At 37.5% G+C, this 72089-nt stretch overlaps 4 protein-coding genes and 1 long non-coding RNA gene across 13 annotated transcripts in view; 2 read left to right on the plus strand and 3 right to left on the minus strand.

Moving 5' to 3' along the window:
* The first annotated feature begins 6260 nt into the window (after positions 1–6260).
* Positions 6261–14602, plus strand: LOC125141281. Its single transcript, XR_007140664.1, has 3 exons — positions 6261–6332; positions 6941–7034; positions 13260–14602. It is a non-coding gene; the product is annotated as an uncharacterized LOC125141281 (long non-coding RNA).
* Positions 14603–15187: 585 nt separating this feature from the next.
* Positions 15188–36781, minus strand: LOC113642852 (Krueppel-like factor 15). 5 transcript variants are annotated; one of them, XM_047813325.1, is made up of 4 exons: positions 24513–24668; positions 22988–23040; positions 21536–22813; positions 15188–16685 (listed from the first exon to the last, which is right to left on the minus strand). In XM_047813325.1, the coding sequence occupies exons 3-4, from the start codon at positions 22768–22770 to the stop codon at positions 16517–16519; spliced, it is 1404 nt and encodes a 467-aa protein (XP_047669281.1). In that variant the 5' UTR covers positions 22771–22813; positions 22988–23040; positions 24513–24668; the 3' UTR covers positions 15188–16516. The 5 variants fall into 5 exon arrangements, with proteins under 5 accessions (XP_047669281.1, XP_027002358.1, XP_027002357.1 ...); XM_027146559.2 differs by adding an exon at positions 19822–19906 and having other exon boundaries at positions 16520–16685; positions 21536–23040; positions 24513–24669; XM_027146557.2 differs by lacking the exon at positions 24513–24668 and adding an exon at positions 36687–36781 and having other exon boundaries at positions 21536–23040.
* On the plus strand, positions 28643–37569 carry cfap100 (cilia and flagella associated protein 100). Its single transcript, XM_027146553.2, has 15 exons — positions 28643–28747; positions 29684–29731; positions 30058–30161; positions 32348–32543; positions 32661–32728; positions 32856–33019; positions 33511–33591; positions 33805–34010; positions 34876–34984; positions 35062–35098; positions 35844–35998; positions 36111–36243; positions 36612–36814; positions 36897–36990; positions 37078–37569. The coding sequence occupies exons 2-15, from the start codon at positions 29704–29706 to the stop codon at positions 37189–37191; spliced, it is 1692 nt and encodes a 563-aa protein (XP_027002354.2). The 5' UTR covers positions 28643–28747; positions 29684–29703; the 3' UTR covers positions 37192–37569.
* On the minus strand, positions 37466–44008 carry si:dkey-156n14.3 (zinc finger protein ZXDC). 2 transcript variants are annotated; one of them, XM_047813324.1, is made up of 9 exons: positions 42237–44008; positions 41907–42059; positions 41721–41799; positions 41474–41604; positions 40789–40959; positions 39738–40570; positions 38547–38782; positions 38347–38448; positions 37466–38150 (listed from the first exon to the last, which is right to left on the minus strand). In XM_047813324.1, exons 1-8 carry the CDS (start codon positions 43951–43953, stop codon positions 38376–38378), a joined length of 3393 nt encoding a protein of 1130 aa, XP_047669280.1. In that variant the 5' UTR covers positions 43954–44008; the 3' UTR covers positions 37466–38150; positions 38347–38375. The 2 variants fall into 2 exon arrangements, with proteins under 2 accessions (XP_047669280.1, XP_027002352.2); XM_027146551.2 differs by having other exon boundaries at positions 38522–38782; positions 42237–44007.
* Positions 44009–51367: 7359 nt separating this feature from the next.
* LOC113642868 (copine-9) overlaps positions 51368–72089 on the minus strand; it is a 73310-nt gene continuing 52588 nt past the window's right edge. For 2 of the 4 annotated variants that reach the window (XM_047814367.1, XM_027146610.2), the window contains 14 exons: positions 71120–71183; positions 68416–68519; positions 68118–68222; positions 65927–65968; positions 65263–65338; positions 63262–63315; positions 63093–63154; positions 60265–60311; positions 59549–59730; positions 57740–57867; positions 56762–56864; positions 56205–56262; positions 54329–54402; positions 51368–52172 (listed from right to left, as the gene is read on the minus strand). In XM_047814367.1, the coding sequence (XP_047670323.1) occupies positions 51981–52172; positions 54329–54402; positions 56205–56262; positions 56762–56864; positions 57740–57867; positions 59549–59730; positions 60265–60311; positions 63093–63154; positions 63262–63315; positions 65263–65338; positions 65927–65968; positions 68118–68222; positions 68416–68519; positions 71120–71183 (1291 nt within the window). In that variant the 3' untranslated portion in view covers positions 51368–51980. The other 2 variants (XM_047814369.1, XM_047814368.1) reach the window with 2 other exon arrangements.

Here is a 72089-nt window from a genome sequence, read left to right on the forward strand (position 1 = left end):
ACTTCCCTCCTGCCATGTGAGAGGATCAGCAGCTGCATGCTCAGTCACGCCACCACATATGAATTACCATCAGTCATCACTCACGCCTCTTCATCCGACCCTTCCCACTTTTGTCTCTGTGCTTGTCATGCCTCTTTTCATCTACTGCCATGATCTAATACCTATTTTCACATGACCAAGTAATGGCAAAATCCAGTTTTCTCCTTTTCTGTCTGTTGTTCTGTTTCTCACTATCAGGGGGTTTCCTGTCTGAAAAAGTTAAGAAGTGTGCTATTTGGCTTCTTATGAGTCGAGCTTCTAAATGGAATGTGTTCAAATCTTGAATTCAACTACACTGCACTACAGATGGATAGCACATCAGTGTGAAATAATATTCAAAACCTAGATTCATTTCCAAAGCAAATTATTGAAATATACTGTAAATCTGACCTGTTTTATTTTTTAGGTGCTTGAACATAGTGAAATTGTGAGCAGATTAAAGTGGCACATATGAACGTTGGCTGCTCAATCAACTCAACAGAACATAAGAATGGGATGCCAGTGAAAGGAAATGCTATAACAACTATGATGTCAATGTGTGTCAACTTGTGTGTCACTATGATGTCAACTTTTATGTCACTAATTGATGTCAAATTGTAGCACGAAAAACACTTGCTACAATTTGGAATCAGAGTGAAAGGTTCACCTGAGGTTTCAAGTATAACTAAGCATAACCTTTTTTTATGTCTCACATATTTACACTTGCAATTTACACAGGTATTTTCTTTAAAAAATGAACATTCATAATAAATAACATTTTGAAAAACTAGCTGTCCTCTATTTTTGTGTTCAGTGTTCAGTAATTCCCAATGTTTGGTGCCCTGAAAAATGCAGTGTCTGGTTTGTGGTAAGTCAGTTGTATGGAATGCTGGGCATTGAAAGGAGTAATTACAAAGTATGCCTCAAATTATACACACTTACCTTACACACAGAACATTACATACACATTTTGGGGTGGCATTACAAGGTGAGTCAAAAGCACGCCATGCACTGTGCACTAGATTCACACACAATTAACTGCATGTGTGAGAAAGTCCATTCATTCATTCATTTTCTACCGCTTATGCGAACTTCTCGGGTCACGGGGAGCCTGTGCTCTCAGGCGTAATCGGGCATCGAGGCATGATACACCCTGGACGGAGTGCCAACCCATCGAGGGCACACACTCTCGCATTCACTCACACACTCACACACTACGGACAATTTTCCAGAGCTGCCAATCAACCTACCATGCATGTCTTTGGACCGGGTAAATGTAGATTAAAAACATATCTCTTTAGTCAGGCATACACATAATACATCCCATAATCTTGTGCTTTATTACATCAGACCAAATGCACATTATCAGCTAGTGCTTGCTAATATTATGAACAGCAGCTACGCTAATTCCTCTCCACTGCTTCTCTCTTTCTACCCATCCTGACTCATTCAGCTCCGATTGTCTTCTGTGCCATGAAGATTTTGAACCTTCACTGAGATGAGGCCAATCATCTGAGGATCCTGAGGCATCTAGAGATCTACCAGCTCCAGGTGGACTCATGAAGTATTTGGACATACTAAGATGATATGCCAACTCTATGTGGTTTTTGAGGACAACAACATCCTCATCAATACAACATTTGTCAGACTGTATATTTTTGCACTTCCAGTGTCACCCATATGAGGATGGGTTTCCCTTTGAGTCTGGTTCCTCTCAAGGTTTCTTCTTTTACCATCTAAGGGAGTTTTTCCTTGCCACAGTCACCTAAGTCACCTCAGACTTGCTCATTGGGGATATATACAAATACATGTAAATATATCAAATATTATTAATTTTGAGTTTTTGTATTATGTTAATCTTTATACGAATCTTTATATTAACCTTTTGTTTTATGTTTATGTTCTGTAAAGCTGCTTTGAGTCAATATCTAAACAAAATTGCTAAACAAAATAAAAGTCCTAAAAAAAAAAAATTGCATTTGAATTTGAAATTTGTTGATGCCTCATAGAAGCCAAAACATGCTAGTCGGTGGATTGGCTACTGTAAATGTCACCTAGTTATGAAAAATATGAGTGTATGAGTGTATGTGTGGTGCCCTGAGAGTGCCATGTGTCCTGTATGGGTACATTCCTACACTCAGTGTTTCTGAGATAAACTCGAGATCCTCCCTGACTCTGAATAGTATAAAGTGCCTACATAAGATGCAGGAATGAAACAGTATTATTAATTGTTCAGGTACTTCAGTGAAACTAACAGGGAAGGTCGGAAAATTTTAATTCAAATTTTAGTCGTCACATACCCAACATACACAATACAACATGCTTTTCAATTGTTCAGTACATAAAATGTAAAATAAACGTAGAAATAGATCTAGAAGGAACTTGAGTCTAACAAAGGAATGTGAGTCTGTACCACACACCATAGGAGTTGAAACTTTTACATCTGTAAGTTAGTACAGACTAATCACACCATCATTAAGACTTCTTGAAAATGAATAATGGAACAGGAAGCAGACATCATGTATACCACAGTGCATAGGACAGAGGACTGAGAAGAGACAGAGAAATGTATGGTCTTAAGGATCAAGTCACCACCGTGTCACAAGTTACTCTGCATATGTATGGACTTGTATTCACATGGGAAGCCTCATCAGTATTCTGGGGACAGAACTCTTCAGCTCAACCTCATCTCCCATTTGAGCAAAAGTGTCAGAGAAAACAAGTCAGCCAGCCACAAACACTCAAATAGATGAAGTAAAAGGGTGTGTGGACGTGTGTATAAAATAAAAGCCTGGGTTCGACACTAATCTGCCTGAATATATGAGCAAACATAATGTTTGTGTAGTCACGCATGATCTGTTTTTTCCAGGCAAGTTCATTATTTTCCATTATTGCCTCCCATCCTTTTGTAAAGGGAAATCTTTAATCAACAACTACAATACAGCAAATGGTTTCCATAATTTTACCTTTAACCCTGAATGTACTGTCAGCTATTTCTTTACCTTTTGTCTCATATTTCACCCCCAACACCTCACTTATTCATATATGTGAACAAGCATCAGAGAATGCCACACTACACCAGTAATCTCTCTATTCTGTCTCTATGCTCTTTAATCTTTTTATGTGTTTGGTTGTCAGTGGAGTTCTTGACTCTATTCACCCATGAGAGTGGAAGTGAGATCACATTAAGCTATCTTCTATTTCCCTTAGTTTTTTCAGTGCTTCCTTATAATTATTATACCTCTAGATCCTATTACCTCAGTTTTGTTCCATGTACAATTCAAAATATAAATGCACTGTGTGTGTGTGTGTGTGTGTGTGTGTGTGTGTGTGTGTGTGTGTGTGTGTGTGTGTGTGTGTGTGTGTGTGTGTGTGTGTGTATTAGTAGTAGTAATAGTAGTTTGTTTAAACAAACAACCTCAGGTAACTGGAGCTTCGACATCACTGTAAATTACCATTAAATTAAATGAAGGCTTTTGGCACAGATAACAATCTTTGACTGTGCTCTTGGGTGCCGTTTATTCCAGCACAGTTTAAAGATTGTTTTGGGTTTACCGGCGCAAATCTGACATTATGGATTGTTTACAGAAATAAGACCAAGTTGAGGGTTCCTAAAGGAACTTAATATCTCTCTCTCTCTCTCTCTCTCTCTCTCTCTCTCTCTCTCTCTCTCTCTCTCTCTCTCTCTCTCTCTCTCTCTCTCTCTCTTTCACCCCCCCCCCTTAAAGGAAAAGTCTAGTTTGTTACATAAAGGTCTATATTGTATATTGTGTTTGCAGTTACAATGGATGAGAATTACAAAAATCAAGAGATTTGTAAATTAATCCATGCTTTGTATCCATAATCATTGGACTACATTAAAGGTATTAGTTGAAAGGATTTTGTGGGTGTGCCTCTAAAATAAAATTGTAGGGCTGTGACACACCAAGCTGATGTTGCCTGAATAATTCAAGACTGACAGAAAGCTGCCTCTCATGTCTTCTGTGAGAAGTTGCACAGTACAGACTACACCTGATGAGAAACATCTACATACATTCTCTACCAGTTTGATAACCTGCCATACCAGTAGAGGGCATCAGTCTGTATCAGATCTTTGTCTGCATTTACAATCGGATTTTGTGAGCATTAATATACTAAACAGACAATCAGAAACTCCCACTGGCCTTTGACTTTACCTCATCATTCTCAGTTGACACTGTTTCCTGCTGACAAGTGCTAAATGGTGAGAGATAACTGGCCACTAACACTGGATGGTTTCTGACAGCTGACAGTCATCATGATAAACATGGTTATCAAGGTCCAAATTTTCCTTTTACTACACTGCTGCATGTTTTGTTTGCCTCATCATAATACCTTCATTGTTAAGTTTACAATTGTTTGTTGCCAGTTATGCTTGATTTTGTGTTATATTTATTATTTTTTTTTATTAACTGCCAGTATAATGAGTTTTGTATAAACAGGTATTATTTAATTTTCTCAATTAAAAAAAAAATTGGCTTAATTGTTGTTACAGCAATTACTATCTTATCTGGTAGACTTCTGATTAGGCTGAATTAATTAAAAAATTACCCACCAGTTAATCATTGAGGCTTTTTTAGTAGATCAAAACCAGTCATGTACTGTCAATGATCACAAAATCTTTTAAATACATAAAAAAAACATTGAGTTGTAAAATATCCACACTTTGGCAGGAATTAGTGCAAGAAAAACATTAATTCTGGGCAATTCTGAAAGTTGTAACATTATGTTAATTTTGCAGATATCTGTTTCCAGCTGCATAATATAAACCTGCTGTTGAGCTACTGTACGTAGCCATCCAATGACAACTCCATATGTCTACAGTCGAGCAACAAAGGAAGGTGAAAATATATCATTTTCATCCAAAATGAGGAAATGAATTTGCTTTTACTGTGGTGAAATAAAAGACTTCCTGCTTGATGTCACCAGGCTTAATCATAAGGGATAATTGGTAGAACCGTCGCAACACTTACTTTCTGAAAATTGAGCATTCATTCCCACCCAAAAGCAGGTCAATTTTCACAAAACCCACAAAGAAATCTAAAGCTGTAATAGGGGCTTCATTCTGTCTTATCAATCTCCTGGCCAAAGTGCAAGAAACCTCATTACAGAAAGGATGTTTTAAGAAGCCATGAATGTCACATAGAATACACATTATTTACAGTCTTTAAAAATAGATAACGAAATAAAAAAAATAATACACCATATTTCTGATCTGATTCTCAAGCATTTGCAAATACTTTTTCACAAATGAAAAAAATCAACCTATGTTCCAAATTATAAGGCACTGACTGAGAGAGTTCAGGCATAACCATTTAAATGTCAGAATATTAACACTGTGCCCCCTTTATCTCAACTGAACAACTAACTGTACATGCTATATTAACAGTATTAACATGTTTCTAGGAATAGAAAACATACCATGAAGATTTTGAAAGCAAAGACAAGTTCTTTACCATACACCCTGTACCAAAAGCTTAGGTGCAACCTCTGACCCCTATTTCCTGTTCATGTCACCATTTCACATGTATAAGCTACTTTGCGAAGTCCTGCCAGTCTGGTCCCTGTTTATTTCTGTTATTCCATGCAAGGATTCCTTTGGATTATCCTATGAGGCCAGAGTGTGTTTTAACTCTTGTATCTATGGTTTTGCATTTTGGACTGGTTTCTGTCAATAAAGCCCTCCTGCATAGGGATCATAAACTTTCTCCTGGGTCCAATGTTACACACCACTATCTTGCCCTAGGTTTAATCCCCATCACAGCTGTAATGCGGTTTACCTCTGTGAAATAGTGACCAGGTAAAATTGTCCCAGATGTGTGCCTGCTTCTATTTTACAGAGGGAAAAGGGGAGAGGGGGAGAGAGAGAGAGAGAGAGAGAGAGAGAGAGAGAGAGAGAGAGAGAGAGAGAGAGAGAGAGAGAGAGAGAGCCCAAGGGCTCCTACAGAAGGGAATGGAATACTGTATGTCTTTAGTGGTAACCATTTTCCCTTTAACAGATCTTTGCACAAATCTTTAGTAGAGAAAAACAGATCCTCTCTTATGTAGTAGTAGTGAACCGAGAGTGTGAATGTGTTGCACTATACAGGCCACTGGTCTTGATCAATGTTTACTGTTTTTTTTTTAATAGATAAGCCTCATGCAAGGATGAATTACACCCCCTGTATGTTAACTATTAAAGTGTTCATTTGTGTCAGGAAGCCCCAAATCTAAACTATATTACTGAAACAATAGGGATTTTGTCTTGTATGTCGGCCAGGTTCCCGTGGGGCCTTGTTTCAGTTCCAAAATAGGAGGTAAGGATAAATTAGAATTTGGATCCCTCGTCTCTTCTACAGTTTTTATCAAACACAATTCATTCAAGTCAGTTGGTTAATTTTTTTCTTCACAAAAATGATTGGAATCTTAAGTTAATCTTTCTTTAAGTGACCATAAATTACTTTTACATGGTAAATATCCTTAACCCCATAATGTGCTGTATTCTTGGTCAATAACTGAGAGAAATCATTTTTTTGTTGTTGTTAATGACAGAGAGGCTTCTAGGACACTAGGACAAGTTGGAAGTGTCTTGAAAATTATAGCAGCATTTAATAATATACAGTAAATCATGTCTCCAATTCCATTTAAAAAGACAAATGTATAGGTTTGTAAATGTTTGTGACAAATGTTTGTGGTTACTGGTCTATTGTATTTTGAATATACTGTATATGAGTTTAGTTAACAATTTTTCAACAATATTTGGTTCACTTATCTTGCTACCTGCTGGCTTGTTAGTTAATTAACTGTAGAACAGTTCATTGCTCTTCTCGTTCATGTGCATGTTTTGGTACTTTTCTCTGCAAATCTGTTATTTTCAGCATTACTGTGTTAGATAATCACTAACATAAAACTCTCCAACCTACAGACATGGCCACCATTAACTACATTCCTTATCAGACATGCAGACACACTGCCTTGCTCACAGTCACCGAGAATTTCATTCACAAACACATTGCAAGGTACAGTATACACTCCATGCATCTTACCTGTCTTTACCAAACCCATTTTTTTATTGTATCTATGGTTTTTAGTTTACTCCTTTGCCTGTCCTAGTTCATGTTGTTTGCTGACCCGTGCATTTCTTATGATATTGAGTTTGCTTTGGATTACTGCCTTTGTATTTATTAAACTTTTAAACCTGCACTTGCATCTGTTTTATTGTCTCTTTCTGCAAAAGTAAAAATACAAAGGAAATACTTTTTTATTGCAAGAGAGAGAAATTATACACAATACTACTACTACTACTACTACTACTGCTACTACTACTACTACTACTACTACTACTAGTGCTACTTCTACTATTCTGGAAATATGCCAGTCTCAGGCATTTATTACCTTCTTGATTACAGCTCCAATGATACAACAGAGATTAATCGGTCTGTGTATTTAATAGAGAATGAAAGACTTAAAAGGGGGAATAAAGGAATGGGGTTATTGTCTAGTAAAGAGGACACTACTCGGGAATTCAATATCCTCTTCTCTGCACACACACAATAACAGAATTTACACACATGTATGCAAAGTCACGCATGCGAACTCATGCATGTCCACAAGGCTTGCACACACTCTCTCTCTTTCTCTCTCAGATACAGATAGAGTCTACTGTATGCCTTTTTGCCCACAAGCATTAACAGGGTTAGCAGGAAAATAGGTCATAGTGCTCTGGAAAAAGAGGTTTGTTGATGAGCCTGGTACCATATTCCCCTCTCAGTCCTGTAAGTTTGTTTTTAGGGTTTGGGAAAAACATGGCAAAGATTCTGTCACAAAATTTCACTTTAGATTCCAGGGTCTAGAACATCTTATCACGAAGTCCTGATTTTCTAGTCCTTCCCCAGTATTCCTTTATTCTCCCCCATTTTCCCTGTTTTACAATTAATTCAGAAAATTCATGAAATCGATAAATGGAAAGCCACTTTACATTTAATATCATGCCTCTAGATTTTTATAGACTTTTATAGGCTTTTTAATATAAATAAATGTATGTATAAATGCCTGTAACCCACAACCAGTCTTGGAAAATCTCCCTGATTCTAAGGTCTTAAGATTGGCAAGGACATTTCTGCTGTAAATCAAATGGCCAACCAAAAGGCAATTTGATTTAATTAAATCTACACACTAATCCAAACTGTAATGGTGATATCTAAATGCAATAATGGCTTTAAAAGCAAGACATATGGTTGCATGTGGTAAAAGGAGCATGATAATTCACTCCTGTGAGCCACAAGGTTGTTGGTGGTTCATTTTGCACACAAATATTTTCCACCACTATGCTGCAAATGTGTTTTGAGCCAGGCAGGATTTGAAGCAAACACCCTTAAACCTCATCAACAGTTATGATGGAAAGAGTAACAGGAATTATAAGAATACATACAAACACACACCACATGCTATGAAGGTAGCCTAGAGGAACATATTTACACTTTGTCATGGATCAGGGTACATACAGAATTGACTGTATGAGATTCATTTGAGCAAAAAAAGCAATTATTTGATCTTGATAATCAATAATTATGTTTAAAATAAAGGAAAATAACATCATATGTTTGTGAATTATAACTCAAACCAGAAGGTATAATATAAATATAGATATTAAATAAAGGAACTATATTTCCCCTATTTTAGAAGTAATATACAGATTATAAAATATGACACTTGAATTTACTTCATAGTACCTGGGCATACTTTTTGTTTACTATGATCTTCCAAAGATCAGAAGTTCCAGTTTCCTAATCGTTGTCTAGAATAATGAAGACTACTATGCTACAGTTGGCAGTTTTCATACAAAGCCTCTTGGGTATGGAAAAGCCTTCTTGCTAGTATTAAAGTCTCAGTATTTAGGCTAAAGTGCATACTGAGGCATGCTTCTAAGCTCCTCACATAAAGGTGCAATATTGAGGGGTTCTTGGACATGGACAGTTATGGTAAATGTGAACATGCTGGTTCTGTCATACACATTCTCTCACAAGTTGACAGTTGAGTGACAGGATGCTAATTATTAGCTCTAGACCTGTCACAGTACAGTCCCTGTCTGCACTGTGATCACTATGTGCACCATTTTAAAGGTATAGTCCCACTGATGCTTTTCCTGTAGTGTTTTCCACTCAGCCTCTCAGCCTCTCTTCTTCTGGTTCTGTTTGTTCTGCTTCTTCATCTTGGAGCCATTTAAACATGATTTGACTTATGTTCATATTGAGATTCCTATTCAAATGTGCCGTTATTTTTACTTATTTATTCATATTTTTTGCTATTGTTACTTTTAGCTTCCTCATTCAAGTTGTCATTGAGGTTTCTCTAAAAGTGTGTTGTGGCAATTTTGAATCTGCAACACAGAATGTAACTGAAGCTTCGTCTTTGTTAAAACTGTTAAGCAAAACATTTTAGTTTACATGATGTACACATATAATATTTAGATAAGAATAGAGAAGCTAATAGAAACTAGCTAATAAGCAACCTGTTCCTTTCCTGACCAAAGTCTGTTTTTAAAGCAAATGTCCACTCTGACATCACACTGGCACTGGCATGTTCCCAGACAAGCATTTTGAGCCAAACATGACCTCTATTTATATGAATTAATATACAGTACACAGGATATGTTTACTGTATGAGCTCTTGTCCTTAACATTTCCAAAATCCAGTGGGCACAAGATTATGATGTTACATACTGTGTAATGAAGCATTAAAAAGCATTGTTAGCTGTACAAACAATAGTATTTGTTTAAGGTCATGGTTAAGGTTAAAGTTATGAATATATCTTACATTATTTAGAATGAATAATGTTCTACTGCCTATTAAATAACTAATGAAGAGAAAATGAAGCTTCTGTGATTCTTGCTTCTCATGTAAAATCTGGGCACAAACAGTACCCAAGGTACCCATGAGTATTTTAGATTAAAAGGACTTGCCAGAAAAGATCATTTAAAGAGCGTGAGTTATGAGATCGTTTGGTTATGACCTAAGGGCTGTGGCTTTAAAAGTGAAATAACGAGCACTTGAGCACCAAAATGGTTCACAGCAAGTTCACTTTCAGCAGAACCTTTGAAATTATAGTGAGAACTATTGCTATAGTGAGTTCTAGTGAGTGCTTATGACTATTGTAATTGTTTTGCTGAGTTCTAGACACTTGATGCATGTTAGTGCCTTTACAAACAGACTGAACATGGAGTTCATGGCCAGTAACTGGTTGCTACTTTCAACCACAAACATATACAGACGATTAGCTGTCACTGATAAGGACTGGGTCAGTAGCATGTCGTTCATTGAGAAACAGCAGGATGTTTTTCATTGGCAAAGAGACAAAGACTGCACCATTGGTGTAAATCTCCGAATAAAATATTCTTCCTGAAAGGCGCCCTTTAATATTACTCTTACAACCATCCAGAATTTCAAAAGAAAAACAAATCTTTAAGGAGCACATAAAAATCATGTTCAGTGGTTAGTAATGTCCTAAATTCAAATCATTTAAAATAACTTGTTCATAAACATGATTTTAAGATTTTTTTAAACCGACCTTTTCCATGAATCCATCATTTTTATTACTCATCACACAGTGGTTCCATAAAGCTTCATTGTCAGACCTGTCACTAGTCTACAGATGACTGCACATTATCTTTACGGCTAAGATGTATAGTCTACTTTAATGCCCCCCTTTTCCTCCCGTTATAACTCTGCTTGACTTTTTTTACTGGGTATGTTTTAAAAACCACTTACAGGCAACATACTGAGCCCAGAATGCATATTCATTCACATATGGAGTTCTTTTAAATCCCTGTTTAGTGTTTTGGCATTTGCTAGTTCTTCAGTGCATAATAAAAAACACCAGCCAAAATCAATCAGAAACACATGCAATTCTTTCTGTACATTTTCTGCATACATGCTTTAACTTGCTCTTCTGCATTTAAATGATTGCAGGCTCTATTGAGAATTTGTCTCACGCAATGGTATATGCACAGAAAAACAGAAACCTCTCTCCAGCCATCCAACCCCAAACACACACAATATACTGACCACAAGTAACACAGTCATACAGAAAACAAACTATGATTTATTAAGTAACAACTCTTACTTGAGCAACACTTTCCAATTACACAATTACTGAATTCAGCTGCTTTTTTGCTCAATACAGTCAAATACTGTTGCCTTCAGTATAGTCCTAGAGTCACATCTTTTCCATCTATTCTGTCAGCTTTAACTGGAGATGTATACTGCATAACAACCTTTCAAAATATGATTTCTTGCCAATGACTGGGAAGAATATTATAACATTTTGCTGAAAACTCATTTTGGGAAGACCCTGTCTGTCATAAGGCATCTGTCATGGAAACTCCATCTGTTCATATGTCCACCCAAATGAGGGTGCTGATAGTTCTCATTCAAATGCCTTCAGTAACATAAATGAATATCTTGTGTCTAAGATCATAGTTGTGTAGTCATGTTTCCTGTTATATGTTAGAAATCTTCTTAACTTAATCTTTGTCTAGCAGAAATATTGTTTACTCCTGTCTCTGTAATCCAATGCTTTTGAGTGTATTGAACTAAGAGGCTTCTGCAAATAATTACAGTGGACTCTAATCCAAGATTTGTTTTACAACACACCATATAGCCATATTTGCTTAACTTGCACTTTAATGGAAAACTAAACAGGATTACTTAATACAGGATAAATTCAAAGGTCAGCTAAAGATTAAACATTCAAAATTGCCCTTAAATTCAGCAACTGTAGTGTAACTTCTTAAGAAAAAAAAATACAAATTACAAATATAATTAAATTATAACAATGAAGAGATTAAAAAGTGGAGATTGTCAGCTGGACAACAGTGAGAGTTATTTACAATGTCCAGAACTGCAGATATTATCTTGGGGTTAATGTTTCACTCTAATATTATTTTATGCTGACTCTATGAACTTCTAAATCAAGTTCAGTAAAGAAATATATTTATGACACATGTATCCTAGAGATAAGTGACAATAGTTAATCTCTGAACCTATTTATATCGATCCTTTCCTTTTGTCACTGATGCACCTGTGCAGCAATATGCAAATCATGCAAATGATCTAACGCAATAATTCAGTGAAAGAAATTCAGAACAAAAATATACACAAGCACACGAGTCTAGGTCTAACTGATAATCAGACTATCCTGCAGGATGACTCATAGCTGAGCAAAACTAAATTTCTAACATCTGAATGTCAATTTAGCAGTCACTCTGCAAGACATAAAGCCTGACTTACACACACAAATACATGCACATGTATGCGCACCCACGCATACACAAATATCATGCACATGCCCAGTTTCCCACAAACCTTAATAAAAGAAATGTGGGCAAAATTTAAAACATGCAAAATTGACTGTGATACTAATCCTGTGAGGTTGTAGATGCTGAAATAGTTTCTATGGGAAACTATTTCAGGTCTTTAAGGGAGGTGACTGGCCACTCTGGACAGCATTATGCAATTTTAGCCATCTTGTTTTAATAAACCCAAACAGATTTCTAATTATGGCCCCAAGATGGTTTTGATGAAAGTTGTACAAGTTGCATGTTTATATCATAACAGTCCATCTGGCATGTTAAAAAATGAAAGAGCCAAAGATCAGCACTTTGGAGTAAATATTGAATAGTTCAGTGTTTAGGTCTTGGCATTATAAATCATAGTGCGGTGTTGTAGATTGGGAAACCCTGGATATATTTCCATGGATAATGTATGGCCATGCAGCCTGAAACAATTCCCCCCAAAACATCTGAATACTACATCTATAACTATGTATTTGTAATAGACCACAATTACAGTGTAAACCATCCATAAAGGCATGTCTTGAAGCTCCGGAGTATTGCAGTTTATCATTTTATACATATTTTGTGTTTTTCTTTCCTCCATCCTGCCCACAACATTCCTCTCATTTTTGCCTCCCAGACAAAGACTTAAGTAAGCTTTGTCAAGTGACTTGTAATGACTTGAGACTTGGCTGGGGCATTTTTGGAGATTTGACTTAATTTTTTCCCCCCAATATTTACTACATTACTCAAATTAATCTACTGTGGTCCATTGATATTTATGTACACTATATGGCCAAACATTTTGGACACCTGACCATCACACACATATGTGGTTCTTTCCCAAACTGTTGCAACAAAGTTCGAAGCACACAATTGTATAAGATATCTTTGTATACTGTAAAATTGCAGATTCTCTTCACTGAAACTAAGAGGCCCAAACCTGTTCCAGCATGACAATGCTCCTGAGCACAAAGCGAGATCTATGAAGACATGGTTCTACCCAGATCCCTCTCCTCAACCCCACCTTTGAATGGAACTTATTATATTGAACAAGCTTACTGTATATGGCTGTAGTGATCAGATGTCCACATATATTTGGACATATATTGTGTAAATTAATATGTTACATTAACATTTCTTAACTGTGGTAAGGAATTTAGAGACCTCTACTAGGATCTAATAGGCTGAGCGCACACTGTAATTTAATGAAAGCCGCTTATATATTTTAGTTGCTACACTTTGCTCCTATATGACATTTTGTGAAATGTTCTTTTAATTTCTTAAAATTATAGTTTATTACTGCTTATTGGTGAAATTTTAAGGGTAATTTAAAATCTAAAGTACTTTGAAATTCCTTTTTCTTGCTTTTTTCTTTATTTGGATCTATTTTTTATTTCTGTTAATCTTTTTGTTATATCAGCATATAAGATGCTATATACTTTTTCCTTTATACACCATAATGCCTCAAACAGTACACATTCAAAATAATCATACTGTACATACAAATACCCAGAATTGTTCTCCTGAATGGAAGATTTGTTGTCCCTACTGTTGTCCCATGCCAGCCTTATTTGTAAATGATCTAGGCTAACAACTTTTTCTTTTTATTTTACTTTACTTTTAACTTACCAGCTGCATGTATGCAAAGCAACTACATGTCTTTCCGTCCCCTATACACACAGCCCCCTATACTCCCGTCCACAAAACATGAAACAGTTCTCTGTAATCATGCCATGTGTTCATGATAAGCTGTAAACAAGCCTTTCCTAGTTCACATATGACTTTGACTCTCTCCTTTTGTCCAGTGACTAAGCAATTTTACAACATTGGAAGCACTGCCTGCGATATGGGTATGGAAGAGCAAATACAAGGCAAACAAATCCTCTGAAAAATGTTTTGACACTCTGATGTATAGTCATTTTCCTCTAACAGGTTGTGCTTTAACAATATATATAACATTCTATGTTCACATACAAACACATTGCTGTACCATATTCAGATCCAATCACTGTATTTAGATAGTACCTTTCTAATGTTTAATTATTTACTTTTCTAATGCACATTTTTACCTAATTTGCCCTATTTATACTTTGTTCTATCTAATTTGTATCTTTTTTTAATCATTTGGTTAATTGGCTATTTTTATATCAAGGACAACCATCATTTCACTATATGTACTGCCTATGATTGTGTATATGATGTAAATTTTGATTTTTAATTTGATTTTGTGTGTGAGTTGTTCATCTTCATAATAAAGCTGGTGCTATCATTTGAAACCTCTAATCATATGTGCATGTTTGGTAACAATATGTTTTTGCTCATACAAAGGTACAGTCTTTGTACACTTCACATTAGAATGACATTAGTATGGCAGCTCATTGTTCTTATTAACTTGACAACATAACAATACACAATAGCTGAAACTACAAATAAGCCTTTTGATTAAAAAATGGCATACTTGAATTACTGTCGTTTTCTAAAAGCAGACGTGAGCAATGGCTTCACCATGCCTTGTCAGTGCACTGTTATTTGTTTTTGTTTTTTTTTTACCTCAGACTCAACAGACAGTTCAGTAAATATCAAGACCTTGAAGAGCAAAATAATACACGCTAGATATAAAAATCATAAATGTTGCAGAGTAGTCTCCACGATCATTGGTCATATTAAGGAACGATGGACATAGAATCTAGATATTTTTTTCTACATTTAAATGTTTTATTTGTAAATGAATTCAGTGTACAAGGGGAAAAATATATATATATATTTATATACTTATATATATATGGAAACACTTATGTACACATTTAGGATTACACTAAAAATCTTAACCACAAACAACGATTTCCCTTTGTTTAATTTGCCTCTCAGTTTCCCCACCCTTAAAATCATACAAGATTTATTTACATACATTCATAGGATGTGGCTAAAAAGACCTGTGTGTTAACAAGTACTCATAAAATTCATTCTATGAATGAAAGGAATGCCATTATGTATGTACAGTGGGCCCCTTGATCAGAAAGACAAACAGATAAGGAAGTAAGCCTTCCCACTTCCAGAAGTGCCCAAATGTAATAATAAACACTAAAACATGGCACCAACAGTACTGTGTTTTGCCTACTTCAGCCACAAGCACCCCGGAAAGTCCACACTGTTACCCAACCTTCTTAACAAACACAAACAAAAATGCTGATGTGTAACCGTTGAAAAGTTACAGTAAGTAAGCTTCAAATTGTAACAAAACCATTTTACGTTTACCGCTTTCGGTTCACTAAAAGTAACAGCAACAGTGTTTTGTTTGTGATTATGGTTGTGTTTTAAGGGTGGAGAGGGAATTGTGGTAGACAGGTGTAGCACCAGCTTTAGTAACGCAATGATCTGTAGGTAATCCACTAACTCGTTGGAGTTTGGAGGCATATTCTGTGTTACAGGAAATCAAAGAATGAAACAGAAAGAGAAGACACTTGGTTCCAAAAACTCCAAAAGCCAGTCTCATTTAGTATCATTGCTGCTTAGTGCTAACTAAGAGTAAAATGATTAACACTCTCATTTATTACTCTAAGTTGTTGGATTCTGTCACATTCCCTTGAACCTCATCAGTTGTTTTGAAATGCTGAGACTGGTTTTCCAGTTTCCCCAGCACCCAAGTCAGACCTGAGATAAGAGCTTTGTGGGTGACTAAGGCAAAAAAAACACAGCAGAGCCATTACAAGGCGACAATAATAAAAATACAAACACCTTTTTACAAAACCAGCTTGCCTTAAATGCAAAAATGAGATAGTCAACACTGATTGAAGGTGTACATATTAAACATGTACAATTGGCACTGTGCTTCTTCTTTGCATTTCTATTGTCGTTCCGCATTCACATAAAAATGGTGTGGTTTCTGAACTTGTCCCCGTAGCTTATTCACATTGACTGATCCCCATTAGCACAGTCTATATTAATGCCAGTCTTCTCTTCTTAGTAATCCATACAGAATGTAGCACCGAAGATGACAATACATTTTACATTTTATGCTCTGCCACTGAGATTTAATTTAAAACAGTATAAATATGATGGCAAAGCAGCAAGGCTCAGACATGATCCTTCTTATGAGTCCATTTTTTTCCTCTCACTTATTCATACGTCAAATGTTTTGTGGTTCAGTGAGTTCAACTGGGGTGGGATCAGGCAGCAGTACGGACTGTCCGGCTGTTCCTGGGAAAGCGGTGGACTTTGATGTGCTTTGACAGGTGATCACTGCGGGCAAACTTCTTCTCACACACAGGACACTGATATGGCTTCACCCCAGAGTGGGACCGCCGGTGACGGGACAGCTCATCTGAGCGGGAAAACCTGGAACACACAGAGAGAGTTCAGTCATGCAGGCAAGGCAGTGGCAAACCACTGATATAATTTAATTAACCTAAATTGTTCTTCGATCATCCCCCAAAAAAAGATCTACCTCCCATTTGCCAACCCTCAGCACAAAGAATAATGTCAATGCCATGCTTTTGCTATGACTACAGCACACACATTAGACAGGGATATAGGGATGGCGTTAGAAGTATTCTTATGGGCCTCGTAATTAATCATCAGCATACATATTCAGCAAGTGAGCATAGTCTGGAACCAAGTGTTTAGAACTCGGTTACAAGAAGACTGATAAGGTGCTGCAGCCTCAACTTGTGCAATTAGACAATATACTTTACAGTTTATGGCAGGGCTGGGTTGCTTTGCTGTTATGGAATCACAATACAGAACTAAGACAGAATACCATGGAGAACACAAACAACTCCTATGCAAGACCAATACTTCCACTGATACTACAAAACCATGTCTTAACCATTTATAAAGGCATGTCTTTAAGCTCCAGATTATTATAGCTAATCATTTGTACATGTTTTGTGTATTTTTTCCTCCATCTTGCCCCTTTCATTCCTCTCATTTTTGCCTCCCAGACAAAGACAAGTGAACCTTGTCAAGTGACTTGTAATGACTTGAGATTTGGCTGGAACATGAGCTTGAAATTTTTCCAATATTAAAAATACTACTCAAATGTATACTATATTGCCAAAAGTAGGTGGATATCTGGCCATCACACCCATACATACTTCTTTTGATACAATGTTGGGAACACACATGTATAGAATGTCTGCATGCTTTAGGATTACATTTTCCCTTCACTGTAACTACGAGGCCCAAACCTGTTTCAGCATGACAATGCCCCTGAGCACAGTGTGAGTTCCATGAAGACATGGTTTGCCAAAGTTTTGTGGTAGAATGTCCTGCACAGGTCCCTAGATTCAACCCTACTAAACCACTTTGAACTGACATGCACCAGACCTCCCTGCTTGATATCAGTGCCTAATTTCTATAATGCTTTTGTGCTCAAATCCCCATAGCCATGCTCCAAAATGAAGTGCAAAGCCTTCACAAAAATTCTGGAGGTTATTACAACAGCAAAGGGACCAAATCTGAAATGGGATGTTCAACAAGCACATGATATAGCATGATGGTGTCAATAGCATGATGTTGTCCACAAACTATTGGCCATATAGTGCAAATTGGTCTAAAAAAATTAGATTGATATGGTGATGATGTGACTTTTCCTTGGATCCTGTTCAGAACTTGACTTGCAAAAGCCACTTAGACCATTTCGACTTGGATGTAAGAGTGAAATTATTCAACTTGAACCTGAATTGACCAAAAATCTTCAACAGTCATTGAAAGAATTTTCTTGATATTCCTGCAAAACCCCCAAACAGACAGAAGTCCATCATACTGTGGGATTTGGGGCCAAGCCTCAGCCGTGGATAGTATGAAGATAGCTCTGTTATGTGTAAAACTCAGTGTACACTGACATTAAGAGTTCTCCATTGCAAAACTCTAAGAAACTCTAAAGAAATACCAATAAAAAAAATAAAACCTTGAACTACAGATATAAATCTTGATAGACTATTTTTTTTAAGTTTGCATATTGTTATGGGAACTTCAAGAGTTTTTTTGTCTGCATAATATTCAGAATGAGATTCTCGTAATGGAAGTCTCAAACTAGTCTTAAAAGAGCTATCTACTGGCAGTAAACTAGTTAAAGCTCTGCTGAGAGCTCTGATTTTATAGTGTGGCCTTCTAAAAAAAAATTTTCTTCGAAAGTAAAAAGGAATGTCCTGTTTTAGAACTCCTGTAGATGCCAAGAGGCCCTCTCACTTGCTGTTATATAAATGTGTGTGTGTGTGTGTGTGTGTGTGAGTGAGAGAGAGAGAGAGAGAGAGAGAGAGAGAGAGAGAGAGAGAGAGGGAGAGAGAGAGAGGGAGAGAGAGAGGGAGAGAGAGAACTTCATTACAGAGTAGAGGCAATTCCTAGAAAGAACACAGTCATGTGCGTTCACGTGTTTCTTTTTTCAGCTTTGTGACATCCTCCTCAGAGCTTGGTAACTCCTCTGAAAGATGCCTCAGTGTAAACCATATGCTAATTGCCAAAGTACACACACACACACACACACACAGCCTTTCTCAGAACTTTGGCACATAACGTCCAGCAATATAAAATTTTACATATAAATTACAGTTGAAACCTTAATCTGAGATCCTCCAATCACCATCTAGCACTTTAAACAATTCTTCAGTTTTCCACCAAAGGGAAGCATTAAAGGTTCTCTACACTTATTCTGAACAGTACACTTACAAATACTTAAAACTTTAATCATACTGTAAACCCATGAGGAACATATTTTTCTGTTCTTTCTTCCCCTGCTTCTGGTTGTGGTGTGTGTGGCCTTGTGAGAAGAAGCACATTGCATGAGAGAGTAGTGCAGTAGGCAAGAGGAGAAGCGGAGAGATCATACACTATTCCTGTGAAAGACATAGGTAGTTTTGTGTGTGTGTGTGTGTGTGTGTGTGTGTGTGTGTGTGTGTGTGTGTGTGTGTGTGTGTGTGTGTGTGTGTGTGTGTGAAGGATCAGGAGGCGTTCCACTCTCACAGTCATGGTAACTATTCAGCATAGCATTTGACCTGAAACAGTCCCCTGTTCGCAGGCTCCCTTTCACTGTATGTGTGTCTGTATGTGTCACTGTATCACACACACACACAAACACACACACACACACACCACAGAGAATGAGAGAGAATGATTCTTTCCCCTAACATCTACCATCTGTAAAGTTTGTTAGTTAACCAGATATAATTATGCAGGTTCATAAAACATTGACAATAAGTGATATGATACCTATTAACAGAAAAACAGGACAGGCATGTGTGTAGGTGTATGTTGAAATTGTGTTTGAGTTCTCATGGTTGGTTCTTGTCAGACCAGGCTTGCTGCCAGGTTGCTACTGTAGCATAAGAAGGAGGGGAGAGAGAGAGAGAGAGAGAGAGAGAGAGAGAGAGAGAGAGAGAGAGAGAGAGAGAGAGAGAGAGAGAGAGAGAGAGAGAGAATGCTGCTGAGTTTCTATTGTTCCAGCAGTCAGATTCCAGTGTTCTAAAAAACTCACTTTTCTCTTGTTGTATTGAAAGAGGAAGAGCCTTGGGACAGTTTCTGCCACACTCCCCAAACTGTGTCTGAGCTTGTCCCTGTTTCTAAGTCAAAATATTCAAAGAACCATATTAAACAACAACACACCACTTCTACAGTGCTACATTCCTATCAAACTGAAAATCTGAAAACTGAACATTACTGAAACCAAGCACATTGCCAGTTTCTCTATCCAAAATATTTCGGTCATGCTTTTTTTTTTTTTTTTTTAAATATTATGGTCTGTTTTAGATTGCACCATGTAATTTCACAGTACTAAGATTGGAAAGCAGAAGTGGTTAGCAGTCAGAGATTAGAAAGATGTGTATTGTCTACTAAAGAACCTGTAGAACATCCTAACACAGGTTGGAATTCATCCCTAAGATAACAAGCCTCTGGCTACTATACTCAATAGAGGGATGGGGGTTTTATTTCTGGTGTAACATGTTTTGCTTTCTTCAAAGCGTGTGTACAATGAGCAGTATTTAGCAAACCTAAGATTGGTGGTTGCATTTTTCCTGAAGAGTGTTATATATATATATATACATTTTTTTTTCATTTTTCTTCATGGTACTGGTCCAATTCACTTTTATTTGTATAGTACTTTTAACATTAGACATTGTCTCAAAGCAGTATTACAGCAATTCCAAATAAAAGTTTGAATGTTTAAAATTTCATTTTATCGCTAATGAGCAATCCAGAGGCAACAATAGCAAGAAAACTGATAGAAAAGGCATTAAGGGATGTCTGCATCAGATTCTACTGTATGATTGAGGATTCTTTGAGGATTCTTGCACTGATCTTCATAGGATTTCGTAGACTTTTGCAAAAATACCTCTCTGACTACAGTCTTTTAGTTTATGACCTATAACATTTTTCCCGTGTTTCTCTGAAATCTGTTTAGTTCTGTTGAATTTTAATTGCAACTGTAATTTTGATGAGAACAACAGATAAATCACAACTGAATTACTATCCCTACAGGTAAATGTCACCAAATAATTCTTGATAACATTTTTAAATAAGATATTATTATAAATGTTGTGTGTATGTAGTTTGCTAAATTAGGCTGTGTTTTGCTGTTACAGAGCTCACAAACCCTTCTCACTGCTGTAGTCCTCTTGCTTGGGATTGGGTGTAACCTCCTTTAGCTTGTCTATATTACTGTTTCAACAACACACCCTGACCCTGAACACATGGACAACAACAAAGACAATAGATCTATTACACACAAGGCATAGCTGTTCGTTCTTGGCAAGACTCAATATCACATGTGACTTGGAACCACATGCTGTGTGTCCTGTTTCATTTTACACACAGTGAGGAAGTACCTGTCAGTGTCATCATATTTCTCTTTTGCACTTCACACTACATATGTATCTCTATCTATCTTTACCTGTCTATCCATCAATCCAGCCATACCCTCAAACCTTACAAATCTAGATTTAATATAAATGTCTATCTATTTGTTTCTCTTGCCTTTTCACCTACAGAGAAAGCAGATGATTAATTTAGTAAATATTATTCACTGCCAGTATGCATCAACAACCAACAAACCATCAATAACTGTTTATTATGTCAGTAATTACAATAACATCTGCCTCTATTTCAGAACTGCAATAAATCTCAAGCAGCAACCCATTCCTGTACCCCACTTGTGGCCCTAGGGGACCAAACTGTGAAAAAAATGCACTCACTTCCATACACAGCCAGGCCAGTTACAGGCAAATGGCTTCTCTCCAGTATGTCTCCTCAGGTGAGCTTTAAGATGGCTACTCTTGGTGTACATCTTGGCACAGCCTGGAAAGTTGCACTTGTGCATTTTGATGAGATCTGCTACTGGATTCTTCTGGAATTTCTGTGCTCCCCCAACTAGGAGACCACCTTGGAACCCACCCAATCCAAGACCATCCCCTCCATCCCCTACAGGTTTTGCTGCGATGGGTACAGGGGCTATCCGCACAAATTTAGATTGACCATTGGACCTGGTAGATGTAGATGAATTGGAAGCAGAGGGTACAAACTGTGGAACTATTGCAAAGGTCTGTCCCTGGATGTTCACCAGCAGTTGGGCAATTTTGATGTCTGTGCCTGGGGTGGGGGGCTGAGTTGTTGAAGGAGTTGCAGCTTCACTGCTCCCCTGATTCTCCTGTTTGATCTGAATTGGTTGGATTTGAAGAATAACAGGCACCCCACTATTACCACTGCTGTCACTGGAGGTACTGCTGTTCTCGGTGGAGACAGGTCTACTTTGGGTCTCTTTCTTTATTGCATCGTCTGTCTGCATAGTTGGGTCATGATTACTTGGAATACTCTCTCTGCTTTTGGTCTCATACTCAACTCTGAAGTTTGATGGAAGCTTAGCCATTGACAAAGTTGGATTAGAATGATTCTGTGATCCAATGGGGTTTGTCTCTGGCACCCTAGATGAGCTCTTGGTCTCTTCCATGACAACCACTCCTGTACCCAATCCTAGGTCCAGCTCCAGCTCCACTCCAAGGTGTGAGTTCCCCTCATGCTTGAGAGACACCAAACCATTCATGTTTTCTTCTAGGAACTCTTCAATTTCCTCTAGAGTTGGCTGGAAAGGTTCAGAATGTGCCTCTTCCATGTTTGATGCAGACCAAATTTGTAAATCCAAGTTCTCTTCCTTCATGCTGTCCCTTTGTGAGTTCCAAAAGATGCCTGCCAAAGGAGTTGAGGTTACAGTGCTAATCTCAGCACTGTTGCCACCTCCACCACCAAGGGAAGTATGGGATAACAGGAAGTTGAGGATGTTATCCTGGCTCTCATTGCTTGATGTACTTCCATAGCTTGAGCTAAGGACTTGGGAATCTGGGGAGGAACATGAACGCAGACTCGAGGCATCACTGAGGTCGTCTTCTGAGAATGGTGAAGGCATCACCTTATAGCTCGTTGAGTCTGATACCATATCCGATAGGTGGAACACCACAGGTAAGGCAGAGTTAATGCCACTGTAGAAAAGGAAGTTCTCTTTAGTTGACAGGAAATTATCCACCATTCCCTAGAGTTTCCCTTTTATTCAAATTTATAAACAACTCCTGTTTTGATGAACAGTAAATTCTTATTCCTCAGGCTAGAGGGACCCAATGGAGTCCATGTAAACTGAGAATGTTGTTTTTGCTCACAGCAAGAAAGAAATATTGTGATTCCCACATACACCTAAAGTTCCAGGCTGCACCTACACCAAGAGAGAAGAAAAGATCAAATGTCAATATGTTTAGATAATGTAAAAAAAATCAATAAATCTATACAAGTTTCAAACAAAATATCATATAATTCCCACTCAGATATGTGCAACTGTGCCATGTTCTACTTAAGTAAACAATAAATGTTCTGTTAATCGCTTATTTATTATACCTGCCACAAGATGGAGGACAAAGGCAATGGCATATCTTCAGTTTGTTGGAGAAAAGTGCTTTCCAATACTTTGAGGGAACCTACATATAGTGTAGACCAAAGACCCAATATCATGGAAACATTATATTTATCAGATGTCCCAGGAAAGCCGCTAGAATACATGATTGATAAATTAATAACGATGTGGTAGAAGAACTTGTGGATAATAAACATAATCTGAATTACATTATATCTGAATTCTGGTGTCTATTTATAATTGAAAATTGTTGCATAAAAGCAACAGAACAGAATAGAATTACAGTGATGTTTGGCTATTTGCCATAACACATCCCCCACTCATGTGGGATGTGGTAGCCTAGTCTTTAGGGTGTTTCCCAGAAGGTTGTGAGTTCGATAACCAGGTCCACCAAGTTGCCACTGCTGGGCCCCTGAGCAAGGCCCTTAACCCTCATTTGTATAAATTGAAATAAAAATCACTCTGGATAAAGGTGTCTGCTAAATGTCATGGTATATTGCTTAAGGTGTCATTTAGCCATTTATTTTATAGAGCTTGATGAAAACAGGCTATAAGGCTAGATGTGTTGCTGATTAGAAGTACACATTTGCTATACACATGCGCCCCTTCACGGCAGCCAGCGTTTGTTTTCCTCTGCCTAGCTATGTGCCCGACAGTAACCTCTGTGCGCCACTCAACAAACTGTCAACACGTTGAGCGGTGAGAACTTAACACTTTTAATAGAGCTTCAGTCATCCGTGTGGGCTGCACTCACCTTATATGCAACACGTTAACTTCATGCGAGAGGTAGCATATTACAGGCTAGTCAACAGCTCACGTGTCCTCTTTCTAGTTCTATCCAATAACAGTGTGCACTTCTAAACCCAAGTGCGTGTATTTCCACGTTATCCTTCATGGTCTTACATGCATGCATACAACGCTTTATGTATTGAATTGAGTAGATGTTTATTTTTTATTTTAAAACACGCATCCGTGTAAAGAGTTACATAAGACTGCAAGTGTAAATATCAATGATTGGCGTATAGTGTGGAAACGAGAAATGTTTTCATTTAAATGAAGATACGCTCAATGCAACTGCGCTGAATATAAACCCATAATCGAACCATAGAAATGTGTAGAGTTTATTTCCATGAGATGAAACCATACAATGTACAGTAAACATGTTTTTTTCCCAGCCAGCTCGCGCGTGCTGCAGCATTCGGAAGCAGAAATTACACACACACACAGAGACAGACAATCCAAAGAAACAAAAGTAACTATTAAGTAAACCCTCTTACCCGTTTATTTTACCCAGTCGTTCATAAATCCAACGATATGTTTTTCTATGCAATACTCCTGTGTATAAGAATTGGTGCACTTGCCCTTGAAGCCCTCGCGCGGTGTTGCTACACACTACTGGACAGATACGCGGCACTGTAGTTGTACTATGTCTGGGACACGTGACCGTAGAGCGCGTTACAGGGGCGAGAATGAGAGGCAGGGCGCGAGGGCTCGTCTCGTGAACGCGATCTGGTTGGATGCTGACGACGCAAGGCTGAGCTAAGCGGCTGCGTCACCGCGCGAGAGACGCTCGTGTTTTGGATGCAAGCGCGTGGAGGCTGGAAAAGCGGAAAATGGCACTTCCACCTTTTCCTTCCCGTCTTTATCTAAACGATGCTGAAGGAAAAGCTGCTGACACCAGCACAGAAAAGTGGCTGTGCAAAAGCCACTGTGCAACATGTGTAACACAGAGGTATTGGCACAAAGAATATAAGAAATAAGAAGAATGCAACAGCATGGAATCTTTCACTGTAATGTTTAATAGGGTTGTATGGATTGCACACCTTTTCTTTCTGTTCTTTAGGTTTGTGCATGTTGACTGACCTTTTAAATTTAGACCCCAGGTTTACAATTGTTTTCATTCAAGGACTGAAATATGTATTGCATTGTATTGTTATTTCTATTGCTCTTGTGTTTCTTCAGCCATGTCTGTGTTGATTTTGATGTCAAATGTTCAACAGTTTAAAACTTTTAAACAAAGCCAAAAAATATGGCTTATTTAAGCGCTTATTTCGGTCTGGAAATTATGGACAACATATGCATATTACATGTGTGTAAACTCATATATGTAACACAGAGAAACAGATAAAGGTCAATTTTGAAAATAGATTTCCTAGAGACATAAAGCAATTTAAAGTAAGATATGTCTTCCAAGACATGAGGTTGCTCCAATTTCATTTCACAAAAGTATTGTCAGTGTAGAAGGGCAAAAGACCACATGCCTGATCTGAGACAATATGGGGTCTTTGACCTCCACCTGTCTTTCTGTCTCTCTGCTGTCACCACAGGGTCACCAGTTTGTCTTGCAGCACTGCACTTACTTTAGAGTACCAGAACAAACGGAATGTAATATATTTAGTAGTGAAACAAAATGATTGACATGATCCTGATATCCTGGACAGAAACTTTGGGCAACATTCCCTTGAAGTGAAAGTTTAGAGAATAAAACAGTGACTTAAATATATTAGAAGTAACAGTATGAGGAGTAATTATACTTGGCACAGACAGCACTATTGCAAAATGACAGAGAGAGGCTGACACTGTGAAGTTTTAATTTGGCACCCAGGTCCAAGACAAATGGTCAGAGCACATGGGGAGGTAAACACAGGTCAACATTTCCATAAGACTACATAAGTGATATAAAGGCATCCCATCTCAAAGCTATTCTGGGTGAAGCTGGTAATTAAGCATATCCACATAATTAACCAGGAGGGTGTTTTAATTTAGACCTTTGCTTCCTCCACACAACACTAAAATATACAGTAATGTGCATAGAAGATTAGCGAGGAAAGAAGAGTGTTGTTGTGTATGATGCAACATTCGCTTCTTTAAAATCAGAGGGAACTTCAGTATTGGTGATGCAAACAAAAAAATGTTTAATTTGTTATCTGATCAAACACTTATACACAAACAGCACAGAAAGAAATAGAGCTTTATTGTGAGTAGAACTACTGTACAATTTTCTGTGACCTGCTGTAACCTTCTAATACACCGATCACACTGCTGGATTTTGTTAGACTGTGGGACTGTGTGATGAAGGGATTACAGTGGTCAGATGCTAAAGGCCCCTTAATCGAACACTGCAATCACAGACTGTCTGTCTCAGGGATTAAACTGTTGCCTTTTGTCCTAGTTACACACAGATGAGCACACACAGAAATACACTATAATGCTTTTAATAATGGTGAAGCAATGATAGGGACTGGAACAGAGAGAAGAAATGCTGTTTCAACATGGAAAGAGTGGCAAAGGCACATTAAAATCAATGTTGGCAATGTTTAAAGCAGTTTTACAAGGCTACACAAATACAAAGAGCATTTCAAAAATTTGTTTCAAAATTCCCAAACTAAATAAAAAAGCTAAGATTTGGCTGTTTCAGGAGGTTTAACTGTTCAAGGCCTTGTAGCCATCAGGCTTGCTTATTAGGAATAGATCCCCTCACTGTCTTGTGAGTAAGGGAACTGCATATTGCATGTTTATTTAAGCGTAATGATGCATGGTGGTTTTGAAGCATGGGGCTGTGCTTGTCAATTAGCTGGAGTTGAATTTATTGAAGGAAAACACCTGACACATTGTTTGGTTAATCTGCAGCACATTATGCACTAAGTACTCACATGTAAGAAACACCAGCACATGATACAAATGCAATGAGACAAAAGCAATCTCACTTTTGTGATCAAATGAAGTAAGTCATTTTACTTTAGCCTCCAATATCTCAGAGATAAACAAGCCTCTTGTAGGTTGCTTTGCTGTACTGTATATTTAAATACAAGCCAAAAGGCATAAAAATGCGCCTATAATCACCATTATTTCTGCCACGTTCATTCCCTGTTTAGATTATTATAGATATTCACAGAACACTAAAACAGTTAGCCACCTACAAGGCTAAAGTTTGCATGAAATTGCAGCAAAAGGAATATGCTGTAAAATGGCAATGTGTGAAACATTTGCATGAAAATTGCATGAAAAGGGGACAGGGAACAGGGACATCCATGGACAATGACTAACAGTCAGGAATGTTATATACAATACAGTACAATTTTTGGATATAGACCAAGTCTGTTTTGTTTTACTACATAATACATTTCAAATATAATCACAGTGTTGGTTTTATATGTGACGTGATGTGACATACGGCTAAGTTTCATTGTTATTACTGATACACCAAAAACTGAATACATATATTTTTTATCTACAAAAAGTAAAAATTCAGTCCTCAGTCATCAGTGGTCTTTAGTCATCAGTCAACCTTGGCCTTGTACTGTGTGCCTTTAAATGGCTGCTTTCTAAATCAGTATTGCTTAAACTAGTGCATGGTTAGTGGAGCAATCCTCACTTAGTCCTCACTGCACAGGAGGGGTGGACTCATAAACCATCTTGTATTTGTGAATGTTTGCATATGTGCTTGAAGGTATACTAAATGCATATGTGTATCATTTGTGTGTCTTGCAGTAAATACTGTGAGACTCTATATAAAAAAAAACCAAGGTATCAAAAGCAGCATGGCAGGGCTATCAAATCAAAAGGCAAATACGACAGTGAGACAGGCAGTGTAGATGTGTATGGTGTTGCATTAATATGTGACAGGTTTTCCAGCATGTAGATGTCAAATATATTCCTAGGGCTATTATAGGTATTATAATGTTATAGTGTTATTTGGTTTACATTTATCAATCAGTGAGCAGTTACAGAAAAGCATTTAGATTACATTTACTGCATTTGGCAGACGCCCTTATTCAGAGCGACTTACATTTATCTCATTTATACAGCTGAGCAATTGAGGATTAAGGGCCTTGATCAGGGGCCCAGCTTGGTGACCCTGGGATTTGAACTCATGACTTTCTGATCAGTAGTCAACGCCGTAACCACTAAGCTACCACATCCCCGCTCAATCACAAATTGCTGTTTCACGTATTTAGGTGTGGGTATCATCCACTTTGTTCACATCCACTATTAGCTGAAACTCCAGAACAAGGAAACTGCCAAGGATAGAGGATGGGAGGTGCGGTGAGGGGAAAGGGGTTTTCTATTTCTATCCAACACCCTTTGGCTTTACATTTAACAATTTTATTTTACATTGCATATAAAGTAAATATAGAGTGTTGTGTTAAAGGGAACAGTGACATACATCACCAGTAGACATACTGCCTACAGATATTAAAGAAGACATGATAATAAACTTCAAGGCGATATTTGAGTGTGTTATTGAGAAGCTCTGTGGACAAATGGACAACATCTGTGTCTGCTTTTGGTCTAGCACTAAGAGAAAACATGTGAATGACTTTGTGTCTTAGGACACAGCACCACCTGCTGGTCAGAGAAAAAACTCGCCAAATTCTGTTGCTTGGTAACATAAAGTAAACGAGGAAAGGGTCTCGGCCATTGTGAAAGAAGTGAGTTCCCTACAGGCATATTGAATGATTTTAAGGTTTAAATCAAACGGAATACTAAGATTTCCTTTATGGTGACTAAGGTAAGGGCTCATAGTGAATTATTCTCATCCCCTACATTTCAATCAGCCTTATTAACTTTTGTGTTATTTACAGTCATGTTGTCTTTATACTTTATAACTGGAAGCTGGTGTTAATAAAAATGGCCTCTCTCAGTCTCAGTGATAATTCAGTTAAACAATAAACCTAATAGAAATAGAAACACGAAATCTCGCCAAGTTTGTCTTTTTACTTTATCTTGAAATTAAGACTAAAATGCAAAGCTCCTCTGTTCTGAAACTCCTATCATAAAATAGTTTTGCCTCAGTGTTACTTGTTAAACTAACATCCCTTTACAGAAAGGCTATCAACCATAACAATCATGTTTTTATAATGAGAAGTGTCCAGTACACGTGTCTCTTTACAATTCTTCTTCTTCTTCTTCTTCTTCTTCTTCTTCTTCTTATTATTATTATTATTATTATTATTATTATTATTATTATTATTATTATTATTGAAAGGGTAATAAATTAAAAGTAGCACATTACAACAAAAATACTGGTTTGACAGCTTTGAAACTATTGCCAAAGTTGTCATGGAAATTAATCAACAACTTCTGACCAATTGAAAGCAAGCATTGTACAGCGCTGCCTATAAATACACTCCATATACACTCACAATTCAAGGAGATTCTTTTGTGGAAGGAATATAATACTATACAAATGCTTTGTTATTGCATTGCTATTTGTTAATCATTTGATAATCAAATTTCTTTTTAATCTACCATTTAATAAGATTTTCTCATAAAAGATTTATCATGATCATCATGAGCATCATAAATATAACCACATACCAGTGACACCTCTTCATTAGCTCTTTGTGAAAAAAAATTGGAAAAAATAGAAGAAAAATTAGAAAAATGTAACATATACTTGTTAAGCACGTGGGTAAAGACTAACAGATGTTTATTTTAAATCTAGAAATAACTCTGACTTGCAGAATGCTATCAGCAGTGCCTTCACTAAAAGGTAAGATTTAAGAGTGGACTACTGTATTATTGTCTGTATTATTGTACAAGTCATATTGATTTGGAAAGTTATTAATTTATCCCAAACATTAATCTGTTCCAATGTCGCATTCAGACATTTTTTGTGAAAGGCATATTGACCCTAGAGCTGAACATATTACTTATATACCTTAAATCATATACTATATAGTTATGTTATTGCATTTAGAGGCTGTAAGCTTGTACTGTCAATGGGACAAGTGATACTACCTTAATTTAATTAATGAACTTAATAATGCAGGTTTTTTGATAGTATGCATTTTATGCCATATTTTTGTTTTTTTGCAGAGGATGGCTGTGATGGGAACACGACAGAACAGAACCCCTTTAAGATGCCTGATGATGACAACATCTTCCAGTTTAGAAAGGCAGAGAAAACCCGCAGAAAACTAGTACGTGACCCAGTAGACACACAATAAAATGTTTTTTGTTTTTTTTTTGTTATTGATTTTGTTGTTGTTTAGCTGAAGTGTTGGATTTAAGTATCTAGTTGGTTTGGTGTTAATTCAATACTTAATTACCACTTCATATTTATAAATACTTATTATTGCTCTCAAACACAGATTGAATTTATAGCTAAACCTGTTATACCTATATTATTCTGGGTGATTAGTTGGTAGCATCTATGAGACCTATTAAGAGAGTCTAGATGTTTACCTTACAATATGTCAGATGGGCTGCTTTAAAATACTTTCATATCTTACATTTAAAGGCATATATGTTCATATATGTCATAGTTATATAAATATGAATGTCATATACCCTGTCATGGCCTTTTGACTAGTAAGGCTGCCCTTTATATAGCACTCTGCAGCAATATTATTATACTCTGCCGTACAATGCATGAAAACGGAGCCAGAAAATATTATTAGCAGATCAACCAGTAAAAATTAATGAAATGAAAGTAAAAAATTTACAAATGCCTACTTGTTTGCAGAACAGCATGTCCTAAATTTCTCTATAGACAGGAGTAATGAACCCCTTTTGTTTTTAGACAAATTGTAACTTTATGTGCAAAACATACTCTAAATGACTGTAATTTTGTTGTAAATGCATACAGTGTCATCTTTGCATCTTATGCATATAACAGTACTTCAAAGGCGTTCTTTTAAGTGATCTTTTTTGCTATATCATTTCCTGGTACACCAATACGTTCTTTTTTTGTCTGTCTGAAAAAAATATAAACTATAAGTATGAATCTTTTCCTTTATGTATGGAGACTTTTAGGACACCCTGTACAGTACTTTCACAAGAAAAGACAGCAACACATTATTGCCTTGTTCATTAATTTGAAGTTATCTTGGCAATGTAAAAAACTGTTTGCACAAGAATGAGCAATTCATTGTCTCAGTTATAACACTGAGCTGCTGCAGTGACTTTATATTCGCAATTCTCTTTTAAACCAAACACATCCAACACAATGCCACTTTCATGAGAATCATTGCCAGAATGTTACACATTCATTAGAAACAAAAATGTCAGTTGTAACCAGTTTACCCATTATATTTATGGTTTTGTGAATGAAAAAGTATCTCCTTAAAGGAGCACTACATATGGGAGAATATCACAGACAAGGCATTCACGTTTTCTCTACAGACTATCTGGCATTTATCTAAAACTCAAGTACTTCAACAAAGCAGTGATTCTTTGCATTCTTTGAGTTTTTGTGGTATTTATGCTCCTTAAGACAATCCCACCTGTTCTCTGTGGAAAGGTATTCTGATGAATTATACAGATTTAAAGCTTCTTTATAAAATACATTTGGATTGAAGAAAGCATTCTGTGACAGTACGGTTCAGTGCACTTTACATTCTGAGATTTCACATCATAAAGGGTCCAAATTAGAAAAAAAAGTTTCCAAATTAGAAAAATCCATACATACATTTTAATAAAAAATAAATGTATAAAGTACCCACTGATGAACCATTTCCAAAATGTTCTTTAAAATAAGTTGAAAATGTTGGTGTATTATATAATGTTCATCATAAACATGCACATATGCATGTCACGGTCAGGAGCCCACATATTTTGCTCATATAACGTATAATCATGTGTTCCAATGTATTATCATATGTCAGAGAGTGTATATACAATATCTTTTTACCTTTTCTTAGCAACATTCTTTAAATATGAATGTTCTTTACGAACATTCATATTAGCACCCAGTAAATGCATGGTTTTAATTTTTTTTTGTTTGTTTGTTTATTTCAAGCTTGAAATGGCAATGCGTTCAAAATGTAACTTGTAAAAGCTGTGGTAAGTGTGTATTCTTTGAGTAGGTTATTCATTGTCTGGAGATCATTTTCATCTACTCACTCATACGACATAAAGCCAGGTGTTACTGTATAATTTTCAATTAGCGTAATCCGTGAAGACACAGTGCACCTATTTAATTAGACCCGAACAGAACATTCTTAATCACATAATTCAAAATATAAACTCTCAATTTTTCCACAGCACTGTTCCAACACAGAAAGTTGTTAAATACAAAGCTTTTGAACCTTTGCAAAGCTTCCGTTAAAAGAGCACTCTGTGTATACAGTATTAGTATATATAGTAAGTTGGTCCTTGTATGTAGGAATTCCAAAGAAATCTGAGTCTGTCTGTTCACGAGAAGAAGACATACTCGGGCAAAATAAAAGCAAGACAGTTAGAGCTCAGAAGAAAACTGAGAGATGGCCTGGATGAAGAGGAAGCCGGCACCACAAATCACTCACAGACTGAGGACCACCTTCCCCAGAATGTCCCTTTATCCAAAATGATCATGATTAAAGGTGAGCAGAAAATTTTTAAAGTTAAAAGAGAAACACCTGCCTGAGGAAGACAACAAAACTGTTTTCTTTACTTCTATTAATATCTACTTCAATATTTCCTATTATCCCCTATCATAGATCATAACATTGGAAAAGAGAGCATACGGGAGTTTATTAACAAGAAACGAGAGATGTTCTACATGGAGGTACAATGTGTTCACACATAGCTCTTACAAATGCTCAGCATGTTTCCTTAAATTTCTGTACCTTGTAATTCCTCTTCTCTCTCTCTCTCTCTCTCTCTCTCTCTCTCTCTCTCTCTCTCTCTCAAAGTATGCTCTGGCAGTAAAGAGAGAAGAGATTGCACAGCTAGAGGAGCGGGCAAGTCATGAAGAGAAAAAGTTGGCTAAAGCTGAAAAGCTCCTGGAGGATGATGCTGCTTTGTTTGACACATTTCTAAAAGAAAATGACAAGAACTCAGTGGAAGCCATCCGAATGTAATGACATCACACAAAACACACAGAAATGCACGTCTAACAGCCCAAGTCACCTTTATTCATAGACAGCATTTAAAAGAACTTTAAAATGACTACATAAAATCCAGCAATTTCTAGCTGAAAGGACATAAATGTTATATATATATATATATATATATATATATATATTTATATGTGTGTGAGTAAAGTAATACAGAGCAGTGAAAGACTAAACCCATAGTGGGTAAGATAGATCTTACTCTGATTCCTGGAAAAACTAACAGGTTATTTAGGGTTTTAAAAGTGTCTGATGTGGCGGATCTCTTAATATTTGACATATGTCATTATAACATGTACACAATTAGTCAACTGTCATCTCTAACTTGTACAGTGAACCAGACCTACTGTAATAAAGGTTTGGTGACTGCATTTGTATATGACATTGAAGATCCCCAACAAGTGAATATTATGTTCAGTTACTCATATGATGATGTTTGTGCTCTTATATATAGTGCTGAACAGGAGAGCAAAGCAAAACTGGAGAAAGTAGCTGAGATCAAGAAGGTCACCTCTAAGATGGTGGCCATTAAAAGGTACATATTCAAGTAACAATCTAGAAAACCTATAAATGACACTAATACATTTTACTAAGCTAATTATTTCTTATTATAGAATATTGCCAACTACTCGTATAGAAGCAAGCTTAATTCAACAACAACATGTTAAACAGCTTTTATACTTTATTAAGCCATGTTCTGGTTAATCCTTCGGTTTTATTCATATCTGTGCTTCCATCTTTTACTTAGCAACATTTCTAAACTTGAGGACACACTGCAGGAGTTCAAACTCTACAGGGACTTTTTGTTTAAGCTTTCTCCTCCAGATTGGCAGGAAAAACAGAGAGCAAAGAAGAAAAGTAAGAAAACTAAACCCATCTCTGCCATCAATAGAGAGCATGCGGGAAAGAGCAGAGAGACGGACAGAGTCAAAAGGACTCAGCAATCTGATAGATGTAAGTATTCACCAAGTATTCACAAATTAAGTAAAATTAATTTCAATACACTTTTCCTGTTTTTAAAAATTGAAGAACAGAAAATGAACTACAAGGTGATAAAAAGCTTTAATGCTAACAGGTCAGCCCTTTCAGTATGCCACTATTAAAACTATGCTGACAATATATTAAACAAATAACATTAAAAATAAATAGAGTTAAACATTTATATGTAGCCAAACATGTCACTGTACATTTACAGTAAACACTCAGCTGGGTTGCCTTTCCCTTACTGTTTTTTTTTTTTTTTTTTTGCAGCCCTACTACTGTTACTACAGTGCATGTCTTTTGCCTTTGTATCAGACAGGTAGTGATGAAGTGGTGAAAAGTGGCAAAAATTATCAGCATTTTAACTCGAACCCCAAAAGTGTCAGTATTTCTGTGCAACCCTATTTAAGACATGTATAAACATTCAAAAAGATGTGATGTAATTTCTAATGGTCAGATTTTTGCCAGTTTTTAAACCCTGGTTTGAGCTGGGGTGCCTAGATAGAAGCCTTTATTTTCTCATATATACTGTACATTACAGCACAGTGAAATTTTTTTTTCTTAGTATAGCCCAACTTTGGAGGTTGCCGTCAGAGCGTAGGGTCAGCCATGGCCAGCCTCTGTAGCAGTGAGTGGTTAGGGCTTTGCTCAAGAGCCCAACAGTGGTAGCTTGGCATCAAGCTTATTTACTGTACATACTATATAATGTATATTGCATGTTTCAGCCCTGTGGGATATTTCCAGCCCTGGGTCCTAGAGAAAAAACAGACTCACAAAGGATATGTTTAGGATATATGACAGGATTGTTGGACCCACTCTTTTTCCATCTGATACACAGATACAGGTAGAGAGAAGAGGAACCCTGTTTCACGTGAGCTGCTTCCTCTTCGTGAGGCCAGGGTTCCTTCTGGAGAGAGCGTGAAGTCAACTTCTCAGAGTGGCAAAATGTTTGTACAGTACACAGATACACATATCCACACTTGAAGTGCATGAGTTTAACTAATAATGTTTGCTGTGTTTGTAGAAGCTCTGCGTCTGACAGTGACAGCTCAGAATATGAGGTCTGTTTGAATTATATAAAGACTAACTGCTCTTTTGTTTATAATGCATGCTTAAAGGAAGCTGTATTTGTAACACTATAATATTTGAATTAATTTGAAACAAGTCAACACATTGGTATTTAATTTACATAAGTTATTTTATAAAAAAATGAATTACTGTTTATCATGTCAATATACTGGATTTACGTAATTGTTTAATTTACAACTGCTGTTTTTAAAAGTTATAAAACATGAAAACATTGATAGGATATCTTTTACACTGTAGCCCAACATGAAGAAAAGCTGATTATTTTCCAGAAACAACACTTCTTGATAATTTATTGTATATTGATGTATCCCTGTTATATCAAAGCAATTTGCTTCTAACAGTTTTTTAATTAACTATTTAAGTCATATTTTTATTCATTTATAAAACCTTACATTGTCGCACCTCCAAACAGCAATTCCCTCACCATGCTCTCTGTTCCCTTTCTTGAAGTTAATATGACAAAAATATATGTAGCTTGTCATAATGAAAATCCACAAAGCCCTACATTCTGAAGTCACGCAAGCCCTGTGGTATAATACTTAGTGTAACGTATATATCTAAATGTTTCATGCATCTCCAACCTATCTACAGGTCTACAGTGTTATATCAAAGCTAGAACTGAACAATATGAGAATATTCCATGATAAGGTGCTGCATGTTTGACTAATTTTTTGTCCTGAACTGACCACATAAAGGTTGTAACTTCCTCTCCTGTAGATAGAGCCAGAGCTATACTTCACAAAACCTCAGCAGCTGCTGGACCTGCTCAGTGAACTGGAAGAACAGAACCTTTGTCTAATACAAAACTCTCAGGAGACAGAGGAGAGACTGGAAGAGTTCAGACAGACCATGGAACAGACTCGCAAGAATATGTGAGCATTTTCTATGCTTTACAGTGCCTGCATTAGAGTAAATCAGTATTAGAAATCTCTTTAGAACCCTGTTAAACCTTACATTTCTGGGTGAATGATTATATGCATATAGTGAGAAAGAGGCCAACCACCTGAAGCAGCAGACTGATGCCATGACAATGGCTCTTAAGAGAGAAAAAGAGAAAACTGCAGAACTGGAGCTCAGTACCAGGTTCTTTGACTTTGGAAAGAGCAAAGCAGAGGAGGTGAGAAAATAACGGTGTTATCTATTTTATTATGCTTATAAAAATATCTGGTTAGTAAGAATTAACTGATGTTAAGGTATATTTCATTAATTTAGAGTAAAATCTTTAGGCTGCCCCTGGCTATCTGCACTTTTTTGTTTCATTTTATATTGGACTAATACATTTACAATGATGAAATTTAGTGTATTGTTATAAGTTTTCAAAATAATATAAGAGTACAAAAAGAAAAGACATGATCGAAAAAAAAATCAGCTCAAAAACTTGTACACACTTAACAAACTTTTAACATCTTTCACATAAAATGTAAAACTTCTTTGTTTCCTGCATCACTTCAGCTTTCTCTTATCAATTTTTTTATTGTGTGTCAGGAGAGCACTCTGAATGCTCTGGGCCAGAAGGTAAAGGAGGTTTACCGGAACTGTATTGGAGACAGTGAAGCCAACCTGAGCACGTTGCAGATGCTGACGGCCATAGAGAGGCGTCTGGGTGATCTGCTGGAGTGCATAGAGCTGATTCCTGCTGACCGTCTCGCTATGGCTGAGAGAGCCAAGGAAAAAGAAAGGAGAATCAGGTGTGACTAATAAATCTAATTGTCTCTTTACTAAGTTAATCGGCTACATAGTGTCTACATGCCAGTATTTTTGTTTTTCTAGACTACGAGATGAGAAGCTTACTTTGCAGAAGCAGCACCAAGAAGAGAGAATTAAGAAAGCCACTGAAAGAGCTCAAGCTGAGATCAAGCAAATGGTAAGTTAGAGGCTTAATTATTTAGGCTGAATTAACAATATAAATACACCCTTCTAAAATCTAACCCTTCATGTATACCTTTTCTAGACTGGAAGGAAGCTGATGCCTCGTTCCCAGCCTCCTATTCGTAAACTCAAGAACAAAGAGAACAAGGATATCACAGACAAGGAGAAGGAGGAATATCTTTACTTTTTTACTTAAAGCATTTTCTGTTTATTAATGATACCATCAGCACTCCAAGACAGGGAAAGGTCATTATATCCTTATATGTCTATTAGTGCTACAATAATAGTAATACAAAATAATGAGCAACAATAAGTCATGGACTTATTGATTCTTAAATTGACTTAGCAAAAAGATATTTAACAGAATATTTTATGTGTAGGCATTTAAATGATTGTTTTTGTATGGACAATACTTAGGACTTATGACCATACTCTCTCCCATTCGGAAAATAACTTTCAATATGGTCAGATTTTTTAGATGTTAAGCAACTTTTATTCTTTTCGCTCATACACAAACAGATAAGTACATCTTCATGTTTATATAAAACTATACAAAAATAAGCAAACAGTGGGTTTGTAAAAGCTGTTCTCAACAGTACCTGAACATAATGGACAATGTACATGACAGTCATATTGATGGGTATGTTGCTGCATAAATAATCTTTGCTATTATACCCTATTGTGCTGTTTCACAACCCTGCTTTAATATAGGCTTAACAAAATATACCAGATTTATCAAGCAGCTGTCAACTTGAGTCGATAGTCCCCAATACAAAATGTTTTCTTAAAATCAAAATTGTATATATTAAATCTTTGTGCAACTCATTGATGTTCATTAACACTTTAATGACAACATAGTTGGCTCGCAAGTACTCTGTTATCAGTAACAGCTCACATTCTAAACAATGGAAACAAGTGGAATTAGGCTGTTTAAATGACTTCATACAAAACATGTAGTGAGGACACAAATGCCCTGACAGCAGCCATGATGAAAGCAGATGCGATTTGTTGGCAGGAAAGAGAAAAACTGTAGGTCTGCTGGGAGCTCCTGTCTCTCAGCTGAGTCTTTTATTCCAGGTCCTGTAGGTTAATAGTACTGCCAGTGAACTGAGAGTTTTCAGAGCCATTATCCTCCTCAGCCATGGCAGAAGGCTCCTGATGGAAAACATACACATCTCAGTGATTTCAGTATTCATCCATAGAAAGAATATTATTACATTGTTAACTAATTAAATGTCTACAGGGCACCATAATAAAATTCAAATAAATAATACAATGGGAGGATTCTTTTAAATAAGCCATCACAAAACTACACTAGCTACACAAACTATTTTGAATTATGATACTGAACCTGCAAGATGTTGACAGGTAGGTCAACTGTTAGCTGGGAATGAGAACTGGAGGACTGTGAACTGAGCTGAAAAGCCAAATCTCCGTCTGTGGCAGGGTCATCCTGAAATACACAATAATATAATTGCACACTACCATGCAAAGTCAAACCAAACAAAATGCTTAACTCTACCCACCTGCAGTAGTTGAATCTGTACGTACTGTACTCCTGTTACTGGGTCTCTGATAGTGAGCCCTGCCGTGGTTGTTGATGCAGTCCCTTCTCCAAATCGTGGACTGCCTGAAGCCAGTGTCCCAGCAGCACTGGAACCCTTCACCCCCTTTGTCTTCCGCTGAGTTGCGCCTGCAGAAGACGGACTTACAGCAGGGCCTTTCTGCTTCTTCCGCTTTGCCAGCTGGATGGCTCTGTAGTCTGTGCGGGCAGAACCACTGCTCTCCTTCAGGAAGGGGCAAAAACAGAAATGCACTGTTAAAGCTTTTATTTCTCACAAGGGCAAAATATAAGGGCATATAGACAAAATGTACAACTTAAGGATAACAACCGGTTAACAGTCAAACTATCTGCTACAAGAAGAAACTCTTAGTCATATGCTACATAGAAATATTTTTAATGTACACCTGACCACATACAAGACCTTTCTGAACATCCCATTCTAGATTTAGTCTCCCCTTTACTGTTATAACCTTCAAATCTTCTGTAAAGACTATTTTGGAGTGTGGCAAAAAGGCATGGAGACTTGGGGTGCATTCAGTGTTCCAGTTCATCCCAAAGATATTCAGTGAGGTTAAAGTCAGGGCTCTATATAGACTTGTAGAGTTTGTACAGGCTAGTAGAGTTTGTCCAAAACATGAATTCATAGAACTTGCTTTGTACACAAAGGATTTTTCATGCTGCAACATGTTTGGTCCTTTTAGTTTTAGTGAATGTAAATTGCAATGCTTCAACATTCATATAAAGTTTGAGGCAAATGTTTAGGAAAGGCACGCATATAGGGTAATGATCAGGTTTCCACTTCTGAAAAATGTCCAGTAATTGTGCACGTAGATACCAAACTGACTGTTAGAAAAATCTGACAATACTATTCTTCCATCTTGTTTACTTGCTGCAACCTGGGCAACAAAAAATGCTCATGGTAATTAGCATTTTGGTTAAATTGGCTTGGTTAAATTGAAGTGTGTTCAACTGAAAGACAAACGACAGTGGCCTTCTAAATAAACGTTTGTTTTAAATAAATATTTTTAATTGATTTCTCCTCATTTGTGGTAAACGAACATGTACTAACGTTACACCAGCGGACAAATTCAGCACCCTCTTAACACACTGAAGTGCTTGCAGATGCAGAAGTGTAAACCTGGCCCTACTAATTTGCATCCTCTGTCCACTATACTCACAATAAATGCACAAGGAGCAGCTGAGGGTAGCTCTGTCTCTTTCTGCCCACTGTAGGATGTGTTGTGGTTGGGGAAAACAAACTGACTTAGAGCCTTGTTGTTCTCCGGCTGGCTCAGGACTTCCACTCCACTTATTAGTGGCCCCACAGCGGCTTCACTGCCCCCCATATCAGCCTTTACCTGGGGAGAAAGCAGCTCCGGTACTGTTGAAGATGCCAGAGGGGGAACAAGGGAGGAGGTAAGAGTTGGAGCAAGAGATGATGACAGTGGTGACGTGAGAGAGGAAGAGAGTGAGGGAGTAAGGGATGGGGTCAGAGAGGAGGAAGGTGAATCTACAGATAAAGCACTAGTGGAGCTCAGCACTTGGAGCTGTTCTGCAGATGAGGTGCTCTGTAAAGCCAAAGCCGTTAATGCTCCAAGTGCCTCGGGGTTCACCGTTTGTACATCCTCCAACTGCAGTGCAGCTTGCTGTAAGACTCCACCCCCTCCCCCTGCATCCAGGACATGTACCCCCATATCCCCACTTGCAGCCAAAATCAGAGGGTCCACTGGTTTGGCTCCTCCCAAAGCCGAGCCCACTGAGGCTGGATCTATGGTAAGAATCCCACTGCTTGCTAAAGCCAAGTCCATGGTGAAGGAAGCAGGGCCTGACTGAGGGGAAGGACCTGTAGGTACAGTGGAGGCTCCTGAGGGAACATTTGAGAAAAGGGAAGAGAGATCCAGGCTGCTGAGCTCCGTTCCCACCGAGCCAGGAGTGGTGGCGCTCTGAGCAGCACTGGTGAGCTCGCAGCTAGGCGTCAAAGTAGCCGTGTTTTCCAATTGACTCATCACATCTGGATAGAAGACAAGAAAAACAGTTATGACAAGTTATATTACAGATGTACCTGTACATGGCTAGTTATATAATGTTCTTAATATGTGGACACTTATGAATTTCAAACGTTCTGTGATAAAGTCTTTGAACATCATTGATGCAAATATTAAGCCAGATTCACTGACTGCACACTTACAGTAGTACGTTTACAGTTTGTGGGTGTGTGAACACACATACCTGGGCTGAGATTGTGGTGTTTAAGCATATGACTCTTGAGGCTGCTGCGGGATGAGAAGTTCTTGGTGCATCCTGCTACAGGGCACCTGCTCCTCAGAGACACCCCATCCTGACGGTGTTTCTTAGAGTGAATGTACAGGCTACTCCGTGCTGAGAACTTGGCATTACATCCTGCACATAATGTGACAAATGAACACTTTGAACACTTTTACTTCAAATTTATGCATCTATATCTCAAATAGTAAAGCAAGTTTTCGACAAAACCAAATGCGTGTACCAAGTTAATTTCTGTTCAAACGTAATTATAATGAATTTGCTTAGAATGAACTTAGGATCAATTTCATGATCTTAAAAGTGTGATAAACTAATGTCTGATGTCACTATGCGGCCATGCATGCACATGAGATCCCAACAATTAAAAAAACAGTCCATTTTTTTGTACATTAGCTTTATCTTGTAAACCTTGTAAATTCCATAAGATTTAAATGTAAGTGAAATTGTTTTACGTATTTGTCCTCTACTGACCTTCAGTTTTGAGGAAATTGGACAGATTTATATTTGACTGCCTTGATTTATGAGACATGTAATATCATGCCATACTACACTATCTATTATAAAGAGAATGTTTGCAAATACAGCAAAATCTTTATGCAATACAAGCAGCAAACATGTACAAGACACCAACCTTCTACTGGGCACTCAAATGGCTTAGTGCCCAGGTGGGTGATACTGTGGCCTTTCAGGTGCTCTGCGCGAGTAAAGGACTTCCCACAACCTTCTTCTGGACAAATGAACCTTCGATCATCATCATGCTTCCTGGAAAACAGAAATAGAACCGAAACAGAAAGAAAGCATAAGAAAGAATGCAAAAAAATTGGAAAACATTGACAAGCATTGTGCTTTCATTCCTGGAATCATGGGTGGATTCTTACCTTTTGTGGCGCAGCAGCTTTGACATGCTAGTAAAAGTCCATCCACAAGATTCCGAGTCACAGACAAATGGCCTCTCACCTGGCATCATTATGAAAGGAACAGAGAAAATAAAACAAATTGGTCAGTTGTTGAATAGTATTCAACTGATTAAATTTTTTTTTAAGTATATATCCCTGAGTGATCACCTGTGTGACTACGAAGATGGATTTTAAGGCGACAGGCCTTGTCATAGCGCTTGTCACAGCCTGGGTATGTACAGGTAAACTGGCTTGTCTCTCTGAAGTGTGTTCTGTTGTGGGAAAACAGGGCGCTGAAGGTGATGAAGGCTTTTTCACATCCTGGGGAGCAGCGAGCACACACACACACACTTTTATTCACAGTGGCATACACTCATGACATGATGCAGGTTGCATATGTACGTTTTATACACTGCACAGTGGTTCTGATGTTTAGGACCAGCTGCATAATTACACTGGAGAGGATGTAAAATGTGATGCATGACAGTTCTTTCTCACCTGGGAACTCACACTTATGTGGCCGTTCGGGCTCAAAGTGTGTCCTCTGATGGTTGGCGAGACGCGTGGCACTGCGGAACCTTTCACCGCACAGCTCGCACGCAAACGCGTCCTCTTGCTCGTGCGCTCGCGCATGAGCCTTCAGGTTATAAACGGTGGTGAAGCGGCGGCCGCAGTTTTCATACTCACACTCGTATGGTCGCACCTTGTCGTGCGATTGCAAGTGGCGCTTCAGCTTGTATGAGGTGGTGAAGGACCAGCCGCAGCCCTCCATTGTGCACTTGAAGGGCCTCTGGTCTTCAGCGTGAAACACCAAGTGCATCTTAAGCTTCTGGCGGCTCTCGAAAGCGCATGCGCAGCCAGGCTGCGGACACCGAAACGACACCGCGACGCCTTTCTTAGCTAAAGATACGAGGTTTGAGGGCTGCAGATCATCTTCGTTCGAACATCTTGGTTTCTGAGGTGTAGAATCAGAGTCGAACAGTGTCCCTTGTTCCCGTTTAACGGACGGACAGTTGTCCAGAGCACCGAGTTCGGACAGTGAGCAGTCATCAGTCAGCGTCAGTTCCTCGGAGTCGCTCACGGCACCGCCCTCGTCCTCGTCCTCCGCCATCTTACCCAGAGATTTCGTGCCACCCTCGTAGTTTAGGAGGACGATGTCTTCGTGCTCCTTCACGCCCAAGTGCTCTTTTAGACTCACCACTGCGTCCTCCTTGTACGTGTAGCCCTCCGGTGTGGCAGCCAGAGTTAAAACCCCGTTCTCGATAGTCACGATGATGCTCTGGTTGTTGATCATGATGGTGCCGGAGAAAGTCTCGGGTCCGTCTCCGTTACCGCTGCCGGACAAGTTCACGTAGTCCGCCATTAAAGCTTGGCTGTTATTGTCCGCCAGTAAATCAGTGTTCTCGTGACCTGCAGCCACCGACACTAAATCACTACAACTCATCACATCAGGTCTCTTCGCCATGCTGCGCGTCTCGGCTTCCTGTTTCCCGTCTGTTTCAGAACCGGTTTCATTTCCAAGCTTAGACTCGGTTGTTAAACTGTCAACACTGCGTGTGGACGACGGTTTGGTTTTGATTGTCAGATTTCCGTCTTGTGTTTCCGGGTAAAGCAGGTCGTGTTGCGCGTCTGCTCTCTTCTCTCTGTCCTCCTCACACACGTCATGTGTTTTGTTAAAAACGACGTAAAACTCCTTGGGGTTTTTGTCTTCGGATGATGCAGGTGTACGGTCGCTGACAGACGGACACATATCTCGGTGCTGTTGCTCACACTGCGCCGTGTATCCGTCTTCCTCCCCGTCGAACAGAGGCAGCGCCATTTGCAGCACGTCCTCATTCTCTTCTCCGTACTTTAGTTCGGCTCTCACGAAGTCAGGCGTCAGGTCTAAATCACCGAACTCTTTCTCCTTCATCACGTTCAGGTTACAGAGCTCAACATGAGCCACCTGAACGTCCTCCGACAGCGTACTGCTGCTTTCGCTCCGTTTCTGTTGTACACAGAGTCGAGCAGCGCTGCCATTTTGTGCCAGCAGCCGAAGCGGAGCAGACGACGGCCGGTTATTGTTGTTGTCGGTTTGCAATCCAAAGCTGTTGTCGTTTGAAGTTTGCCTAGGAACAGTCCCTGTTGTCGTTCCCGACGACGACATACCACTCTCAGGCAGGACGCCATGTTGGTAGTGAGTGTTTTGGGCATTAGAAAGCCCCTGGATTTCCATCTTGGTATCCCTGTAGCAGCGGCACGTTAAAGTCCCGCCCTCCGCGATCCCGCCGAGCCACTACGCGCTTTATGGCGAGCCATAGAGTCAAACTGAGTCCGGAACTGGATCGAGTCAAGTGCGGAACGGACTTAAAGATCATTGAGCAATTATTGGATTTCTTTGCGTGGCACTAAAGCGCCGTTTGTAAAGCGTCATTCACTAGAGTGTCCCAAGTTATCTAAAATATGTATGAAATATATTTTCCGCCTAATTATGAAGGATGCCATATTGTTAGCAAGTGCTAGATGGCAGTACAGGACAAGTCTTTGCTCAGCATCAGGGTCAGGTTTATTGGCCAAGTGTGTTTACACACACAAGGAATTTTGTTCCATCTGTTTGTGACTCTCAAAAGTACAGACATAAATAACACTATACTATACAAGACAAGATAATACAGACATAAATAACACTATACAAGACAAGATAATACAGACATAAATAACACTATACTATACAAGATAATACAGACATAAATAACACTATACAAGACAAGATAATACAGACATAAATAACACTATACTATACAAAACAAGATAATACAGACATAACACTATACTATACAATACAAGATAATACAGACATAAATAACACTATACTATACCAGACAATACAATTCAGACATAAATAACTTTATACTATACAAGATAATACAGACATAAATAACACTATACTATACAAGACAAGACAATACAGACATAAATAACACTATGCTATACAAGACAAGACAATTCAGACATAAATAACTTTATACTATACAAGATAATACAGACATAAATAACACTATACTATACAAGACAAGACAATACAGACATATATAACTCCATACTGTACAAGAGAAAATAATACAGACTATACCAGACAATACAGACGACGTGAGACAATATAGACAGTATGAGTATTAAATATGAATACAGAATATATGACTGATCAGTTATGAATATAAAGTGTGAGAGTGCATGGAAGTGCAAATAACAGTATTGTGCAATATTATGCTTTTGTATAATATATAGCAGCAGTAGTGTGTGTAACATATACGGATGATGTGATGACTGACAATGATAATGCAGTACTTATAGATATGAAGCAGGGAATATAATTATGGTGAGTTGTTAATCAGTGTGATTGCCTGGTGCCTGGGGAAAAAACTGTTCTTGTGTCTGGCAGTTTTGGTAAACAAAGCTCTGTAGCACCTGCCAGACGGGAGGAGCTGAAAGAGGTTGTGTCCAGGGTGTGAAGGGCCCGTAGTGATTTTTTTCTGCCCGGTTTCTGGTTCTTGTATGGAACAAATCCTGGGGAGTGAGCAGGGGGGCACCAATTATTTTTTTCTGCTGTTTTTACTGTACGTTGCAGTCTGTTCCTGTCCTGTTTTGTTGCTGCTCCAAACCAGATTCAAACCAGATGATGGATGTGCACAGGACAGATTGAATGACTGCAGTGTAGAACAGCATCAAGAGCTCTTGTGCCAGACCATACTTCCTTAATTGATGTAGAAAGTACATCCCCTGCTGGGTCTTTTTGATAATGGAGTTTACTGTATGTTGCACTCCCATTTCAGGTCTTGGGAAATGGTAGTGCCCAGAAACTTGAAGGACTCCACAGATGACACCGGGCTGTTGGATATTGTGAGGGGGAGTAGTGTTGAGGGGTCTTTCCTAAAGTCCACTATCATCTCCACAGATCATCTCAACATGATCTATGCCAAATTTGAGCCCATATATGGGAATGTCATTGACTCTATATAGGGAAATCGCAATTCATTTATTCTAGTCACAGATTGTTAGCCAGGTAGATCTGATAGAATAATTATCAGCTGTAATACGTACTATATAGCAAACATGAGTTAAATGAGCAGTTAGCAATCTGAATCATATTAAAATGTTTATATGATATGATAACTAATAATATATTATTAATATTTATCTGGTCAACCTGATAGGATACCTGAGAAATTCCATATATCTAGTCATATAACTACTTTTGAGTATATATATTGATTAAATATACAACTTTCCTCAATTCCAGCAGCATATACATGCAGCATATACATAGCGGTGTAACTGGCTTGTAAATTACAGCAGTATTACTTATTTCACTTGAAAAATTAAACATTTCCAGGTAATGCATAAATGCTGCTTAGCATGACTACCACTGGAGGGTAGTCTGTCTCTGCAAATTTACAAAATGCAAAGTGTCTATAAAACGTGAGACATCAGATCCAGTCTTTGTCTGTTAGATTAAATGTTTATTTTTATCTCCTGTTTCGACCTGGTGGTCTTATGGCAATTTACAGCATATGACTACTGATACTGGCTAAAAGAGTGTTAATTATGCTTGGAATTAAAGAGTTAGACATATGAATAAACACTATTATTAATATGTTGCTGTGATAGTCTTGGTGTAGTGAATAAGAGGAAAGTTTTATGTTAATATGGCAATTAAAATTATTTTATCTCAACAATATATATATATATATATATATATATATATATATATATATATATATATATATATATATATATATATATTCATTTTAACAACATTGCTGTTGAAGTATATATTATGAATTATTCTACAGTATACAGTATATATTATTCTAATTGTTCTACAGTATATAGTAAATCATGACTGAATTGTACTATTATGTTATGTACTATTTTATGAAAAATTAAAAGAGAGAGAGAGAGAGAGAGAGAGAGAGAGAGAGAGAGAGAGAGAGAGAGAGAGCTGACTGATGGAAGATGGAAGAAGAATAAAGAAATAAGACATTAAAAGGTTTTGATGCTTGTGATGACAGCATTTCTTAATAAACAGGAGTCATTAATGCCACATCTGAATACAGAATATTAGACTATTTATTATTTAATTAGACTAACTCTATTTCTGTAAATCTATTATCATATTGTAATCGTATACCAATTTTAATCTTAACATTTGTGAGCAAAGACCCAAAGTGGACTGAAAGACCTAGAACCAAACAGAAGCAATTATGGGTGCTTAATTTTATCCATATCAAGTGAAGTCATTTGTTTGTACAAATTACCTCTGCACACATTTATTATCTACCTTATTATTTAGAATATTAAAGCAACTGCTTCATGAATACATTGCAAAATATAATATGATTGTTAGTGAATTATTAAATGGATCTTCAGTAGCAGAAGAAGTGACAGGTGTGATGTTCATTAAATACGAACACTACATAACCTACAGGGTCGGAGATTCAAAGACTATCATTATGATGTTCCAACAACAACCTGACTTTCAATGCCAGAAAAACCAAATAGCTCATTGTAGAAATTCAACAGCAGCAGACACTCCTCTATCTAAATCAGCAGAACTGAAGTATAGCATGAGTAGAGCATTTCTCCAGCTTTTCCTGGGTATCCTCATCTCTGAGTGTCCTGGCATCAGAACACTTCAACTCTTGTTAGGAGGGTGCAAGTATTTATACTTCCTGAGAAGTCTTAAAAAATGTATCTGTCCCCAAGACCTTGTTTAGTTTTTACTGCTGCATCATTGAGAGCATCTTGACTAGTTCCATCACAGTGTGGTATGGAACACACAATGTACTGCTCCACAGAGTGTGAAACAAAATCCCTGCAACGTGTGGTCACATCATTGGCACCCAACTAACTGCCACAGAGTCTATTCTCCACAGTACTGGTTTGCGAAGAGGACACAACATCATCAGAGACTCATCCCAGTTACAAACCTCCTTTCATCCAGAAGGAGACACAGGTTCGTTTGCACAGAATCTGCAGGTTTCCCTACATCCATAAACCATCTTAACTCTACACCACACCATGTTTCCCACTACATTTCCTGCTCATGCTTTTTCTCTGCCATGACTGTCTATAATCATCATGCAGCTGGGCTCCACCCTGTACATTCTGTACTGCATAATTATATTATATAAATGTAAATTTATATAATAGTATATAAATGTAAATTTATAGCATACTGTAGTTTTAGCTCTATATCTGTATACTATCTGTATATACACTGCTCTCTCTCTCTCTCTCTCTCTCTCTCTCTCTCTCTCTCTCTCTCTCTCTCTCTCTCTCTCTCTCTCTCTCTCTTTTTATCTCATATATAATATATATACATATTTTTAAACCAGGACAAATATGGCATCCCACTAGAATTATGCAACTGGTATGATGAGTGTCTGGCACACAGTAGTCCAACAAACAAACTGTTCATATATGTTTTTCAGGGTAAGCATATTTTATTGTAGCACAGCAAGAAAACTGCCAGACAAACTGATGTTTATTGACAAAAGTAAATGCTGTAAAAAGAATACAAAATAATAATAATAAAATAAATGAATAAATATTATGCACTCCTGTCTTGAACAGCATTATATTTGGAAGTTACATTCTGTGCATGCCTTATTATGCTCCCAGGAAAGGTGCACAAAAGGAACAAAGAACTACTATTGTAATGCATATATGAGCATACATTTTGATAGTCATGCAAAAATATAAAATGTGGGATACAAATTAAAATGACTACACTTTGTTCAATGTTGGCTAAAGCTGCATGCTAAAGATTTAACAAATGAAGTCAATTAATTAATTTAGTATGTAAAGATTTAGAGAAATAGATCTCCTGCAAGCTACATTGTATTTTGTGCTATATACTACAATATTCTGCCATTTCCACAGAATATATATTGTACACAATTAAATCAAGGACAGAATATACAGAAACTCGCATAGAAAACCAACACTGTGTGCTAGCTAGTGTGTGTGTGTGTGTATATATATATATATATATATATATATATATATATATATATATATATATATATATATATATATATATATATATATATAAGCCATAACATTAAAACCACTAAAAGAAGGTGGTGTGAAGAATATGTAAATTATATTCATCATCTCATTTCAGTGGAACCTGTCAAATTGTACGATATCTGAGGTTCTGAGCACAATGAACAAATTGGTATGGCTAGATGACTTTATAAGAGCATCTCCAAATGTCTTTTGGGCTGAAAGAAGTCAGAGCATACAGTCCATTGCAGCTTGCTGTGTATGGGGCAGTGTAGGTGCAGGCTGTTCATAGTGCCAATGCTGATCCCTGTCCAATGCTAAAAGTGTCTACAACCAGCATTTGAGCATCAGAAATGGGCTATGATGCAATGGAAGACGTTGACCATGATGAGTCATGTTTTATTTTTTACATCATGTGGCCAGGCGTGTCTACATCACTTACCTAGGGTTACCAGGATGCATTATATAAATAAGACAATCATGTGGATGTTACTTCGGCACATACCACATGCCTAAACATTGTTGCAAACCAATGTCCAACACCCCTACAACTGTGTTCCCTAATAGCAGTGGCCTCTTTCAGAACCCTGCCATACTGCAAAAAATTTTCAGAAATGGTGTGTTGAGGAACATGCAAAAGGCTCAAAATTACCTAGACATCATTCCTATAGACTATAGCCTCACATTTTACAGTACATATAGGATCTGCTGATAAATTGTTGGTGCCAAATTCTGAGGTCTTTGAGAGTCTATGCCTCAAGTGGTCAGAGATGTTTTTAATGTTATGGCTTCAGTCTATATGTGTGTGCATTTATGTGTTATATCACATTTGTAACAACAAAAACTAGCATTAATGGTCCCCTTTGATATCCATGCTATATCATAGGCTGCAACATATTACAACTAGTTACAAAGTTAGTTGTTACCCCCTACTGAGACACAAAAACACAGTCACTTCATTCTGTAAATAATTCTCGGTTTACAGGTCAAATAATCAAATAATAAAATGTTCCACAACATAGAAGATCATTTCTGCTTTGATGATAAATCAGAGTATGTGTCAGAGTTCCTCAGATCCGTACAGTTAGTGAATTTTAAAATTAGCAGCTAACAAAATACAATTCTTTTTTCAGGTCATTTGTATTAATTGTCCAAAAAGTCAGAGACACCTTTGGAGACATTGAGTTTGCTGATATGAAATGTTCTTATCACAGAAATGGATGAAGCTTGTCTTATAAAAGCGCTGCTGTCTTACTAACTTGCTAGCTTCTCATTTATGATCAAGGCGGTGCTTAAAACAAAAACATACAGTAAGCAGACAGTTTTGTGGCCAGAAACAACTTGGAAATCTCTGAGATGACAGGGAGACTATGGTAATTTGAAAAAAGTGCAAAACACTTTAACACAGATATGCTGCAACAAGAGAAGACCATCTCATAGCTCCTGCCTTGTCAGCCAAGAACAGGAATCTGAGAATAACAATGTACACAGATTCACTGAACCTGGACAGCTGAAGATTTGGAAAAATCACTTATGCCTTTTCAAATCTTCAACTTCCAGTTTAGGTAAAGATTTTATAAAGCTCATATAATTATAGGTCTGTTGGTGATATACATGAACTTCCTATTTAATCAGATCTTCAGAAGACTCATTAGCATTCCTATGCTTTTCTCCAACCAGGACTTCCCAAAAAAATTGTTGGAGAATTCAAATACTGCCCAAGAATGTTGTCTATCTAGGCAGCAACAATCAATTAGCATCAAATTTGGCATCTGATCAGACACTCTGTAATGCAGTAAGCAGCATCAGCAGCCAGAGACAGAACAGCCAACAGATTTAGGGCATGAACTATTACATGCATCTAGAGCAGGAGTCAGTGACATGGAGCTAGAGAAAGAGTAGAATAATTTTGCATTCATTTGCAAAGAAGAAGCGGCATATTCTGTATCCCTCAGAATTAGCATAATGGCCCTGTGCTACATTTTCAAGTGGTAGTTGTGATCACATTCTCTTTTCCCTCACCTTTATTCACTCTCTGATTTCTTTCTATATGGAAAGAAATAGTGTTTGAAGGTGCCCTTGCAGTCTAGACTCAAGCTTGTATATTTGGCCCTTGTGTATTCTGTTGTGCAACATGGAATGTTTTTGACTCTAAACAGCCAACAGGGACACTCCAAGCTCTTAAAGACTAGGGGGATATAATCCTTCAGAGCGAATGCCAAAATACATTATTCATTCGGTAAAATCTCCCAGGTTATGCCTAAAAGGAAGGTCAACCAAAAAAGAAAAAAGATTTCATTCATACAAAGTGAGGAAATAAAGTGAATAGAAGCACTGATATCTTGGTAAAAAAGAAATATAGTCACTTGATGGCTGTAAGGATCTATCGAAAACCAAGCAATAAAGTTTAGGGTGGGAGACATGGACATTCAGAGTGTGGAGTTTTGAAGCTGTGAAGTCAGGGAAATAGATCATCAGTCAGTGACAGCGGGTATGTAGTCTGTTAGTTCGGTCTTTTTTTTTTCTTAAAACTCCCTGTCAGTTATTCAACAACCTGAGACAAATTCAAGATCCAATGATTGACCATCAAAACACTTCTATATTTAAGACATTAGGAAGAGCTTTGATAGGGTTCTCAAACTGTGGTACAGGGTGCAAACAATAATCTTTTACAGATACAGTCTTTGTAGTCTTCAACCCTAAAATATATTAATAAATCTCTTAGGACACCTAGAGAAATAACATCTCATTTTTCATTCATTTATAACACATATACCCATATGGATCATCTATTTAAGATTTAGAATCATCTCTGGTGACATGGTACAATAGTTCATGCTCTTGGTCCTGGTCTCTCTGGATTCATAAAGAATGGTTAACTAATTATTTTTTGCCACCCTTGGCACTCCAGACTGTGCCAGTCATTCTCTCTCATACTTACTTCTCTCTCATTCTTACTCTCTGCTGACCTGGTCTTCATTCTCCTTGCGCTATTTTTTCTTTCTAGTTTTATTACTTTCACTGTCTCTCTGTGTGACTGTAGAATAAAGTAGAATCAGAAAAGTCTCATATTTAAGTTGAAAAGAATATACAGCTCTGTAGATAATGGAACTTAATGGGTGCACAAAGCCAAGTTCATCGCAAAGCATGTACCGCTGCTAAAATTTGTCAGATGAGAAAATGTGCAGATGTTCAGATGCGCATGTTGACAGGAGGTTTGTTGGGCATGCTGGAGGCAGGGGGGGCAGGACGAGGCTTGATCTCTTTGCTCTTCATAAAGGACAACAGCTGGTCAGGGATCTCAGCTAGAACATCTTTAGCCAGCCGAGCCATACTCAGGATCTGGTTTCCAGAGCGGTCAATGTAGTCACGAAATGGAACAAACTAGTCAAAGAAACAGAGAGAAAATAAAGAAAGACAAATTAAGTGCCAGAATTAAAAACATGAGTAGCATATATGATATCGTACATGATTAGGCTTATGATTATAATTTTATATAAGATGTTAAATAGTTTGATATTTTATAATTGGGTAGAAAAAGAAAAAAATTACCAGCAACCCCACAATTCATATATACTGCAACCTCACCTGGAGAGCGCTGAACCTTTTAGCTAGTTATAACTTCTTTAATTAGCTTGCAATTAAAAAATGAAAAATGAAAAATCCCACCTCTTCCTCCAGAAATTATTTTTGTTTGGACATGCTCACCATATGATCTAATAAACTTAATTGGTTCTGTTTTCTTAAATATAAACAATTTCCTACAGTTAACACATACCAATTTTTTTTTTTTACATATCCTGACTGGCATAAAGCATTACAGAAGAAAATAAAAATAAAAGCAAAAGCCCTTGATCTTTTGTTTGAGTCCTGATGTACATTTCTAGTTTTAGCCACTTTGTATCCTTAAATACTTCCATGTACAACACAGAACCAAGGACTATGCAAAAACAAACGCTGTTTTACATAAAATGCATGTGTGCAAAAGAGGTGACCAATTTCAGAACATTTCTATATAGATTTGGGTGTATGTGTGTGCAGTTATTATCTTGTTAAAAGTTTCATTTGTGTCCAAATCCTGACTGAGGCAACTGCTTTTTAGGATTCAGGATGGCATTAAGTACTACTCAAACACCATCCAAAAACCAGCTCCAAATCATCAGTGATATACTGTACCACCATATTTCACAAGTGGGTATCAGGTGCTTTTCTTTGCATGCAGTTTCCCTTTATTATCTAAACATGGCATTGGCATGCATGAGCAAAAAAAAATAGATTTTGGTCTCATCTGAACACTACAAAAATTCTAATTATAGTTCGAATGACATTTGGCATAGTTCAGACTGCTTTTAGGATGGATTCCTTTGGCAACTCCAAAATCTACTAAACTCTGCAATTCTAAAACTGTGATCTTTGAAAAAAATATATTATTATATAACAATATGGGGTGTACAATGTATATGTAATGCATACAGTAGATTAACAAGTTTACAAGTTTTAAAAACATCTCTTGTGCCATGGGATAACATTTCATGCTATTCTCTCTGTGTTCATAATGAATGGTCATACAGTACATTCATAAGAATGGTCTATGGTTAATTACTGATTGATTTTTGCTATCCTTGGCATGTTTAGGACAAAAACTGATTTCATCTGCTTAAGTTTATAAATGGAATAGGGTATGGGGTATACATCTGCATTCTCAATAATACATGCATCAGAGTTCAGGCAATTCATTATAAAATACAACACATAATATGGATCCAAACTCCCTTCTTTCCCTAAGCACATTTTTTGAGTAATATGCTAACATATTAGCAGCATACTGTACAGGCATATTCAATTGGGAGAGGCAGCAATGGCATCAATGAGCAGTAATCAGGACCTGGAAGAATCTCCTAAAACAAAAAGGTCTTGCGAATAAAATAATTTAGACTTCTTGGTACATTATAAAGTTGACAGGCAGCAAGTAAGGGTACAATACTTCAGCACTAATACCACAGACACGTCTTCACATCTACAATGGTACTCAGGTAGCCTTTAGTCTGAACTGATTGGGAGGTTCATAGCTGAAGCCTGCAGATACAGTATGAGTCTGTACTCGATGGTGGAGAATGCAGGATTCAAAAAGTCCCTTGATTCAGACACCCCCATTTAGCTAAATGATTAATTAACCTTGTTTAATTTTTGTTACATTCTAATGCACAGCTTTTATTTCATTATAAGCTGCTAGCCTGAATGGATCACACAGACACTGTGTCATTAATACATTTCAGTTAGGGTACGGTTATTTTTTACTGTTAACGTTTTAATCAAATAAAAATCAAAACCTAACATATATTCAGTGGAAGCTTATTTGATGCACAAAAATTGTACTGTACTGTACCGTACCGTAATATTTTATCATAATATTGTATCACATATAAACTATTGGGTATAATGTTTATTTTCTTTAATTTTATTTTTGCCTGTTTATTGTAAAGGTGCCATTTACTCTGATGTTATGAAAGGGCTTTGGTACAACAGAATGGAGAAATTACCTGAACAATGTCTCTTTCCGCGAAGCGTCCTCTAGATGACACTCTGACCTCATCACCATCCAACTCCTCCATAGCTGCCGGTGAGAATACACACTTGTTTGATCTTCACACACTTTGTCACCATCATCCTTTCCCACACTCAACATTCTCACAGTGTATTGAAATGGTGCAGATATCAGCACCGTCTGTCAGTGTTGGAGATTGTTTACTCTTTTTATAGTGATTTCTATAATTCTGTGTGTTTTTCTGCCAGAGAGAGGGAGCATCTGTTTGTGCATGTGTGTGTGTGTGTGTGTGTGTGTGTGTGTGTGTGTGTGTGTAGGCTGGAGGCAGATGTCAGTTAGCTCAGTCTCCGGAGGTGGCACGGGCTTAAGCACTGCTTCTCCAGGGAAGAGAGGGTACTTATGCTGTGTGTGTTGTGTGCTTAGGGTGTGTGTATTGGAGTGTGTTAGTATGTTTGTGTGCATGCCTCAGAGAGCATAGTATCGATCCTGGAGATCCAAGTGTGTATGTAAATTAGACAGTTGGGTACTATGGGGCTTTGAGTGGTGGGTGACAGATGGCAGCTGAGGACACAGAGACAGGGACAAGATGAGGAGAAGCAGAGAAACAAGGGTGATGATGCAGTACAAGAGGACAAAAGACCAAGGACACAATGCAATCATGGCAGCTCTCAAAACATTTCAGCTACACAGAAAAGATTCTGGAGGTTTCAAAACTTAAATTAAAACCACAATTCTAACCTTTTTTTCAACCCAGTATCTATTCATCGCCCCTGTATCTGCTATGCCATTAAAGCTGACAAAACAATTTGCGTATTTCCCAGTAAAGAGAAAAAAAGAACAAAACTATTTACTTGAAACTCACTTATTATTCATTGGATTCCATCAAAAAAGCTAAAAAAAATGTTTCAAAATATGGTGAATTTAAAAACTACAGCCACTGTATTCTAACAGTAACAGTTGTTTGGATGAGACGGACATGACAAACTTGTTTATGCTGCAGAAAAACAGTACAACGCAATTCTTGTATATTTTTTAACCAAGCACAAGAAAATAAATAGTTCCATGTCTACTCTGAGCTGATTATGTGGATTCTGTCAGTAAAGCATGATTGTAAAAAACATTTAAAGGTAAAGTATACAGATTTAAGTGAAACAAAACTGACTACAAAAATATATTTCATATATTCCTTTTTGTTCAGCGCTATCAGCCTAAATTAAGAAGGTAAAGAAAATTAATTTGCATCTTAAATGCTTGTTTTGTGCTAGATCGCTTTATCACTTTAATCTCAGTTTCTTAATTTAGCCAAAAATCTTTTCTTGAATAGTCATTGGTCTTTTGTACTCTTGCTTTGTAAACTCTCTTCTACAGATATTGTACCTAGAGATTACATTGAGAAGCAGCTGACAGTCTCACAAGCACATAAAAATTTAAGTAAAAGTCTACAAATTATTAATGCTGCAGTCCTTTTATTGTGTCTCTGTGTGACAATAGGCTTCTCAAACAAATAATTAATGCCATGTTTCTGAGTATATCACAGATAGCACTCAAATGTGCTAAGATGCAGAATAGGCATTGTGTACTACAGTACACTTGAGGCTATGCAGCATAACTTAGCTGTAATAAGTCAGAAGGGAGACCTGATACAGGCTCTTAACCTGGACACTTTGCAAGACATGGTGCATCTAAGTTCACATGGAAGAAAGTGTATTAATTATCTGTCTCTCTTACACACACACACACACACACACACACACACACACACACACACACACACACACACACACACACACACACACACACACACACACACACACACACACACACACACACACACACACACACACACACACACACACACACCACAAATTTACCATCAAACTCAGCCGGACCCACACCCACAATGATGATAGACATGGGTAGAGCAGAAGCCTGAAAAAAAAAACACAATCACATGTATATAATTATTATAAGCAATTTCAAGTGCTACTGAAGAAAGCATACAGACTGAAATGCTTCAAAATCGGTAGGAACATTTTGTCAACCTAAAAAACTGAAAAAGTCATTCAAACGTGAGCATCGATTTAGAGTTTCCACAGCAATTGTTTTATATTTCACATTGCTAATGGTATCTCAGTTGCTTACAGTATGTACACTACCAGAAAAACATCTGGGCACATTATGCACATTATGCACATTATGCACATTAAGACAATTTGAAATTTTGTGCCCAGTAGGTATTTCTCAAAATATAAAAGCCTCAAAATCAAAAAACCTTCAGATGTTGTGACGAGGTTTAGAAGGTCGTGACTACTTTTCTTTGTGTTCATTGTTCAGAATATACTGTATATATAAACAGGTTTTACTTTTTAGCATATTTTGCTTTCCTCATTCCATCATTGTAGTTTTATTTGAATTCAAATTGTCTTACATTAACAACAGCTTCTTTGGTCTGCACCATGTCTGAAATGACTCCGTCTGTGATCATCAACAGCACAAAATACTGGGAGCCATCAGTCACATCCTGCGCTGCCCTGCAACAGATATGGACAAAGTTAAGAGAAAAAAGCAAGAAGGACCTTGTTGTTCTTACTAAAAGCTTTCCATATTATAACATAACACTGTAATAATAAGGAAGATACATGTTAATATAAGCAATTATATCTTCCTCTATATGCCCATATACAATAACAAGAAAATGCAACATTCTGCAAGAATATTATGCAGTAGCAGGTATCCTTATTACACCCATTATGCCCTACAGACAAGCAACTTTCAAATGTCACTTTGACCTTTTAAAATATCACTCTCTCCATGTAAGTGAATACTATAAATACAGAATGCTTAAATTAAAAAATATATTTTTATTCAGCAAAGCAATTAGTTATTGCATTCCAACAATTCATCTAGGAGACAATACACCATGTTAATAACTAACTCAGATCTCTGCTTAATATTTACACTTGAACTTGTACTTCCCACAATACACATCTGCTAACAAATTCAGTTTGAATCAGTTTGAAGGTAAACAGAATCAATTTTACATAAGGTGATTTTTTAAGAAAGGTTTCCTGCTGATATTCATATTTAGAAATGTAAATAGGGCTTGACTTTTCTACTGGGAGTATGAGGCTTGAATCTAATTGACAGTGCAGCAGACAGTAAGGGGTCGCATTAGTTCTGTGCCTGTCTTTTCTCAGCATCTCTGTGGCCACAGGGCAAAAATGCTAAATCTCCTACCAACTAAATGGCTGACTATCCTCAAGACCAAACACACACACACACACACACTCACACACACACACACACACACACACACACACACACACACACACACACACACACACACACACACACACACACACACACACACACACACACACACACACACAAACACGCAGAATCTTACCCTGCTACCTGGTTAATGACCGGGGCGAAGTTGGTCGGTCCATAAAGCTGGACTTTTCTGAGACTTTGGAAGTAAGCCTCCAGCACTTCCTCTATCCCCACACAGTTTGGGTTCTCGCTGTTACCATTCTAAAAAAATATACATACACAGTACACTAAGACCAAAGATTTTACAATTGCCATTTAAAGCTGTGTGAGTTCCTCATGACGCTGTGGGATACAGGCCACCAGCAGCCACTAAAGTGCCTCATATGCAGCTAGTTATTAGACTCCTAGACTGCTCAATAGTAGCAATGAACTCCTGACCCTACATGAGCAAAGAGTAGGAGGAAGTGATATTGAAAATTACTAAATGTGAAAGAAATTTCAGAAGAGACTTTTCAGATTTTGAATACTTCTTAGGCTGCATTGCATAAAATATTTAGGCACAAGGAAATATTGAGCAGTAAGTCTTCAAGGTCAATACATGGGTCCTTCTTCTGTATTCTGTATGAATGCTTTGTTCTTGTCCTTATATGGAATTAACCCAGAAAAAAAAGAGGGAGCACAAAAGTGTTCAATAAATTCAAATACATGAACAGTGGGAGTGAGGAAGACAGGGTTTGTTACATAATATGTCATACTTCTAATTAAATTTGCTTTAGCATGACACAGTTTAAACATGGTCACGCTAAAATGGGTTCTAATTTAAGAAAAGCGATTACAGCCTAAAGTTAATAGAGGAAGTTATAGATTGTTCTTAACTAAATTAAATCATGCAAAGTATCTCATTACACCTCCAACACTTTCAGACATAGCTTTTGGTAGACATTAGATCAGAGAGCTGTTGTTTTCCTAGCATTTGGGGTTCTTTAGCTTGCATGGTAAATACATTCTTTTATTAAATGCATCATTATATTGATTCAATTACATTTCTATATGTACATTACTGTATAGCTCTTTTAACAATGGCCATGAGGAATAAAATTTTTTATTTATATTTATTCCTACTGCGCAAGCCAAGCTGGAGGCAATTATGGCCATAAAAAACTCACTGAAATTATATAAGGAAGAAACCTTGAGAGGAACCAGAATCAAAGGAGAACTTATCCTCATAAGGAGACTTATCCAATAAGCAGACGGATATTGATGATTTCATTTATCAGCTCTCACAAAGTAAAACCAATATTGTTTTCTTGTCATTTCCTCACATTTCCCTTTTTTCTAATTGTTTTCTCTGGTTTATCCACTCATAATTACTTCTTTGCTCCTCTTCTCATGGATAGAGACAAGGCACATACAAAGCTCAAGGATAAGTCTTTATTCCAATGCTTTCATTTTTGTCTCATTCTCTTCGTTAGCCCATCAATTATTTTATTCTGTGGCTTTATAAAAAAGCAACTCTTCAGCCTTGGGAAGTAACCTGGCTTCAGTTTGTTCTTAAACCATTTTCAGCACCTCTGTCTCTCCTCTCCTCTGCCTTTCTTGCCTCCGGGCTTATGCAGACTCCTCAGTTACCTTAGTGTGTATCTCTTCATATTTCACAGAGGGTTTGTATTTTTCATAAGGCCTTTCTCATACTCTAAGAATAACAAGGGTGGGTTTATGTGATTAATTATAATGGAACTGAACACCTGACCATGTCTGAGGAATTGAGCTGTGTTACATTCTGATTCATACACTGTATACTGCATTCTAACAAATTCTTCTATCAACAAAACCCTGTGAGGCATTTACTTATTTATATATTAGGACAAGTTATAATAGTGAAATTCACGTGGTATAATGGAGGCTGTCTTTAATCTTGTCAGATTCATAATAGTGATCTTACCAGAGGAAAGGCATGGGAGATTTTGCCATCGGGAGGCAGCTTGGCTCCAAATCCATAGGCTGGGAAAAGCTTGTCACTGTCATAGTCCTGAATAATCTCTCCTACTGCCTTCAATGCCATAGCGTAGGCGTTCATCTGATATGGACTCATGTAATGCAGGGAAGTTGGCTGAGCCGGGTTACCTGAGATCACAGAAAAAGCATAGCTAAGCATATGTAACAACATTTACCCCAAAATATGACTATCATTTACAATTAAGCACTAACAAACCAGGTAATCAGCTGATATTTGGGACTGCAAGGAAAAACTCTTGAATGGTCGCATGAAAGGGGACAGTGCTAGATTTTGTGAGAATATGAAATTTTATATTAAACTTCTATATTTAGTGTTTAATGAATTCATTACTGCTTAATCAACGAAATAGTCTCACCTTCCAGGTCTTAATGAAAATGATTTAGGAATAAGAATATTAATGTTTAAGAAAGAAAGGAGTTGAGTTGGTTAAACTCCGTTCGTTTGCTTGGAAAGTATTTCAGTTCACTTTGTGCAGTTTACTTTCTTTAAGTTTCTCAGCTAAACTTGCAGCAAAGATACTCAGCAGCCAGGAGGAAAAGATTGCATCATTCATTAGACATATGAGTTGTCATAATTTTAACACGGTCAGTCATTTCAGTTTTAATATTTTAAAATAATGCTTAGTGTTAATAGACACGTACCATTTGATGCTGTGAAATCTATGGCCACAGTGAAGTTGAGTTGTGTCCTGTTGCAAGCAAAGACAGTACAGATTATCACAAAACACTGGCAACCATTCTAACAGGAAACACCTGAGAGACATTTGAAATACACCTATATCCAGAGTGACTTGCATTTATCTTTTATACAACTGAGATGAGGGTTACGGTGAGGGTTACAGGCAGTTCAGGCACTCGACAGTTCAGGCACTCGACCTCAAAACTTTCTGACCAGTCCGACATTATAACCACTGAGCTACCATTCATAATTTAGGCTGTGAATTCTTGAGATGCAAATTCGGTTGGAGAAAGTTTTTAAACTGAAAAGAAAGTTGATGAAAAGAACATATGTAGGAACATAAGAGTTCAGTGGTTAAGGTGACGGACTGCTGATGAGAAGGTTGTGAGTTTGAATCCAAGGTGCACTAAGCTACCACTGGCCCCTGAGCAAGGCCCTTAACCCTTAGTTGTATAAAATGAAAAAAAAAAAAATGTAAATCACTCTGGATAATGGTGTCTGTCAAATGCCATAATGTGTATTAAATCGATCATTAAATATGTTTTAATGGTTTCCATTATACACCAGAATACCATCGCTTCTCCTCAAGTGTCGATTTTGATTGTATTGCCTTCTTAAACTGGTCAAATTAAATGTTGCTATAATTTACTAGAATCTTTTTTTTACCTTTTTTGTGAAGCAGGGTTCAGTGCTCTTGTATAACTCATTACTAACACCTCCATCGTCCCACATGATTGAATGCTGCAGTATGTGTCTATGGCTTATCTCTGCTGTGTGTTTGTCCAGGTGTTTGTGTTAATCAAATCCTGGGATAACATGGATAAGAAAAGTCTATGAAGTAGATTACCAATCTGAAGATTCCTTGGAGTTATCTGCTTCATGTATGTAACCAGCCTAACACAAACCTTTGCTTCCTGTTCGACATCCCCTTCATTGGGTCATCCTCACATCGCTGCCTAACAATATTCTTCATTCTGACTTTCTAACGCATGATTTGTAGTGAAAAAAAAATGTTGATTGTTTTTTTTCCATGGCTTGGAGTTTATTTTTGTGACTAATACTTGGCTCAATTCTGATGATTTAAGACCTCTTGGTGAATTCTCTTTCACTGAATGTAACTTTTTTGTGCTCCCTAGACTATAGGCTAGAGGTGGGTGTGGCAGCAGGGGTATGGGCTGTGTAATGAGGGAAAAAACATTTAGGGCAAGTTGGTAATGGTCGAGTGGCTACTCCTGTGTGTGATTAATGGGATGTTGAAATTATACTCTGTCTATTTTGCAGTAAGCTGCTGAACAGCTTTCTGCTGAACAGCTTTATGCTGAGCCATATGTCAAGTGCTTTACTGAGGTCTGCCATGTTTATTTTCATTTTCTGTGAAGAAATAACCGATGCTGAAAAGCACAAAGCCAAAGTAAAAAAAAAAAAAGGCCTTCTTCTGGTATCCAATCAGACTGTCAACACCATAGAATGTTTTCGCAATAATTTTAACCTAATTTCAACCCTAAAATTCACCTTAGCCTTGTGCCATGTGCACTTATGTTTACACCTCCTACATTTAAAGTAGGTTTGATAAAAGAAAGTGTGAGGTGTCTCCCCTGTCATTTACAGCAGCACTAGTGAATTGCGGGTGTCTTTAAGTTTGTGTATGTGGAAGAGAGCAGATATCACTTTCCCTCAAGTATGATGCTGCTCTGTGATCTAGCATACAGCCAAAAAATATTGTTGGTGTAATTCATCCTTCTTGGAGAATGAAATCTCCTATCAGATTTAAAAAGAAACTGATGATCACTGCTCTATAAAAGCAAGTTCTGAGGTGCTTTTTGGAAAGATTTCTATAGTCTCAAAGTTCTGTTCATCAAAATTAACATAGTACTGAATCCTGCTTTCAGACTCTTTCCAGAAGCCACTGTTAAAACTTGTGAAGTTTTTTTCCTGCCTATTTTTTTTAGCTTTCATTTCTGGCCCATGATCTCACTGACTTACCTGTAAATCCTAAAGCAAATTGAGCCTGTATCACTGTTCTATCTGACAGATTCAGTCTTGCATATGACCTACTACTTGGTCCCTTGGATACAGTCCCTGAACCTCAAATGTGAAACATGTCACATGCTGTCAATCTCAGCATTCTATCCATAAAAACAGCTGCCTATCCAGTGGCACAATTCCTTTATATTTGCAGTCATCCTGAATCTTATCTTTTTTCAACTCATTTCAAGGTGAAAATAATATTTTGGGGAAATTCCAGTCCAGTTTCTGAGCACACCATAAGAGAGAACCCATCCTCCTCAAGGTCATTTTACTGGACTCCAGTGGGTTTAATGTATTTATAATATACAGTATATATTGATCATGTACCTGATCAAAGATGCTATATGAAAAAATATATAACCTTCAAAATGATTTAAAATATCTGTTAAGGTGTACTCATTTCACATACTTTAAAAGCTCTGGTGAGATTCAGAACCATGTCAAAAATGAAGAACTGAGACAGTTAAATAACTGTTTACAAGATGCATCATTTGGCATAAAACTTTTTAAGATGCACAAATCGGCAAAGATTTATTTTGCATTTCAATTTTCACCCTTTACTCTACCCATTGCTTTTATAACAAAAAATGCACCAAGCAAACAAAGCTGAATAAAATGTTAGCAGAGTGCCTAGTAACAGAAAATGAAGCTTAAGTGCAAGCATGTGCAATTGTTATGCACAAACAAATTAGTGACACTACATGAATTTACAGGACCTGAGACAGGCTGTAAACAAATCATGAGGTATGAGTGTTCTTCTTACCCTCCTCTGATGAAGTCAACAAATGTGTATTCAGATTCGACTTTAAAGGAAAGCAATGTCACCTTCAGAGAGAGAAAGAAAATTGTATTGAGCCACAGCCACTCACACACCTTTGTACAAACACTTTGAATGGAAGCAGAACCAAAATCAAGTTTAAACAGGTACTTACTGTGCCAGAATTGACATATTTTTTCTTCTTTCCTTTCTTTTTTGGATTTAAAACCTATACATAAGTAAGAAGAGATAGATGCTGATCATGGAGAACTTCTATCATGGTACCATTCTTACAAACTGCATCACAGAATGCTAATCATAAAATAATAAAAACTGCCAAACACATCATTGAAACACATGCATATTATTAAGGACACATCTAATTCAGAACAATGAAGTGTTTGTATGTCTCCCATCAGGAACAAGCTACAGGAGTCTGTGCTATCACACAAAAAGTTTCATGAACCCCTTTTTCCCGTCAGCTGTTCTGATGCAGATCTCAGGTTTACTAAGCATTGATTATCAGCTTCCATCTGATACCTGGGGCTTGAAAGCCCCTGATCTTCTGATTAACAATACAGAGGTTTAACCATCAGAGCCACCATCCATCCATCCATCCATTTTCTACCGCTTATCTGGGGCCAGGTCGCGGGGGCAGCAGTCTAAGCAGGGACACCCAGACTTCCCTCTCCCCAGACACTTCCTCCAGCTCTTCTGGGGGAATACCGAGGCGTCCCAGGCCAGCCGAGAGACATAGTCCCTCCAGCGTGTCCTAGGTCTTCCCCGGGGCCTCCTTCCGGTTGGACATGCCCGGAACACCTCCCCAGGGAGGCGTCCAGGAGGCATCCGAAACAGATGCCCGAGCCACCTCAGCTGACCCCTCTCGATGTGGAGGAGCAGCGGCTCTACTCTGAGCTCCTCCCGAGTGACTGAGCTCCTCACCCTATCTCTAAGGGAGCGCCCAGCCACCCTGCGGAGGAAACTCATTTCGGCCGCCTCTATCCGGGATCTTGTCCTTTCGGTCATGACCCAAAGCTCATGACTATAGTTGAGGGTAGAAACGTAGATTGACTGGTAAATGTTCTTCACCACAACAGATCGGTAAATCGACCGCATTACTGCAGAAGATACACCGATCCGCCTGTCGATCTCCCACTCCATCCTTCCCTCACTGGTGAACAGGACCCCAAGATACTTAAACTCCTCCACTTGAGGCAGGAGCTCTCCACCAACCTGAAGGGGGCAAGCCACCCTTTTCCGGCTGAGAACCATGGCCTTGGACTTGGAGATGCTGATTCTCATCCCCTAGCGCCTAGAAATCCTGTCCATATAAATAATGAACAGGACCGGTGACAAAGGGCAGCCCTGCCAGAGTCCAACATGCACCGGGAACAAGTCTGACTTACTGCTGGCAATGCGAACCAAACTCCTGCTCCGGTCATATAGGGACCGGACAACACTTAGCAGAGGGCCCCGGACCCCATACTCCCAGAGCACCCCCACAGGTCACCACGAGGGACACAGTCGAATGCCTTCTCCATATCCACAAAGCACATGTGGACTGGTTGGGCAAACTCCCATGAACCTGGTGAGGGTATAGAGATGGTCCAGTGTTCCACGACCAGGACGAAACCCGCATTGTTCATCCTGAATCCAAGGTTCGACTATGGGCCAAATTCTCCTCTAAAGTACCCTGGCATAGACTTTTCCGGGGAGGCTGAGGAGTGTGATCCCCTGTAGTTGGAACACACCCTCCAGTCCCCTTTCTTAAACAGACCTAATTTGCACTGTAGTTCATTGCCCCTGTATTTGTACAAAGACAATAACATAATAGTAAAGCTGAATCTAACCAAACTTAACCTAACACATATTCACGTATCAATAGATCTATTGGAAAATAGATCTAACTATCCAGAAAGGATAATCACATTACACCATCACATTTTTAATCACATTACCCCAGGTTAAACCATCTTAAGGTCAAAGATTCATATTTTTGGATATAAAAGGGATTTTGTGTTAGGAATTTAATAAGTAATAATTTCCTAGAGTTTCTAAGTAATCAGTTGCTGTTGGAAGTGAGAACTTGGCACTTCCATTATGATTCTGAGTTTAGAATATGACTGAAAGAGAATAATAATGTGTAGCCTGTGGCCAGCATTTTGCCTACACTTACCTCATACACATTAAACTGGCTTTGACCTCGGGATATCTCTCTGTAGCTAGTGGTGAATTCGCCAATAAAGTCATGACTGCAGGAAGAAAAGACGGACAGATTTCCTATGTTACGGCTGAGACACGATCATGCTCAATCTTTCATGTTTTAAAGTTTTTTCAGAATATTAAAAATTACATTCCCATAAATCATTAAAATGGCCATGGTCTATTTAAATCTCTTGGTTGGACCTCAATTTATTTTTACACAAACAGAAGATTTTATATTTATAACTAAAAGAGCCATATGGTTACAGATAGGTTTGGATGCATGCATAGCCTTAATTAGAATCATAAATAATTATGTCAATATATAGTATATAGCATATATAAACAGTATATAAGTGTAAGTGTGTGTGTACACCAGGCATCAGCATTAGTTATTACCCACTCATTGACCCCAGTATTTCTTTAATGTCACACACAACTTTCCTTCCAGTAGCTCTAAACTGAGGATAGTCATACACTTTCTGCCCTCCTTCTTTTTAGAAAGACATGTAAAGTGATCACTCGTCTATGTCGAGCACTGATGCCCTCATGCTGGCATTTCTCAGAGTTTCAGGTTATACCTAGCTATAGAGGGAAATATGTGAAGTGATATCTGCTAAAGAGTAAATTAAATTTACCTTCCATCTCGATCCCAGTCATACACATCTACCTTAACGGTTCTGCAGGAAGATAAGAGATATGAGCGCAGATGGAAATGAAGAAAAGAAAAGAAAAGAAAAGAAACAAAAGAAAAGAAAAGAAAAGTAAGACAGAGATGAAGTGACAGGTTGCAGTCACTGAAAGTGCAACACAGTTGATTTCAGCATCTTTAAAAGCCTGTGCAATTAATGAAATCAAACAAACTGCCATATTTAAAGCATTTTGTGTTTGAATGATAAAATGATAACTACAGTATAGGAAATGGCAGAGAAATCACTGAGGTACACGTACAAACACTATAGTCAATATTTTGTCATTATGTGGATATTATCCAGTAAGAATGCACAGCAGCAGCTTTCATGGTCATCCTGAACAATTTTTGCATAATTTTGTTTTGAAAAGTATAACCACTACAAATATACACAGGAGAGATTGATAACCTTGGCTGCATGACTAATTCTAAATATTTCACAGAAATTTCAATCATTAGATTTCTTTCCCTGCACTTCTTCATACACTCACTGTCTACTTTATCAGAAACACTTCTATACTTGAACATTCATTCAGTTATCTAATCAGCCTTCAATCCTGTAGCAGCTGTGGCAAGAAAAGAAATTGTGCAGATAAATGTCGAAAGCTTCAGTTAATGATCACATCAAACATCAGAATGACGAAAAAAATCTGATCTTTTTGACTTTAATCGTGGCATCATGGCTGGTACCAGGTGGGCTGGTTTGAGTATTTCAGACACTGTTGATCTCCTGGGATTTTCACACACAACAGTCTCTAGAGAATGGTGCAAAAAACAAAACCAAAAAGAGTGAGTGAGCAACACTTCTGTGGGTGTAAATGTCTTGTTGATGCGAGAGGTTAGAAGAAAATGGCCAGATTGCTTTAAGCTGCCAGGAAGGATATAGTAACTTACTCTTTACAACTCTGGTGAGCAGAAAAGAATCTTAGCATTCACAAAACTTTGAAACTGAGAAACTTGATGCACTACAACAACAGAATACAGATTCAAACCAAGTTCTTCTCATGTCAGCAAAGAACAGGAATCTGAGGCTATCATGGGCACAAACTTACAGTATCAGAACAGACTACTGATGATTAGAAAAAATATCACCTGGTCTTTATCATTTTAAAACTCTCCAGTTTTGATGAGACCATGTTCATTATAACCAGGTTCCTGTACTTGGCTGGTAGGAGTAGAACCTGTTGTGGTCTTTCTACTGGTGTACAGTAGCCTATCCACCTCAATGTTTGCAGTGTTTAGTATTAAGCGATTCTTTTCTTCTCACCACAGATGTAGCGCATGCTTATTTAAGTTGCTAGAAACTTCCTGTCAGCTCAGACTAATCTGATTATTCTGCTCTGAACTTTCCCACCTTTCTAAGTAAAATATAGAGTCGTTTTGTGTGAAATTCTCAGAAGATCAGCAATACTTAATCCAGCCCATCTGGCACCATCAGCCATGCCACAGTTAAAGTCACAGACTTAATGTCACTCTTTGACCGCATTCTGATGTTTGAAAAATGTCAACACTAACTGAAGCTCTTGAACTGTATCTACATGATTCTATGTACCTCACTGTTGCCACAGAATTGACATGATTATATAACTGCATAAATGTGCAGATGTGGATACAATATGGAGATACCAGTCAGCCTATAACTCAGATATTTGTACTGAGAGAGAAAACCAACAACCCTCCCATCCCACCACCACAACACTCCCCCATGTATTCTTAATGACCAAACAGAAAACAAAAACAGCATTAGCTAAGCTAGCTAGGTATGTACACACAGAAAAGCACTGCACTTAATTTAAGTTCATAAACAATTTTTTAATTACTATCATGTATTAGCAAGCTAGTTAACAATATGTTTACTATTATATGATTAAAACCATTGATTTAATAAGAAGTTGGCTAATATTATTTGAATCAGTTTCGCTAGAAAGTGTTAACATTTCTACTTACTTACCTATTCCAAATTATTGTATTATTAGACTAGATTATAAGACGATAAGGTTACTATTAACTAGGTAGAGGATAAATTAGTTTATTAAAATGCACACTACAACTGGTTGTTTTGCTATAAAACTAACATAAATAGGATTGGTGAATGGCTTGACAGCAGAGGACCTGAGGCTTAACCTACAGCAGCTCACCTGTCATAGTCACCATTACACAGCGCACGAACAGGAATGGTGAAGGGTTGCCACACTGGGTTCAGAGTGTTCTTGATCACTTCTGTCTTATGACATATAGTAAACCTGTGGCATGTGACACAGAATATTCCTTAAAAATGTCTGTCAAGGAACCTGAACTAGCATCATCACATTTTTAAGTCAAATGCAATCTAACTGTTGCAGAAAAAAAACAAAAGTATATATAGATGACAACAAGGAAGAAATGTAGAGATAGAAACAGAGAGAGAGAGGTAGACAGGACTCCCATTTCACTTACGTTCCATCCTCATTGCTGCGGTAAAACACCAAAAATGGATCAGATTTGCCAAAGAAGTCCTTCTTGTCCAGTTTATTGGCACACAGCTGCATAGTAGCAATATCCTGAATTACAGAAAGACAGGTCACACAGATAGCACTTAAAAAAACACACATACTAACAAGCTGAAGAGTTTTCCAAAACAATTTCTCAGCAAACTACACAAACAACATAAATGACCTCTAGTCAAACTAAACAAAGAAGCATATATCAAGCCAATATGAGCACACTATGAAGAAATATTAGGTAAAGGATTTTTTTCAAGGTATATAAGGCAAACAAATACAAGACACACACACACACACACACACACACACACACACACACACACACACACACACACACACACACACACACACACACACACACACACACATAGCTGTGAATAAAACTGTGAAATAAAACACCTAATCTGCTTGTGCAAATATCCTATAATGAAAGTTTTATTCTGTTGGAAGTGCAGGCAGAGAAATCACTGGCAAAGAAAAAACTCTCATTTCCCCCTGATTATCTCTATACGAGCATGCACACTTTTTCATATTCCTTAGACATCAAATGCCCCTACATCTGCCTTTAAGCTTCTTAAGGCTGTTAAAATCTGGGGAGATGAATCTGTTTTTTGGAGCTCATGAAGACCTGTTGGATGTTCACAAAGATCTTTTCAAGTTAATTTTTGCATGCTTGCAAGCTATTCTTTAAACTAATGTTATTTAAAAAAAATAATAATAATAGTTAAGAGCACAACACTACACTATAATTATACTGTACACAGAGCTTTGCTGTCTCAAGTAGGAGGTATAGCAGTGATGAGTAATCAGGCAAGCAACTTTCGTTGATGATGATTACTGTTGTTAAATAATATTAACAATGTTATTTGGTGCCTTGGCTTAAAAAAAAAGACACAAGAACCTCGTGCACATGCAAGTCTCACGCACAATGCTGTAAAGAAAAGATGCTTTCAAAATTAAAGAAATGAAACATTTCTATATATAAAATGCTATAAATAGAAGTAAACAGTAATAATCTAAACAAAGCCAATAGCTGGTGTGACAAAAAAAAGAAAAGAAAAGTACATCAGGTACATCTTGTTCGGTTTTATGAAATTATAAATTAGCTGCAAAGTTTTAATGAGCATTTTGGAGAATCTGCCATGGTTCTTCTGGAGACTCTGACTGATGCACTTGCTTCTCTTCCTGCATGAAACACTCAGCAGCCTTCATTATGTTTTTTTAGTATGATAACTGGTCTGTTACATAACATGTTGCTTTCTTTACTGACACAGAAACCTTTTTCTGTAACATTTCTTTTTTATGTGGTAAAATTGAAAAAGAAAAATAGTGTTTTACTCAATAATGCATAGATAAATCATAAAATAAACATCAGCAAAAAGGTTTCCAAAAGGTTTAGTTTAAGGCAGTAGTTGCATCTGCTAAAGGGTGTCATTTTTAAATTATAATTTAAAGCTTTAATGTTAACTTACATTTTAGTAGTCTGCAAACTCCAAAGTAGTGGCCATTTGCATTCACATGAGGCTACAAAAAGCTTATGTTTAACTTGTGCAACCATGTGCAGAACACTAAGAGGACAGCATAACCTTTAGCAGGCTGTATAAAGCACTAGTTTGCCACAGATGACTGCTTAATAAGCTGTACAATAATGTGATTCAAGGAACGTGTAGTCCTTTCCTATTGAAAAGAAAATCAATTGTGTTCTCTGGGAGCATCTGTGAAAAAAAGCACACGACTCACAGTGGATTTAAAACCATAATTCCAGCTGAGCACTTACTATTATACGCAACGAGTCATTAGTTTTAAAAGGCTCAAAAATAATTTTGACCTTTTTAATGGAAAAAACTGCTAACTTGTTTAGCTAGCTCAGTGTAATGTTCCCTGAGTGAATTAAAAAACAATGAAATGTGTAAATGTGTTTCAGTTAAAAACTGGGTACTAAAACCTTATTCAATATGCATGTACAATTTATGTGGGATTCCATCTCTCTCTCTCTCTCTCTCTCTCTCTCTCTCTCTCTCTCTCTCTCTCTCTCTCTCTCTCTCTCTCTCTCATTATTTAGGTCTTTAAGATTGGCTGAATGCAAGAACATTCAAAAATCATCTCCTTATCCATTTCTGCTAATTGCTGCTTCTAATTATTCCAAGAGTGAAATATGAACTATGAGATAAATAATTCTGTTTAGAAAAAGAAAAAAGCTATTGCATTAATATCCTTCGCTCTTCACTTATTTGATGAATATATTAGTCCCCTTTCATTTGCTAGAACTGTTAACTGCATGTATTTAAAGCGTATTTATTATCATATGAAAAGATGCACCAGCATTCAGATTAAAACATGTAAATGAATAATGTAGATCATGCATTAAACACATGATACTAATTAAGGGTAAAACATTTAGAGCAAATAGATGTCCAGTTTTAACTCAACAAGCAGTAACTGACAATTTTGTATTCAGTGACCCAGTTATATAGTTTATAGTTTCTGTGCATATGTTTTCATTTCTGTGAGATATGACAAATGGTGATAATGATAATATCACTGTAATTTGATTCAGCGTAATATAATGTGTCATGAATAATAAATAGTGTTCCTAAACTAATTTGCATATATGATAAATGATTTTTCATAAATGATTGAGTGTTTGCTGAACTGACCCTGCAGTTGCTCAGTTCCTCAGCGTTTAAGATGATGGTGCCGCACTTCTTCCCTGGAATCCCACTGGAAGGAAGAAAGAGGGAGAAAGAGAACTCACAGAAACTCATTAGAGACAGAGTCAGTCACAACAGAAAAGTCGGTGCTAGTCTATGAATAGTTCTGTGGTACGAAGTGTGTGTGTGTGTGTGTGTGTGTGTCAGTGTTCACTGAAACAGAGCCTAAGATGGTGTGACAGAGTGAGAGGTCTAAAAGGTGAAAGTGTGAGTGGCAAACAATTGCTCAACACTGTCAACCAACAGGAGGATTCCAATCATTCAGTACCTCACTAATACACACAAACCCAACACCTCTCAGTCAATATCAGCATCTAATATCAGATATAAGTAAATAATTGAAGGACAGAAATTTTGTGTCTAGTTAAGAAAAACGGAAATAAGGTAAAGAAGATAAATACAAATACTGATACAAAAATTTCAGTACAATAATATTTTACTCAGTGAATTAACATTATCAACCGTAACACTGGTGTGGATAGCTAAAGTTAGCTAATATGAATATAAGCTTATTTATTCAGGTGCATTAAATCAACTATTTATTCAAACTAGGCTCATGTATAATGTAGGCTCATGATACTAATGACTACATACAGTCGTAACAAATTCATTTATTTATTGATTGATTTTAAGTCTTATTATTATTTATACTAAGTGTTTAAAAGAGACACTCTGGATCTAGTTATAAGCAGTCAATTATGGGTCCCCATGCCACTGGGATCCCCAGAACAAATGCCAAATGTAAATTAATCCATGTTGCCTAGAACTCCAAAAGTCTCAGAAACTGTTGCTTAGAGCCACATAAATTCAGAAATAGCCCTAGAGGCACTCACTGTAAATAAGATGCGGTTTAATTTTGGATTTGGTTTAGACCGTTGCAGCAATACAGGTCTATATTACAGTATGTACAATGGGG

This window comes from Tachysurus fulvidraco, chromosome 5 (genome assembly GCF_022655615.1).
Source record: "Tachysurus fulvidraco isolate hzauxx_2018 chromosome 5, HZAU_PFXX_2.0, whole genome shotgun sequence".
Lineage (NCBI taxonomy): Eukaryota > Metazoa > Chordata > Actinopteri > Siluriformes > Bagridae > Tachysurus > Tachysurus fulvidraco.

Bases quoted from the DNA above. Each gene is read 5' to 3' on its own strand.
- LOC113642852 (XM_027146557.2), bottom strand. From the start codon at position 22,860: ATGGTGGATAATTTCCTGTCAACTAAAGAGAACTTCCTTTTCTACAGT. The intron at 16,686-21,535 runs GTGAGTGCATTT...TGTGTGTTCCAG, and splicing joins TGGCCTGGCTGTGTATGGAA to GTTTTCCCGCTCAGATGAGC.
- cfap100 (XM_027146553.2), top strand. From the start codon at position 29,704: ATGCTATCAGCAGTGCCTTCACTAAAAG. The intron at 29,732-30,057 runs GTAAGATTTAAG...GTTTTTTTGCAG, and splicing joins AGCAGTGCCTTCACTAAAAG to AGGATGGCTGTGATGGGAAC. The intron at 33,020-33,510 runs GTAATGACATCA...TCTTATATATAG, and splicing joins TCAGTGGAAGCCATCCGAAT to TGCTGAACAGGAGAGCAAAG.
- si:dkey-156n14.3 (XM_027146551.2), bottom strand. From the start codon at position 43,953: ATGGAAATCCAGGGGCTTTCTAATGCCCAAAACACTCACTACCAACAT. The intron at 42,060-42,236 runs GTGAGAAAGAAC...GCTGCTCCCCAG, and splicing joins ACATAAGTGTGAGTTCCCAG to GATGTGAAAAAGCCTTCATC. The intron at 40,571-40,788 runs GTATGTGTGTTC...TCTTCTATCCAG, and splicing joins ACACCACAATCTCAGCCCAG to ATGTGATGAGTCAATTGGAA.